The 72089-nt window shown below is 42.7% G+C and overlaps 4 protein-coding genes and 1 pseudogene across 5 annotated transcripts in view; 2 read left to right on the top strand and 3 right to left on the bottom strand.

Annotated features, from left to right (window-relative positions):
- The window catches only part of rab40b (RAB40B, member RAS oncogene family), a 41647-nt gene extending 26691 nt beyond the window's left edge, over positions 1-14956 (top strand). Inside the window, exons 3-6 of the mRNA XM_080748053.1 lie at positions 7850-7910; positions 10013-10090; positions 10750-10972; positions 12512-14956. Of these exons, the coding sequence (XP_080604179.1) occupies positions 7850-7910; positions 10013-10090; positions 10750-10972; positions 12512-12888 (739 nt within the window). The 3' untranslated portion in view covers positions 12889-14956. The remainder of the gene's footprint in view (positions 1-7849; positions 7911-10012; positions 10091-10749; positions 10973-12511) is intronic.
- A 12338-nt stretch (positions 14957-27294) lies between these two features.
- LOC308303214 (DCN1-like protein 2) lies at positions 27295-28033 on the bottom strand (annotated as a pseudogene). The gene has a single exon. The product of its transcript is annotated as a DCN1-like protein 2 (transcript).
- A 2097-nt stretch (positions 28034-30130) lies between these two features.
- On the bottom strand, positions 30131-30922 carry LOC308303026 (DCN1-like protein 2; the record flags this gene model as incomplete). The annotated part of the gene is made up of 1 exon (XM_080747345.1): positions 30131-30922. The coding sequence occupies one exon, from the start codon at positions 30920-30922 to the stop codon at positions 30131-30133; it is 792 nt and encodes a 263-aa protein (XP_080603471.1).
- A 6488-nt stretch (positions 30923-37410) lies between these two features.
- Positions 37411-53100, bottom strand: LOC308303025 (DCN1-like protein 2; the record flags this gene model as incomplete). The annotated part of the gene is made up of 3 exons (XM_080747344.1): positions 37411-37427; positions 38493-39189; positions 53071-53100. 3 exons carry the CDS (start codon positions 53098-53100, stop codon positions 37411-37413), a joined length of 744 nt encoding a protein of 247 aa, XP_080603470.1.
- LOC308303378 (prolyl 4-hydroxylase subunit alpha-1-like) lies at positions 45081-71415 on the top strand. The gene is made up of 15 exons (XM_080747731.1): positions 45081-45214; positions 56941-57025; positions 57133-57229; positions 59484-59635; positions 60403-60540; positions 63017-63283; positions 63836-64071; positions 64608-64784; positions 65300-65370; positions 65849-65948; positions 66406-66459; positions 67261-67326; positions 68367-68435; positions 68684-68780; positions 69044-71415. The coding sequence occupies exons 2-15, from the start codon at positions 56941-56943 to the stop codon at positions 69112-69114; spliced, it is 1680 nt and encodes a 559-aa protein (XP_080603857.1). The 5' UTR covers positions 45081-45214; the 3' UTR covers positions 69115-71415.
- The last annotated feature ends 674 nt before the right edge of the window (positions 71416-72089 follow it).

Raw genomic sequence — 72089 nt, 5'->3', positions numbered from 1 at the left:
TGCACAACACATGACAGCACACAATCACGCATTAGTACATTTACTCAAGTGCTGCACTTAAGTATGTACTGTGTGCTCTTTAGATACCTCTATAAATTATACAGTGAGCATCGAAAAGCAGAGCAGAAAAACCATGTGTGATATGTCTTTGTTTATATTCCTGATGCGGGTATTTTATAAAGGTCTCAATTGTTCAGAAATGTACCGGTATGTATGCTCATACGTAGGTGAAATTTGTCGTCCTCTGCATTTACCCATCCTCTAACAACTAGCAGCCATTCTATGAAGCTCCGGGAGAAATTAGGCGTTAAAATTACTTTTTTATATCGATTACTCACCCCATGGAGTCTTGAGTTCAATCATATTTTTTAGGTTTTGTAGCCAATGATTTGATTATAATAAATGTACCTCCATTGATTCCGGATGGAGACCCAAATGCATTTGGGTCTCCATCCGGAATCAATGGGCCTACAAAGACTCTCCACAAATTATTGGCTTAGGAATGCGACATAAACAAAAAAACAATGTAACTCAAGTTTCCATGTCCTGAGTAATCGAATGAAAAAAAACTAACCCCTCAGCTATGGCCACCCAATCCACACCCTGGCCACAATATGACTTCCGGTTGGTTCTAGCGGAAGTGGCGGAAGTGCTGTGTTTAACGGAAGTTACGTCCTGCGTTGTAGTCTTCCGTTGAAATTCTCACAGCGGAAGTTGAACAGTCTCTGCCTGATATTGTCACCAGGCTTTTCTCTTCGCAGATGAGTAAAGGCCCATTCCCACTGGGCCAGATAACAGATATCTGGAGATATTTCTCCAGATATTTTTCCATGCAAAGTGGATGGTAGATACAGATAAAAAAAAAGTCTACCACAGATATTTGCCACAGATACTTTTATCTGTGGCAAATATTTTTTGTATCTGTATCTACCATCCACTTTGCATGGAAAAATATCTGGAGAAATATCTCCAGATATCTGTTATCTGGCCCAGTGGGAATGGGCCTTAAGCCTGGCTATACGCGAGGCTACCCAATCCATAAAATAATCATCAATTTAGTGTTTATTCAGTAACAGAGTCTCCTAGTCGCTGCAGCTCTTTACAAAATAAAAAATCGAACCTCTGTTCACCCATTTATGTTATATTGTTCCAGTTCCAATGTTGTCTTCTCACTTTGTTTACCCTTTACAATTTTATCATGTGCATGATTTCTCTCTCTTGACTGGTTAAAATTAGTATCCTGACCTGAAAATGTATGTTCTGTTTACTGAAGTGCTGTTACTGAACAAACTCTCTTTTTAAAAATAAACATTTTGTTTTAGCCAACAAATATCACTTACATAACACATATTTATTTTGACACGGTGCCACCAATGGCAATGATTTACAGAATATAGAATAGAGCTTCTTTTTTTTGTAACAAACAAATTATCCCTTACTGAACAAAGAAATATGACACTAAGCTTTACACCCAGCTTCACACATGCACTGAGCATCCAGAAACCCTCCCTGGGTGCCTGCATGCCTCTCCCTGTCAGCCTGCAGTATTTTTAGAACCAAGGCTTACGCTTTTAGCCAAGTCAGTATTAAATTATTCATCCCAAAACTTTGATGTCTAAGAGGATGAGATGCTTTAGCTCTTTAGTGTGCTGGAGGAGGGGGGGGGCTGCTGTAAACCCTCTATTCTTAGTAAAACGGACCTTTAGAGTTAACAATAACTAACGTCATAGAAAGTACGCAGATACTGACATCACCACAGCTGATGTCACGGACAGAACGGCCCATACAAGGAGATATCGTCACTGTCGGGCAGAAACCTCGTATCTCCAAGTTTAACATTTGTACATTTTATTCGCAAAGTATACTGCTTCATCATATGTGCGAGGCGTTGTGTGCTTGTAGATCGGCTGTTTTTACTAGTTTAAATCATTTTAAAAATGATAAATACAAAACAAACGGTTTTGGACATACAACAAGGTCCACCCGACAACAACGATATGAACATATGTGTCGTGTTTGATACCATGTAAAGTGAGCACCACTCACTTCGCACAGGTGTGATTTTTCCCAGCTGTTGTGAAAAGTAACTGTTTTGGACATACAAAACATCCAGGACAACACTCCACACGTTCCAGACTCTTCTCCCTTCTGGCACCCACACTGTGGAATGAACTCCCCATTGCAATTAGAACCGTAAACTCACTCCCAATCTTCCGCCGTAATCTGAAGACTCACCTCTTCAGACTCCACCTTAGCCCTCTTAACACTTGTCGTAGCACCTGCCCTAGCCTCGCCCTCGACGCCCTTGCAGGCTTTATGCAAAGGCTGAACTGTAATTAGATAGCATGTTATGTAGACTGATGCTACTGTAGGTCATTGTTGACCTGGCATCCTATAGTGTGTATAGTTTCAATGTACTGATTATTTTTTTGGTTATTCTACTGTTAGACTGACTTGGTTTACCTACAACCCTAGATTACTATTTCTATATATTTGTGCTGTCCTTGCTTATTGTAAATCGCTCTGTAGTACTGTCACGATTATGACATTTTACATGATGATACATTTTCTCTCAAATAATTGCGATTAACAATTTAATTGTGTTTTTGTCTTTGACAATTACATTTGGGCTTTTAGGCTTTGAAGTTGCACATGGTTGATATGACACTCAACCTAAATATTGAAATTACTGACATATTTGACAACTTTATACTTAAAAAAGAACATTGATACTGGAAATAGCCGATCTATAAGCTCACAACGTGTCGCATCGCGACGCGTTGTGAGCTCCCATTGCAATTAGAACGATTATGTAATAATTGTGATAGCCCTATCGCTCTGCATTAAGAGCGTCTGCCAAATGCCTGAATTGTAAATTGTAATTGCAAATTGTATACTATACAAGCTTGCCACTGGACAGTGACAACGTGTAACACACAGTACTGTACTATATGTACTGTGGATGTTAAGTACAGTAGTTGGCATGACTCAGCAGCAGTCCACGTGGACTCTTGTCTAACATCTGAATGCATCACCGTAGCTCGTGTTAACATGCCAGCAGCTGCCTAATGCAGTTTGTCACTGGAGTTATTGTATACCACAGCCAACTTAGCCAAGGGGAAATAAAATTACTTTTATGTATTCAAGATTTCTGTGGATTGTTTGCCTCTCACAGCCACCCCAGCAGCACCAATGGGCTCTGCTCTAATAGTTGGTTACAGTATCTGTCTCCCAGTCCCTGCTCTTAAGTGCTTGTTGTCTTCTAATGTGCTGAGCAGGGAGTAATATGCAGCAGAGACTGAACGGCAAGATAAAAATATAATATTCACACTTGTATTTTATTTATAAATAAAACGGTTTCATGTATTTATGAGTTATCTCACTGAATGACAGTTATGCAGGACTGATTGCAAATGCTGAACAGCTCACTGAAACAACCAGGGCGGAGATCATGTGACAAAACTGTCAGGAAACTAAAAGATACATGATGTAAACAGAAGCACATGGTGGACTAAAACAATGAGGACATGCAGAAAGAAACAACTGACATGGTGAAACAGAGGAATAAAAGCACAGAGAAATGCCACAAATTAAGACTCACCTCCTGATGCCAGTGTTAACTTTGACAGACAATTCAGATGTACTGTAGTTTTAGTCATAGTCTTTTGTATGACATTTTATTTAGTTTTATCTTATTTATTTTGAATTTATTCCGCTCTCTCTCTGTTTTGCCATGTCAGTTGTTTTTGCATGTTTTGGTTCGCACTCCGCCATAATTTATGCATAATTGAACTGCAATGACCCTCAGTTCTACAGGAATTATAATCCGCGGACCCCCATAACTCTGAGAGTGAAACTGAGATCATGCTCCTAGAGACCTCAATAGATCTGTGTACACTAGAGGATGACACGGGAGTGGATTTTCACTCCTGTCCCGTCCCACTCCCGCAGAAAAAATCCTGTCCCATCCCAATCCTGGGCCAGAGTAAAAAAATAAATCCTGTCCTGTCCCACTCCTGTACAATGACTCCTGGTCCCATCCCGCTCCTGGTCAAAATCACTCCCGTTCACATCCCGCTCCCGAAAAAAAATAAAAATAAAAAAATCGTGCAGATGTTTTTCCATTTTGATCCATATTATATTTGATATCCCACACCTTTATTAGAATCGCCCCAAAAGATAGTGTGTTTGTTTGTGTGTTTGTGTGTGTTTCCATCTGTAACTCCACGTTCAGCAGTTGTTCAATTGTCTAAAAAACATAATACAAAAATCAATAACGCATGTACCTTGCCCAACATCAACTTTATCACCTTCAGATGTGTCTCTACTTCTCATATAATGCCAAAATGTTTATTTTTTTTTGGGCCTTATATTGCACAAGCCATAGTTGACCGACGACGCGATTCACGTCACAAATGGGCGTAAACAAACACTGCCTGCAAGCAGAGATGCAGAGATGGAGGAGATGGGGGGGGGGGCAGTTGAGAGAGAGCAGCGGCACAGTATAACATATGATAGGAATAGCGTGCTTTAAACCTTCTACTTTACCCTTTCTGACTTTCCTGCAATGACAACCTTAATGCAGCTAGCAACAAAGGACCTATCTAATTTCGTCATGTGCCCACATGTGTCATAATTAATCCCACAATAACTGTTCCACTCTGTCTTTCTGTGCGCATGGTCGCATTTCCCTCGGAACACTCCGGACACGGGACTGTAATCATCATGTATATAACCCAAGAGGACCTGTTAGGACCCGTACTGTGTGTGTGACGTGTGTGTACTTTCTGCTTTTTATGCAAACTATAAAGCAAGCAAGCAATCAATCAATGTGTGTGTGTGTGCGCTGGCGTGCGCTTCTGCAGAAAATAAGTACTGCAATATGGAGACGTTTTAATTTTTGAAATCCCTTCATAATTGACTAAGGAATGATCAAATCAAACTGTGGTGACTTTCTTTGCTTCCGAGCATCCACACCGCTGAAAGTGAAAGTGAATTTGGCACAGTGGCCACTGTGCAGGACTCTGCCAGTGCGTGGGAACTAGGGGTGCTGCAGGTGTTCCAGCACCCCATGGGGAAGTTTTCATTTTTTTATTTAAATAAGAAAAGAACAAATCAAACATAGCAAAAATACGTTGCCTGTTGTTGTCGTTTTTTATTTATTCATTTATATATATATTTGTATTTATATATATATATATTTCCATTATAAAATGGATTAAGAAATTATAAAAAATATTAGGCCTATTATTTTTCAAACATAGCAAAAATACGTTGCCTGTTGTTGTAGTTTTTTATTTATTCATTTATATATATATATTTTATATATATATATATTTCCATTATAAAATGGATTAAAAAATGATAAAAAATATTAGGCCTATTTTTTCAAGGCCCCATAGCAGAATCACGCTTAGGGCCCCCATGGGCCCAGAAACGGCTCTGGCTATGAACAACAACGTGTGTAGAAATTACCTAAAACAAACAACATCTGTGTAGAAATGACATAAACATGATTTAAAACATCAAAACATCGCAGGCACCGTTTTCTATAGTTCACGATTCGGTGTATAACACCAACGGCAACGTCCGTTGACGCTGCGAGTGGAAAAGTACTGAAATGTTTCTACTTAGGTAAAAGTACTCTGTTACAAGTAACGTGTGTGTTCGAATGTGTTACTTGAGTAAAAGCACAAAAGTATTAGGCTACCGATGCCAAAATCATTCCATGTTCTACAACAACTTCATAATTTAAAAAAAAACTATTCAACAGTAGGCCTACCATTGTACACTTTATTTCAACATAATATTTAAAGCCATACTGTGTAAGTTGCCCAACTAGTGGTCATTAGCCCTATAGCAAACCGCGGTCGCGTCCGCGTCTTTCGTCCGTTTTTCGTACCTTCAGACCCCCGCGCCTCCACCTCGCTGAGATCTATCTTTTAAGGGGTCCCTTGTTCCTGTACGTTCAGTAATTCCAGAGATACGGACTCCTTCACCCTGCCTGGTAGGCGAAATTACCTAGAGAAGGGATGGTACAAACGGGCGACAACAAATATGGCTGCCATAGCGAGTATTACCGACCCCACTTCAAGATGCGCTGTGATTGGCCGGCAGTTGTATAACCCTCGCTGTGATTGGCCGGTAGTGTGATGACGCAATTTTGGCGCGAGATCCGGTCCACGGCAAGGATCTCAGTTTACATATAGAGAAGGCTTTACAGGCTGAAATTCACGGCGCGGATCTTCTAAAACTTTTGTGATTTAATAGTTAGGAGAATTTTAAGATTTGTTTTATAAAAAAAGTTACATAGTACAACTTTAACTTTGCCTTTCCTACTACACTACACATCCCATGCCACCTAAACAAACGCCCAGGGGGTGCTTTTTTTCTATCTTATTATAACCCACCCAGCCAAAACAGAGCAGGCCACCCTGTACCTGAGGGGTTTGTATTTCTGAAACTATTGTATATATCTTACAGACTCAACATTTTACACCATTTTGCATTTTGGAACAAACTGCATATTTAATGTTGAGCTATCCTACATTTGTATTGCTTAGCTGCCCTCTGGACTGTATCCATCTCTTGAGTACAGGGGACTTTTACATAAGGGGCCAGGCCCCCGCAGGGGGCTTTTTTCTAGTCATGTTTATTATTATATAATGTATAATTTTATAATGTTCACAGTTCAAAGACCTCACTTTCCTGTGCAATTTATTTCTGCGATTTGATGAACTGGTCTGGGATTATTCCCGCTCCTGCCCACTCCTGTTGATTTTCATTCCTGTCCCGTCCCGATCCTGGCATTAATACAAATTTGACTCCTGTCCTGCGGGAATCCCACGGGACCCATGGGAATTCCTGTCAAATGTCATCCTCTAGTGTACACATCACACTCTTACGGTTCTGTTACAGATCGGAGTTATAGATCTGTGTGTCAATAATTCAGCTGCGGAGCCCCCTCATAGACCCAGAGTCGGTCCCATGCTGAGTTTGGATGCAGCGGTTCAACTGGTTAAACCACCTGTTGGCAGCCATAGCCAAATAGGTAGAGATGAGGCCACCTGGGAAATGGAAGGTCCAAGGTTTGAGCCTCGGCAATGAGTTGAGGTGTGCCTGAGCAAAAAACACTGAACATTTAATGGCTGTAGCTCAGGAGGTAGAGCAGGTTGGCCAATGTTCCGTTGGTGCATGCGGTTCAAATCCCGGCTCCTCCTGTCAACATGTCGAAGTGTCATTGGGCAAGACACTGGACCCCAGTTGCTCCCGGTGAGCTGGTTGCATGGTTTCCTATACCGCTTGGATGAATGCAATGCACAAGCACCTTAGATAAAGGCGATATATAAATGTACCATTTTAAACCTTAACTGGTCAGAACCCCTTGGGCAGCAATCAGCTGGGTGAAGCTGAAAATGTAGTTTCCCCTGCGGGATCAAATAGTTATCATTATTGGAGCGGTGAAAGCGCTCCCAATAGACAGGTTTGTCCGTGGGTATGTGGGTGGCTGGGTGGCTGGCTGGGTGGGTGGCTGGCTGGCCATGTCCGTAGCCTGGCAATACCTTGAGTGGCCACACACAACACACTAGTTAAAGGAGGGGCGCTGTTTTGTGCAGGCCAGGCACACTCACCACTCACTCACAGGCACAGTTTACTCACTCACTCACTCACTCACTCACATAGGGTACAGCTGCTCAAATTCACCGCTCCACTTCGAACCGAGGTTTGATTTTATTAACCAGAACAGTGATGCTAGGGTTCATGTGGTTAAACAGTACAGTAATGTGAGAGGAACTGTTGAACTGGTCTGACTTTTCAACCTTTGACCCCTGTCTGTGTGTTGTTTCAGGGACACGTCTGGCCAGGGTCGATTCTGCACCATCTTCAGGTCATATTCTAGAGGAGCGCAGGTAAGTGTGTGTGTGTGTGTGTGTGTGTGTGTGTGTGTGTGTGTGTGTGTGTGTGTGTGTGTGTGTGTGTGTGTGTGTGTGTGTGTGTGTGTGTGTGCGTGCGTGCGTGTGTGCGTGCGTGCGTGTGTGTGTGTGCGTGTGCGCGTTTGCACGCGCATCCACGCTTGGGCACAGAACTTTTGTCAACTTTTCTTATTTAACCCATTAAGACCTGACTCAGATTCTACAGATTCCTTCTAAATGAGTCGTTCTCAAACCTTGTCGTGCCAAGGACCAACAAAATGATATGCATTTGACCGTGGACCCCCATCTGACCCCCATCGTGTCAGGGACCCCCCCCCCAAGAAGAGAAGATGTGTGTAAAAAAATTATGAAATTATGAAACATTTTTTCAAACACTTTCAGGATTTTGATTTTTTTTTAAACATTAATAGCACATGTAGGCTACAAGCTCACAGCATGGCGTGATGCGATGCGCTGTGAGCTTGTACATCTGCTCTTTTTGAAAACCACTGTTCTAAGACCTTTCTGAAAAACTTGATGATGCTATAATACAGTAAACACACTCAAATTGAATATGACACAGATGCTGGGTAAGTGCTTTGTAAATGAACTGACGTGAACTTGACTGTTCGGGCCAACAGCAGCTGCAGAGAAACAGCTCTTGGACCGTGGCCTTTTCCTGAAAACAGAGATTGGGGGGGGACAGATAGAGAGAGAGAGAGAGGGAGAGGTAGAGGCGGTGAGAGAGGGAAAGAGAGAAGGAGATAAGCGGAGTGAAACAGAAAGGGAGAGACAGACAGGGTGGGTGGGGTATAGAGAACATAATATCAACACGGGTGGGACAGCGTCAGGACCCCATATACTGTAGGCTGAAAACATGCTCGCAGCAGCAGCAGCAGGGCGGCCGTTTCCTCTGCCCGCTCATAAAAACACATGAAATCAAAACAAAACAAGGCTGTTCCAGAACACACAAGATACAGTTTGACGTACAGTTATGTTGTCTTAACCACTCGACCTCTATACTTTGTTGACCAGGGGTTCCCCCCAGGGCTCTACGCTAGGCCCCCTCCCTTTTTCCCCTCTACAGCAGTGGTTCTCGACCTTTTCAAGCCACAACCCCCAAAATAATCCTATTTTAACTGGGGACCCCCCCCCACCCTGACGAGCAGAGTTGAGGCATTACATTTTGTATAACACGGTTCTATTGTGAAAATAGCCGATCTACATAGATCGTCTATTTTCACAATTTCTGCCTCAAATATTTGACAATTAATTTGTCATTTTGGAAGTATTAAAACGTCCTTAAATTGTCACTTTAGAAATGTGCATATACCCTCTATACACTTAAACTTTATGTTGGTTTGTTTACTGTTGAGTGAGAAAACAATGTTGCACATTAAGTTAATCATCTGGGGACCCTCCAAAATCATTTGGGGACTCCCCTCAGGGTCCCGACCCACAGGTTAAGAACCACTGCTCTACAGCAGGGGTCTTCAACATTTTAGGACCCCTTAGTTGAGAGAGATGAAGCAGGGCCAATATACAATAGTGGTCTTTTTCATAGATTCCGAGCATCTTTCTAAATAACATGCTCTCTAAATGACATTTGAACCATTGCATAAGTGGTGCTACGGGCTAGATTGAGATTAGAGATAGAGTTGAATGAGATGAGGTCAGTGCTCAAGTGTTTTTGTAAATGGTTGTAAAAAGTTCCTCTTCGGCTCCAACGGCTGAGCACAGCTGAAAGAGATGATGTTACCATGGCAACAATATGAACATACACACCATCACCACAGCCAACCACAAAGGCACTTTTCCTGTGTGTGTGTGTGTGTGTGTGTGTGTGTGTGTGTGTGTGTGTGTGTGTGTGTGTGTGTGTGTGTGTGTGTGTGTGTGTGTGCGTGCGTGCGTGCGTGCGTGCGTGCGTGCGTGCGTGCGTGCATGCATAAGTCTTTGTCTTTCCTTGTGTGTGCGCGTGTGTGTGAGAGGTATTCTCCTCCAAAATAAATTAGCTAATCCACTCTCCTCTTTTCCTTTCTGTACCTTCTCTCCTTTATATCTACTGTATTTGCCCCCCCCCCCACCCCTCTCTGTCTCAGGGTGTGATTTTAGTCTATGACATCACCAATCGCTGGTCCTTTGATGGGATCGACAGATGGATTAAAGAGATTGATGAAGTGAGTGGATATCTACAATATCTATTCTACAGCATCTGTCTGTCTGTCGTAAATTCACAAATGTCTCTATGCGTTGATTATTCTGTTATTAAATTACTTTAAACTAACTTCAGTAGGTCAGCACAGGTGCAATGTATTATTGTTAATCAGCAGCAGGCACATTTTATCAAGTGTGGCAGTCTGTTGTTTACTTGTGCCTGTGTAAAATAATACTACCCACTGAGAGTAATCATCATCATCATCATCATCATCATCATCATCATGGATCAGGGATGGGACCATAAGTGATATTATCGTTTATCGTGATAAAGAACACTCATGATAATCGTATCGTGGAGATTTAATTCATTGTGAAATCGTTCTCTGTCATGCACTGGGATCAATTCACCTTTTATTTGCCAAGCTGCATATCCGGTACCACTTAAACCCTCTATAGGTAAAACGTACCTATAATATACGTACTTGATACAGTCTTTTTTTTCACTCTCTACCAAATCTTTTTGCCAAAAAATAGCCGATCTACAAACTCACAACGCATCATGTAGATCGGCAATTTTTGGCAAATGTTCCGCCCCAGGATAATGGATGTTGGGGATATATTGATTATGGCGACATCCCCTCTCTCTTCTTCTCCTTCTCCCTCGTCCCGTCCTGCCCAGCACGCGCCAGGCGTACCCAAGATCCTGGTGGGCAACCGGCTGCACCTGGCGTACAAGCGACAGGTGACCACGGAGCAGGCCCAGCTGTACGCCGAGCGCCTGGGCGTCACCTTCTTCGAGGTGAGCCCGCTGTGCAACTTCAACGTCACCGAGTCCTTCACAGAGCTGGCCCGCATCGTCCTGATGAGGCACGGCATGGAGCGCCTCTGGAAGCCCAACAAAGGTACCAACACCGGGGGGGGGGGGGAGCGTCGTTCGGGGCAACAGGGGGATGGCAGTTGCAGGGGCCATGCTGGCTTGTGGTGGACATTTTTGTCAAAATTCTATTTTTGCCAAAACTAAACTATAATGATAAACCCCAAACTATTGTAACCTTGAAACAGGATGACATTCTGAACAGCGGGGTAACCTGATACATGGTGTATTTTTCACCATTTAAACTTTAAATGGTTAACTATATGGATTCTTTACACAAGGATGCCCCCTGGTGGACTTTTCATTATAACTCATGGTTAAATTTCCATTGGCTTCTCACTTCAGCGTTCCATTCCTCCATCTCACCTACCTGCCTTAACCCCCATTTCCCTCTACACCAGAGGTCTTCGATGTTTTAGCTGAGAGAGAGATTAAGCAGGGACATATTGGATTCATGTTAAATGTGGGTTTTCAGACATTAACCACTTAAACCCCAAATACTTTGTAAACATGACTATTGGCTCTGTAACTGGTCTGCTCTTTTTTCTTCTACACCAAACCTCTTTGCCGAAAATAGCCAATCTACAAGCCCTCGCGTTGCTGCAAGGCATTGTGAGCATGTAGATTGGCTATTTTCACAATTTATGGCTTTAATATTTGACAATATGGCCAATGTTTAATTTTTCATTTTAGAGGTATAGGGTCTTAAACGTCCTTAAATTGTCACTTTAGAAATGTGCAGATACCCTCTATACACTTATGTTGTATGTTGGTTTGTTTACTGTTGAGTTAAGCCAGGGGTTGTTTTTAGGCCGTGACCCCCAAAATAAACATATCGATGGCCAAAACGCAAAACCTCCTATCTGAAAAATTCACTTTGTTGGGAAAATGAAAAAGAAAATGTGTGTTCAACATTAAAACCTATCTACTATTTCTAGTCACATGACATTTGGCAAAACGAGGGGCAGAACGATCTTGCAGACAGACTGACCATGTGAAGCATAGCCTGTTTCAAGTGAAATCCATCATGAAATTTGACCCCAAGTTTGAGAACCTTATAGGCTAATCATCTGGGGACCCTGTTCTGTTACCATGCCTTACCTTACCTTGCCTTGTCTCCTCTCCTCTCCTCTCCTCTCCTCTCCTCTCCTCTCCTCTCCTCTCCTCTCCTCTCCTCTCCTCTCCTCTCCTCTCCTCTCCTCTCCTCTCAGTCCTCAGCTTACAGGACCTGTGCTGACTCTCCTCTCTCCTCTCAGTCCTCAGCTTACAGGACCTGTGCTGACTCTCCTCTCTCCTCTCAGTCCTCAGCTTACAGGACCTGTGCTGACTCTCCTCTCTCCTCTCAGTCCTCAGCTTACAGGACCCGTGCTGACTCTCCTCTCTCCTCTCAGTCCTCAGCTTACAGGACCTGTGCTGACTCTCCTCTCCTCTCAGTCCTCAGCTTACAGGACCTGTGCTGACTCTCCTCTCTCCTCTCAGTCCTCAGCTTACAGGACCTGTGCTGACTCTCCTCTCCTCTCAGTCCTCAGCTTACAGGACATGTGCTGACTCTCTCCTCTCCTCTCAGTCCTCAGCTTACAGGACCTGTGCTGTCGCTCCATCGTCTCCTGCACCCCCGTCCACCTGGTGGACAAGCTGCCCCTCCCCCCGGCGCTCAAGTCGCACCTCAAGTCCTTCAGCGTGGCCAACGGCCTCAACGCCCGCATGATGCACGGCCGCTCCTACTCTGTCACCGCCCGCACCAACGCCACCACCAACAACACCAACACCACCACCACCAACACCACCCCGGCCGCCGCCACGGCCGCCGCTCACAGCGCCACCGCCAGGAGGAGCGGAGGAGGGGCGCTGCTGAAGAAACCCAAGCTCATCCGCCCGCAGCCTCCCCCGCCCTCCCCCCTCAGCCCGCAGAGCTGCTCGCGGAACAGCTGTAAGATATCCTAAAAGACTGTTTCCCCAACAGTGGGTCGGGACCCATTTTATGGGTCGCAGACACATTCGTTTTTTTGTTTCCACAAAACATTTTCACAAAACTTCAATCTAAGAAATTCCATAAATTAGAAAACAAATGTTTAAAAGTAGTGAAAATAGCGATCTATAAGCTCACAACATGGCGCGAAGCGATGCGTTGTGAGCAGAAAAAAAGGTGAGTTTTAGTCCCGCAGTAGCACCGGCTCCCAGAGCAGAGAGACTTCACATGATTGGCCGACTGGCTTGTCTATCATTTGAATACCAGCCTAGTAACCCAATCAGAAAACTGTCGTCCCGTCAGTGGTGTGGTACAGTGATTTTTAATTTCATGGATCTTTCATGGACCAATTTGATATGCATTAGGCCACGGACCTTCATTTGATACCATTCATTTCTGGAAACCCCCAATGTACACTGTCATATCAATGTTAATTTAACTATGAGAGTGGACAGATGGAATCAAATGGACCTTTACGAGTCAATTTGGTTCCATTGGTTCCATCTGAACACTCTTAGAGTTACAGACCCTGCAAGGTCCCCGGATCCGACGTTGAGAACCAGCTGGCCTGGGATCGATTTCATCAATTGAGTTCCATTTGTGCACTCTCTCAGAGTTAAATTAACACTGGTACAGTGTAGATTGGGGCCCCAGAGATTTAAAATCTGTATCAAATGGAGGCCTGTGGCCTAAAGCAGTGATTCTCAACCTGTGGGTCCCCAAATTATTATGGGGGGTCCCTAGATGATTAACTAAATGTGCAACATTGTGTAGTATATGCACATTTCTAAAATGACAATTTAAGGACTTTTTAATACCTCTAAAATGACAAATTAAACATTGGCGATCTACATGCTCACAACGTGTTATACAAATTGTAATTCCCCAAATCTTAGTGCTCGTCAGTTAAAATCTGATTATTTTGGGGGACGCAGCCTGAAAAGGATGAGAATCACTGTTTTATTGTTTGTGCAACCCTCACCTCAGGATGTTTTGTAGGTGGGCTCTAATAAGGGGCGTGGCTTTCCTGTGCAGTCACAGCCAAGTGGAACTGTGTGTTTTGGGGCGATAGAGAGTGACGTCATCAATATAAAAAAAAAGACGAGGGCAATCTATCTATAAAAGTGCTGGCAGAAAAATGATGTTCTACGAGTAGACAGCTGACACCTTTTGTGCCACAGTGTAAAATAAACATGTTCAATTTGAAATGCACATCATCATGCACACGTACATGCACACACGCACACACGCGCGCGCACACACACACACACACACACACACACACACACACACACACACACACACACACACACACACACTGTACAGAACTTCCAGTGCATTGAAACACCTCCGTGGTTCTCAAAGTGGGGTCCTTGAAGGGCTTCCAGGGGGTTTGAACTTGAAGCGAGGTTTGTTAACCTGGTAAGACCTGAAGCCGATTCTACAAATGCCTTCCAAATCAGTAGTTCTGTGAGTGCTGTCAGCTTGTAGATCTGCTATTTTTGAACAACCAACGCTAAAATCTAAAAGGGCACAGATGCTTTCTCTGCTATTTTGGACACATTTTTTAAATAATTGACAAATCTGGATTATGCATTTTTTGATTATTATGTTTTTTTTTTATCAATGTATGGGTATTTATGGGTCCCTGACATGACAATGTTTGAGAACCAGTGACTGTTTTAGACTGGTGCTGCCAGCCTCTTTCACACACTTCGTTTTCCACCACCACCAACAGGGGGCGGTGTTGTGGTCTGGAACCCCAGGCTAATACGGATTATCCTCTTTTTTTTTTAAAACATAAAAACAACAACTTAGCTTTTTTCTGAAATATAACTCCCCTCATCTGGTGAATCCTGGTCCTTTCAGCCACTGTATACCAACCAGCTCTGAAACTTGTACATACTATACTATTTTGTACGATATTGTATAATAGAAATCTTGCTGTTTGATACAATGTTGATGTATTATTTGTTTGGCTTTGTAAGCGTTCTTTATATTGTACAGTGACTGTATTTCCTTCCTCTCCTGGTGACACGAGTAACCCGCCACCAAAGACTTGGATTGTGTATTGATGTGAGGACGTCACTCAACACTATTTTGCACAGATTCTTAATGTTTAATAATGCACACCTTTCCAATAAATCTGATCCAACAATGATTTGGTCTTTAAAATAGTCTGGTCTTTTATAGATAAATAAAGCAACTAATGTATAACTTCACATGGTTGTGTCTAGGGTTGGGATCCTTTAAGATTTTAAAGTTCCTTAATGATTTCTTCTTAACGGCGTGATTCCCTTCAATATATTCATAATAATAACACAAATTCAATCATACTTCCAATATTGCATGTACCGGTACATGTCATTTTAGTGGTTCTCAAAGTGAGGACCAGCCAAGCTGCAACTTGAAGGGGTTCCAACAATAGTTGTGTCAAGTAAGGTTACAACAGAATTAATTCAGAACATACTGTCTGCAGACAGGAGGTAGTAGTAAACTATAATTGTGAGAAATTGTTACTTTGCTGGAGTATTTCCAATTTTCAGTACTTTAATTTCTACTCTACTACATCTCAGAGGAAAATATTGTACTTTTACTCCACTAAAATTATTTGAAAACGTTAGTTACTAGCTACTTTGTAGATTTTGATTATTACGAAACATACATTAACCACTTCAGCCCTCTATACATTTTGGCCATTTGAAAAATTATTATATATTTAAAGAAAGATAGATTGAAAATCTGCGAAGTGCTCCTTTAAGCACATTCTGTAAAAAGTGGTTTACACTTTAGAAGTTTTTCTCATTCTTGTTTTATGTGCTCTAGTCTAGAATATTGAGATGTTCTTATGTAATACTCTTTTAAACATGCATGCAGTGTTTCCATGGAGCAAAATCTAGCAGAACAACTTTTTAAGACAACTCAGTTTGTGTGATCTAACTTGCCTTTCTTCTTATCAAGTGGACTTAATGGAAAATAAATATATCAATATACATAATAGTAAATTCTCTACATTGCAAATAGTTTTATCAGCATGTCTCTGCCGTACTTTTCAACTTTTCTGACTGAATGATCTTCAAAAGTCTTTAGAAATTAAATCCTTCATTTGGACAGGGTTATTAAAACCATTTAACAAAAAATACAATACTGCAGCACAGAGAAATATTGTGTTCTTTATAGATTTGGTCTTTACTGCCAAACTATATACTATACTATATATTTGGTCTTTACTGCCAAAACATTTGGTTCCCTTTGCGAAAGCTTGGTAGTGTTCAAATGAAACCAAATAGACCCTATACGGGTCCATTTGGTTTCATTTGAACACTGTCAGAGTTATGGAGGGTTCTTGCAAATAAAAGATTTGATAACCACTAATACTAGTGGACTCCTAATATGCCATATTATATAGTGTCATAATAAATCAGTGCCATACATATTCCGAAGGAAGCCTGTAGACTGACATTCAGTAATTGGGACTTCAAAATAAGAACATTATAATGGTGTGTACAAAAGAAAGTCTGAGTCTTTGCCACGGACGTACGTACATATTGATGGTGCTTCTGTTCCCAGGTCCAGAATGGCGTCATTGGTCAATGTTTGTATAATTATTCATTTACAGTTTGACCAGAGCCCTGTCAGTCAGCATCAGCTGCTTCCACCTCTCACAGCGAGGACGTAGGGTTGGGTTTTGAGAGGCACATATACAGTGTCTTGCAAAAGTATTCAGACTTCTAGATAACACGCTTTTTTCCCTCATTCTTTTCCGCTATTTCTTTTTCCCACAGTACTTTTGCAAGGCATTGTACACAATCATATATTTGTTTTCATTTATCTTTTTTGTTTGTTTTTGTAAATTGTCTTTTTATCATTAATATATATATATACGTTTCTTACCCCACCCCTCGGTTAATCTTTCAAGCATAAACTATGTCCGACAAGAAAGGATCCCACTCATTTCACTTCATTTTCCTGCAGGTTAAGCAGGGCACAGACTACTTGTCTTTTCATACAGTATGATATTTGCATTGCCCCGCAAACTTCCTCTTGGTAATTTCAATGTGGACACACCAAGCATTCTTGATTGGCTCTCCTCCACCTGGTGAAACACATCCATCCATCTGATTGGACGTTGACTGTATGTGACGCCATCTTGTGATGTGATGTGATGCCACGTCTCAAACCGTTGACGCAAATTCGACGCATGCCCCCCGCACAGAGCAAAGACTCTGTATAGTCTGTATACTTTGCATAACCATTTGGAATGACCTTCTAGAATTTCTTCTTTGCTTTTCTTGCACATCTATTTTCTCTGATAGAGAACTACTCCTTCTTGTGTCGAGAGTATTTTTAGCTAGTTTAATGCGGGTCCCTGCCGTACGGTTGGTTAATTTGATTTGATAATTCTCGTACTGTAAGTGCAGAAATGTCTTGAGCACTTAAAACCTCTACGGACGGACCTGAGTTACCAACGGAGACTGAGTTACAAATTTCTAAAAGGGCCTTTTGGTGAAAATATCAAAAATAGCAGACCTCCAAGCTCACAACACGTTGCACTGCGACACGTTGTGAGCTTGGAGGTCGGCTATTTTCGGTGCTTGATACCACTCTAAACTAAGCATAATCAAGTCAATACTGTGTTGTAACGGCATGGCTTTCTACACAGAGAGGTGCAATTCTTTCAACATGCTGTATTTAAGTTCAGGAGAGTTTGGACAAGGACAATTATCTTGAATGCTGCCTTGCATGGAAAGAGGGCACTTGCATTTCTTTCACCATAGTGAAACAAGCATTCATGGTCTGGAGAGGGCACTTTTTACAGACGGGTAAAAGGGCTTTGATGTCTATGTGCCAGGTCACACTGTGCAGCACAGAGGCTTTTCAACAAATACACCAACACCAACGATGTGTTGACGTTGGTGAGTCTTCAGGTGGGCAAACACGTTGAAACTCCTGTCACACTGTCGACAGTGAAAGGGCTTTTCTCCTGTGTGTAAGCGCTGGTGGGTCTTCAGGTTGCACAGCTGGCTGAAGCGCTTCTCGCACTGCGTACAACAAAACGGTTTCTCCCCGTCATGGACACGCTGGTGTCTCTTCAGCGTGTCCAAGTGACTGAAGCTCTTTTCGCACCGCTTACAGTGAAAGGGCTTTTCTCCTGTGTGGACGCGTTGGTGTCTCTTGAGCGAATCTAAGTGACTAAAGCTTTTGTCACACTGTTTACAGTGAAAAGGTCTCTCCCCCGTGTGAATTCGCTGGTGCGTGTTGAGCGTGTCGAACCGACTGAAGCGCTTCTCGCACTGTTTACAGTGGAAAGGTTTTTCTCCGGTGTGGATGAGCTGGTGTCTGTTCAGGTCACCCAAGTGACTGAAGGTTTTGTCACACTGTTTACAGATGTGGGGTTTTCTTCCGGTGTAAGTCAGCCGGTGTGTCTTTAATTCTCCTGGCTGTGTCGAAGCCTCTTTCTTACTATCGATGTAGCCGCGTTTTCTCTCCACGGAATAATGATTCTCTACGACTTCCTCTGCTCCGACAGGAATCTCATAGTCCTCACAATAAAACACTCTTAGACATGCAGCCGACTGACTAATCTCAAATCTGGGAGTCAGGGTGTTGTTGCAGTTGGCCCTGTGAATCTCGTCCACGGCTACGTGACTCTCCGCCATGAACATAGGCGGTCCATGTATCTCACACTCTTCTAAAAAGAACTGCTTGCACAAATCACAGAAGATGTTGTGGTCGCCCGACAGAACATCCTGTTCTGTGTCATCTTTTGTGGAAGGTATGGTGATCTTTCCGTCTCTTTCTGTATGAGCGCCATCAGGCAGATGAAGACTCCATTCCTCATCTTGCTTCTCCTCCTCCTCATCCCCGGCCACCACTTGCTCCTCGCTTGGCTCAGGTATGGACACTTTTCCCGTCATGTCGTCGTCTCTCGTCGCCATAAAATGCGGAGGCACAGACCTCAGACCCATGGACAGCTTAAATAAATGGTTTTTCATGATATTCCGATATCTGATTTTGTCACTGTCGGTCAATTGGTTCCACTCTGTGTTAGAAAAACAAGTCCTCAGGTCTTCAAAGACATCCCTTTCGCCGGAATTACCCATTCTAATTGGTATGCACGCACTGTTGCCTTATTCTCTCAACCTCTTATTAATTAACTGGGTGTCACGTCAGAGAACAGGTCTCCGTCCCTGCTGCTCTCAGTTTAACCCTGACAGCTAAGATGGGCCACAGATGAAATAGATGTCTATAGGTGATCCTCAACACTTGATATAGGCTGAGCAGAACTCTATTCTGACATTATACACAACACAAACCATTGCCATGCAAGCCTAGCAACGCCGATATTCGCAGGCACCCTTGCTGTTCCTCCAGTGTTAGCAAGCCAAAACAAAACAGAGTTTTAATATCTCAAAGTTTGTTTTATGCCAGGGTCCCATTGGCTACGATTTGCAGGACACGCTGTGATTGGCTAGTGGGATGCTTGATTAAATAAAAATATCACCTCTCACTTCACACTAGGTGTAAAAAATGTCCAGGCTCTGAAGCGTGGCCTACATCTGGTCTAGATCAGGCCTACATTCGTAGGCCTGATCTAGACCAGATGTGAAACAAATGGCTCAAAGTTTGTTGTCATATCACGTTTGTCCTGCCTCAACTCAATCACCTTATTGGTCCTGCTCCAATCAGATCAGTTGAGCTGACTGATTGTCCCTTTAAAATGACTCCTCCTCCTTCCTTGTTTTTCACTTATGCTCTCTGTTCAGGTAGCCTATAGGGTCCCTTCACTTTCCGGGGTTTGATCCGGTTCGGGAGCGGAAACCACTTTACGTCATGTTGTAGTCCTAGAGACAGACTACACTTTTGCCGGAACTATCAAACCGGAAACAGTTTTAACCCAAAATATTCCCCTGCACTCAAGGACATATTTTTAGGGCCTACCTAATAAACCCCTTGATGCGCCATAGTTTTGCTTTTGGAAAATTTGTTTGGTATATGCATCTTTTAGTCCAACTCGTAGCGACTGGCAAGACTACATACACTAGGCTACTCGAGCATTTTCATAGGGATTGGGGAAACAAACGGGGGGGAAACAAAACAAAGCGACGCTGCTTATTTTGCTTGTGGTTTCCGCCTAGAACGGATCAACGGCCCGTGGTAAACGAACACCAGGCTTTCCCCCGAGAATGCCTGGTGACGCGAGGTTACTGTTCAGGTCACCCACCTGCATAAGCCTTCAAGGTCGTTGAGATTAGGCAAAGTGCTATACGGTAAGTAAGTATACTAGGGGCTAAGGTGATTCTTACAGCGTAAAATTGGAAGTGAGTCTACTCTGCAGTCCTAATCACAATGGGGAGTTCATTCCACAGTGTGGGAGCCAGAAGAGTCTGGGACCTGTGGAGCTCCATTCAGGGCTAAAGTGGTTTATGTTTTATATTTATATCTGCAAAGTAACTTCTTCTTTCGCACTAATGTTTTCAAATATGTGTAATAGAGTAAAAGTGCAATATTTGTATCAGAGATGTAGTGGAGTAGAAGTAAAAGTATTGGAAATTGGAAATACTCAAGAAAAGTACAAATAGGCTACCTCAAAATTGTACTTAAGTAATGTACTTAGTTACTTTACACCACTGGAGTTCTGGATGGTTCATGACTTGACACAAGATGAGAAATGTATTTTGACCCTAAAACATTCAAACTGACAGGTAACTGTGTCTATTGTTTTGGTTCTAACTGTTGTCTGCAATGGTTAAACTGATAAGTACATGTACTCAAATACTGTACTTGTACAATTTATCTGTACTTCTACTTCATTCGAGGACAATGTTGTAATTTTACTCCACTACAATTATATGAAAATGTTGTGGTAACTAGTTACTTTGTAGATTTGTATTATTACAAAACACACAAACTAACCACTTCAGCATTTTATATTTCTGCCATTTAGCTGATCTACAAGCTCACAATGCACCACGGTGAGACTTGTAGATCAACTTTTTTTCAAACTTGTGAAACGGGAGTACTTTTACTTTTTAAACTTTATTTTGATGCCAATACTTTTATACTTTTACTCAAGTACATTTTTAATACAGAACATTGCATATTGACACTTCTACTTTAAGTAAAACATACTTCTTCCATCACTGGTTGTCTGTCTCCCTCTATGTTTTGCTTCGATATGAAATTTGAATAAATACAATTACATCCTGCACATAAATTATGTATTTGTATTTGTTGTAATCATCCGTTTCCTTTTCTTTTTTCAGGCAAGTATCACACTGTTATACGTACTGTATAAGCATATCGTCGTTGTCGGGTGGAAAACTTGTATGTCCAAAACTGTTCCTTTTGTATTTATCATTTTAAAAGTGATGTTACAAGTGATCTACAAGCACACAACGCCTCGTGGTGCGAGGTGTTGTGTGCTTGTAGATCTGCTATTTTCACTAGTTTTGTGCGACAGTCTTATATGATGAAGCAGGGCTTTACTTGTATAAGTACACATTTGAAACCTGGAGATACAAGGTTTTTGCCTGACAGTGACGATATGAAGTGTCTATAGGGGTAAAATATCAGTATTTGACCCCCCTATCCATGCAATGGAAAAACCTTTGGAGGGGGTCAAATGGTAAAGCGCTCATCATATAGAATAGAACACTTTACTTTAACAGAAGTGACTAGCCTACATATTTTAAGTCATACCATGGGAAAACCCTTGGTAAACGTATGTCTTCAGCATTTGATACCATGGAACCCTTGGAAAAACACATGGTCATACACCCAAAGCCAGATACATGGTTTGGAATCACCCACATATCTACATATCTAGCATGCCACATATCCTCGACTCCATCTGCGATGCATCGGCAGGTGCTCGGATTACGCTCAACTCACTTCAAAGACGGGAGCCGAGAGTGGCTGAATGCCATCATCACAAGTGAGCTCATTCTCAGGCCAGTTTACAATGGAAACATTTTCCATTGGTGTGAATTAGGGCCCGGCAAATAATATTCAAGCATCACATAATCATTGACATTGAAAAGAAAAGAAAGTGAGCAGTGCTTGGCCAATGCGCCAGGTGTGGGACATTCCAAGATACCATACTGTAAATACTACAGACAAAGCCAGATGTAGGAGCGGTTAGCACTGCTCAAAAACAATCATAAAAATATATATACATCATTGCAGAGTGACCCATTGTTTTTGCCTTGTGAGTCATACTTTAATGTTGTCAGACATTAAATAAGTATTAGTTAATCAATTGCGTAATTTTCCATGCAAAATATGAATCAATTTGAAATCAGAACAGTGTTTTTAACACAGAAATTCAAATGTAATTTCTGAGCTCAGCTATGCCAGTCACGCTGGTGTGCCTTCAGATGACCTATAAGTGTCTGAAGTTCTTGTCACACTGTGTACCGTAGAAGGCTCCCTCCAGTGTTTTTATTCACAGCATGAGTACTGATGCTGTGAATAAAGATTTTGAGCATTTAAAAGTGAGTTGCGAGTCCCCCTCCCTCAATTGTTTTTCATGATTCTGTTCCTGCAGTTTGGCTCGGCACTAAAAAATCAAACCTCGGTTCGAAGTGAAGCGGTGAATTTTTATTCTATGTGTTCTAGAGCTATGAAATCTGTGTTCTAGATCTATACTTTCTATGTTCCTTAGTTCTATATTTTTATGAATTCTGAATGAATGAATGATTTTGTCTGGAGGGCCAAATTGTCATGTGAAGCTTGACCAATCCTCAATTCTGCATGCATGGGACATGTACGGGACAGACAAAGCCACTCCTTGAGAATCTATGGGAATCCTCAAAAAAACATGTACGGGACAGACAAAGCCACTCCTTGGAAGCGGCTTTCACCGCTTCAAAAAAACACGGGCGTGCATCATTTCTTCGTTGAACATTTCTCTCCAGTGTGGACGAGCCTGTGTTTGCCCAGACCAGCTAACTGACTGAAGCTCCTGTCGCACTCTGTACAATGGAAAGGTTTCTCCCCGGTATGGATGCGCAGGTGTGCCTTCAGATGGCCTAACTGAGTGAAGCTCCGGTCGCACTCGGCACAATGGAAAGGTCTCTCCCCATTGTGGACACGCTGGTGCCTCTTCAGGTGGCCCGTCTCGCTGAAACTCTTGTCGCACTGTGCACAATGGAAAGGTCTCTCGCCGGTGTGCAGACGCTGATGTCTGCTCAGGCCACCTAGCTGACTGAAACTCTTGACGCACTGCGTACATTTGAAAGGTTTCTCCCCGTCATGGACGCGCAGGTGTGCCTTCAGGTGGCTCATCTCGCTGAAACTCTTGACACACTGCGTACAATGGAAAGGTCTCTCCCCGGTGTGGATACGCCGGTGTCTCTTCAGGTCACTCAGCCGGCCAAAACGTTTGTCACACTGCTTGCAGGGGTAAGGTTTCTCTCCACCGCGGACAGCCTGGTGTGTCTTGGGGTGCTCCGATTGACAGAAACTCTTGTTGGTTTGTTTGGTCTTTTTGGAGGCATGGGTTTTCTTTCCTGCGAAAGTCAGATGATACATCTTTTCTTCTCGTCGGGATAACGTCTCTTCCTTAGTGTCAATGCCGTCGCAGTTGTTTCTCTTCATGGAGTAATCTCTCACCACGGCTTCCTTTCTCCCGCTGGGAAGCTCACGTTCTTCACGGTAAAACACTCCTGGTCTTGCATCGGGGACACCCGTCCGACTCGTCTCAAATCTGTGAGGAAGAGTGTTGCTGTTGGCCCTGTGAGTCTCTTCTACAGCTACGTGACTCCCAGCCATGAATGCAGGAGGTTCGTGCTCCTCACACTCCTCTATATAGAACTGATTACACAAAGCACAGATGCTGTGGTCGCCCCCTGGAACTTTCTGTTCCGTGCCATATTTAGCGGGACGTATTGTGTGGTCTGGTTCTGTATGAGCATCAGACGGATGAAGACCCCACTCCTCATGTTGTTTCCCCGTCATAAACTCCGGAGGCACAGACTTCAGACCTATGGAGAGTTTAAGTAAATGGTTTTTCATGATGTTCAGACAAATTATTCTGTCACTGTGCACCAGCTGGTTCCACTCCGTGGGAGAAAAATAAGTCCTCAGTTCTTCAAAGACAGCCATTGTTCCTGAATAATTCATTGCAACTGGTAACTTATCCTCTCACCTCTTAAACAATTTGTTTTCATGCTCTATGCTGTGTCTGTGTCTCTGTTTCTTGCTCCCAATTTAACTCTAGCAGTTTACTTGGACCACAGCTGAAATACATTTCTTATATTGACTGAGCAGAGCTCTGGTCTGACATGACATACCGGTACAACACAAACCATTGCCATGCATACCTAACAGCGCCAATTTGTGCAGCCCATGCACCCTTGCTGTTCTTCTAATGCAATGATTCTCACCCCACAGGTGGGCCGTGAGGATATTCTCCTTTAAAGGACAACTTTGTTTTTTGAAGCGGTGAAAGCCGCTTCCAAGGAGTGGCTTTGTGTGTCCCACGTCCATATATGGCCATTTCAGTCCAGAATGAACAGGTTTTATCAAAAACAAAATGTGTGTCCCATGTCCATATAGGCCTATGGTCATTTCAGTCCAGAATGAACAGGTTTTATCAAAAACAAAATGTGTGTCCCATGTCCATATATGGTCATTTCAGTCCAGAATGAACAGGTTTTATCAAAAACAAAATGTCTGTCACCTCATGTCCATGTATGGTCATTTCAGTCATTTCTGTCCCGTACATCCAGAATATGTGTAGTGTCCGTCCCAGTCTGATGATTGGATACTTTGAGGATTGGCCAAGCTTCACATGACAATTTGGCCCTCCAGATAAAATTATTCATTCATTCAGAATATGTGACTAAGTCTGGCACTTTGTGCCTTATGTCGGTATTAGTTTGAGTTTGTCTGTCCCGTGCCTGTCCCGTGCCTGTCCAGTCCAAAATAAGAAATTGAACATTGGTCAAGCTTCACATGACAATTTGACTCTCCACACAATTTTATACTCAGATTCACCGCTTCACTTCGAACCGAGGTTTGATTTTTTACAACAAGGGTTCATATTTACCTGCGCCATCAGAGTGTGCAAGTACTGCGTTCTGTGATTTTGTATGTGGCATAAATGTCAGTATATCTTTTTGTGTTTATGTTCATAGCCAATCAGGGGCCAGCATTCTTGGTGACTTTAACAAGAATCCAGATTTTGTATGTGGTACATGTTAGCGTATCTCGGTATCTGTTTGTGTTTATGTCCGTAGCCAATGAGGGACCAGCATTCTTGCTGACATCGCCATCAACAAGTGCGACCTTAACACATGCATAATGAGCCAGTGTGTGCTGGTCGGTCTACACACAGATAAACTAGACCAGGTCAACCTGGTTGTTCCAGACCCCCTGTCTGTCATCATCATTTATGACATCATGCCTTTTGTAGGCATGTCATCATCATGTCATCATCATATATACCCTTTATATAGAAAAGGGACAGACCGACATTTGCTTATGTAGGCCTACCCATTTCATGGGTCTGGCAAAAATAAAAAAGAACAGAACTAAAAATGGACAGAGCCACACCGAAAACATTTGTAGCGAGTGACACAGCGGTAGTCAGACCAGAGCAAGGTTTTCTTTTCTACCTGTACACAGAACTCCCACTGACTCTGCAAGTTGCAACAGGGGGTTAAGGCACACACCGTAAAAATGAACGGACACAACATTAGTTTCTACAGACCGTAGATTAAGCCTATTTTCCAGGTCTATTTCCGGTCTGAAAAAAGGAAAACACCAGACTATTTCCGGTCTGAAATGCGAACGGAATTGGATGCTAATTTAGGGCAGATCTTCACTCGATATATAGAACCAGTATAGAAAGCCTTGAAACATACCGGTACTCTACTTCTTTATCATTCATTTTAAAATGAATGAGACCATCATTTACTAAACGCATATCATGATGATTTAAAAAAGATTTAAAAAGACTAGCGATTTGAAAAGGTTTTTCTAAGGTAATAAAATCAAGTGTAAAGTTCGCCCAAAACCTCTTTGACTCCCATTGAGATTATAATGTATTGATATCTGCTGGGTCATTAATAGGAACAGCAGGCGTTCTGACGATACCTTTTGTTCTTCTAAAGATACAAACCAAACTAAGTCCTATGGGTACTGTATCATACAACTGACAATATCTAAAGGTGAAAATGAAAAACATCAACTTTTATGTGAATTAATAACAATTGACCCTAAAACTAAAAGTTTACATAGTGTCTCTGCCTAAGCCACTTACATACTCCATAAACACACATAACTGGCTAGCCTCTTGGAGAGCCACTTATATACAGTTTGCCCAATATGCAGAATATCACAGTATCTTGTGCAAGGGACAGCAGTTAGCAGCAGTGAGCAGATATACAGTATATAGTAGAAGGTTTCGGATTTCATTCTCCAGACCAGGGGTTTGTGTGTGTGTGTGTGTGTGTGTGTGTGTGTGTGTGCGTGCGTGCGTGCGTGCGTGCGTGCATGCATATTTTACAAGGCCTCATCAAAGACGAATATGACCTGTAAGTCAAGTTGCTGCAAATAAAAAACAAACAAACAAAACAACAAAACAAAAGTAGATGTGATCTAATATCGGAATGGCTTCCTAATCTCTGGATGTGAGAATTATGAACTGACAAAATAGTATAGATATTCACACAGGAAACAAAAATCACACCAATGTGAACTGAGCGGTGCTGTCCATTCATTTCACTGCTCAACAGCACAGCTCGGTGGCTGCAGCTGTTGTTACCGTACCGGGGACATACACTGGTGCTGATGTGGACATATTGACACAGCACGCTCAAATGTTGTGAGCGGCATGCACTGCTCAAAAAATTTCAATGGATGAAAAATACTCTGGAATTACTACCTTGGCCTACTGGCAGCTATTATGGCGATATCAGTGCACAAACATACTGTGCACAGAGCCTCCTCTAGATGGGTCACCCCATGAAAACACTTGCTGTCCCCAATCAAAGTCGCTCATTCAGTTGAGAGTCTCACATAAGCATGGCCAGTGTGGTCAGTGTGTGACGAGGTTTTGTAGCACGAACCGTCTGCTATTCACTCCCATGATAAATTGTATGTTATGTTAGATTAATGTTAAATAGCCTATTTCAAAGAATATAAATAATATACAGTATGTAACAAAAAATGGGTGGGGGAGGTTCCTTGGGCCTATTAGCATGATGCTCAAGAAAGTTGATTGGTCCTGCGGTTTTCATGTTTACCCCCGGACAAAAACAGACAGACCCATGTGTAGATGGCTCACCTCTACAGTGCCAGGTTGTAAACGTCCTCAGTCAGAGATGGGAGAAACACAAAAACTGTATCTCTAGCTTGGAGCCAAGGCAGGATTATATCGTTTTGCACTTCCCCTCTGTCACAATCGGCCTCGCAAACTCTACAAAGTCATCTATGAGGACAGGCCACGCTCCTTCCCCGTCATAGTTTGACATGTCATTTGCTATCACATTGCCAAAGTCCAGAAGCAGGTTCCAGGTGTCCTTAGTAATCGACCGCTTGTGATGTTCCACCAGAAAGCGGTTCCAGAGGTCTAAGAACTTGAAGCGACCGGTCAGAACCAGTTTCCAGTAATCCACGGCCATCTCGAGGTCCAAGCCCTTCTGGCCCGGGTTCTTGGCAAAGTTGAAGGTAAATTGGTAGAAGTCCTTAAACTTCCCTGCGTCTTTCAGCTCCTGCTCCAGTTTGGGGAGGATGGCCTTCAGCTTCTTGGCGGTGTCACAGCTTAGCTCGGTCATGCCGTCCATGAACTCCTTCCTGCTGAACTCGCACTGTGTGGCGGCTCGGAACTTCCAAGCCACCACCAGAACACTCAAGCTGGCCGGGCTCAGGGTGAGGTCATCACAGAACTGCTGGATCCCATCGATGCTTATCTTGTTCTCATCCTGGGGGTCTTTGTATCTGTTGTAGAGCTGTTCCAGCTTCTTGCGATCCACATTATTGGTTCTCATGGACTCTTTATAATAGAGGTCTAGGTCTGGGCTGTGGATGTAGTTGTCTGCAGTAACTTTCCAGTCAGTCTGTATCGGGCAGTACACGGCTGTCCTCTAACCCGGCCTGTGTGAAAGACATGAACAGCCTAAACTTGCGATGACTTCAGCGTATGAATGTTATGTTTTGACTATTGTATATCAAATGTATTCTGTCAATAGGGAATCAAAAGTGATTTAATGGTATCATACTCACGTAATGGAATGGAATGTATGTCATTTATATAGGTATGCAGGACCTTATATAGGCTGACCACAGCTCGGGTTAGATTTTACACAAAACACAAACCATTTACATATATGCCCATTGCCCAACAATGCAGATTTGCGCAGGTGCCCTTGCAGCTCATCAGTAGAAGTACAGTATTGTACCTTCAGTCATTATGCTGTGTACTACAATAAGTCAGGAAGGATTGGATGGTTAAAGTTTCTTTTGGCAAGGACAGCAGACCTGCTGTGCACTTGGCTGAAAGAGCCGGCCATTCTATGACCCAGAAGGGCGGGGATACGAGCCGCTGGATCTCAGTGGCCAGTAGCATTTGTTCACTGATCTCTGTTTTTTTCAGGAGCTTAATTGCTCCCTTTGAACTTCAAAGAGGGTTGTGAATTGCAGTAATTGATTGAGCCATACAAGTGTCAATAGCTCGTTAGTGATCTCTCTTATCAATGAAAGCATCAAAGACAACAACCTGTTTGATGCCTGTAATAGAGTGGAGGGGGGAATGTGTTTGTATACACACAGACTCGCCTGATTGGCTGAACCACAGTTACTAGGGGCTTTACCCAGGCTTTTCTTTCTTGAAAAGCCTGGATCCCGTGGCTAGCTGGGCGCTAATATGCTACACAGGATCAAACTGGATCACAGTGTGTCAACAAATTTCTCAGATGTTATGCAGATTACATTATAATATACATCATTTTGTTTGGTGGCCGAAAATGATTCCATATACTGTGCAGTGCACTTTTTTTCTTTTTCTTTTTTTGCAATTTTAGCAACAATTGTATTGGTTGCTAGAAATCGTATACATTTTTTGTTAATGTTATGTCTTTGCTATGTCTTCGCACCCCACAAAGTCATTAATTATTGTTTTATGCTTTTATGAAGCACTCGGCTTAGGCAAGATCCCTTTCTTCTCAATGGAAGAGGGATTGGACTGAAACTTTGTCCAGATATGAGGATGACTGACATCATAATACTTGATGTCATAGACCACACCATTATTAGACCCTGTCTTGTTCAGCTCTGAATGCAGAGGAGGAAAGAAAGTAAGTGGTATTTACTCAAATGACTGAACTTATAGCTTAAGCTTTTGACCGCTCAAATACATCTGGCTTTGTGTTTATGTATGCCCGTCCGTATGTCCCGCAAAGCAAACTATGACACCACAACAATGACATCAGGTATTTATTCTCAAAGGCACCGCTCACTTCACACTGGGTGTGATCTTTTTAGGTACTTTTACTTACATTTTATATTTTCACAGCGTGGCTTTGTGGGTGGCAAGCCACCTATAGGGAAACCCTGGACCGATCAAAATCAAATGTCTTGTGCATGCTACCATTAGGCCAAGGAAGTACCGGTACTTATGTTTCTTTTTTGTTTGTTTTCATCACTGTCTGAATGCCATTGCGATGAACCATACATTCAACAACCTTTTAAGTGAAAATATTGTACATTTCTGTCATTCTGTTTTTATGCCATGAAGAGGGTCTGTATCTTTATTCTAGTTGCATCTTTTTTTCTTCTTTTACATATTCTGTATATATTATATTATATATATATTATTATTATTTTGGCCCAAATTTGGAGTCACTGCTTAATGCAAGTGGGGAAAAAAAAGCATGCAGAGTTATTCAATTCGCAACTGGCAACATAAGAGAAGAGGACATAATGCCAAAACCTTATCAAGTGCAGAAAACACACTTTGTGGTTTCATGCCTTCTTCACTACCATACCAGGGTACGTTGCAGGGGACACTTGAGAAAGCCACGTCGAGAGCAGCGGTTCTAAGAAATCACACTTGCTCATCAGCAAAAAATAGTGTGGAAGCCCACACTAGGGCAGAAAGGGGGGCTAGGGCAGAAAGAAAGGGCTGTTCCAGGTCAATCCCCATCATCCATGGTCTCATTGGATTGGCTGGACAATCCTAAAAGCTCCTAGCTTGGAGCCAGGGCAGGACTATTTGGATTTGCTCTTGCCCCCTGTCACAAGTGGCCGAGCATACTCCACAAATTCGTCTATTAGGACAGGCCATGAACCCTCCCCATCATAGTTGGACATGTCATTTGATATCATATTGACAAAGTCCAATAGCAGATTCCAGGTGTCCCTAGGAATTGATCGCTTGTGATGTTCCAGTACAAAGCCATTCCATAGGTCTAAGAACTTGAAGCGACCCTTCAGAATCAGGTTCCAGTAATCCACAGCCATCTTTGGGTCTAAGCCCTTCTGGCCCGGGGTCTTGGCAAAGCCAAAGGTGAATTGGTAGAAGTCCTTAAACTTTGCTTTGTCTCTGCTTAGTTCCTGCTCCAGTTTGGGGAGCATCGCCTTCAGCTGTGTAGGATTGTCACAGCCTAGCTCCTTCATGCCGTCCACAAACTCTTTCTTGCTGAACTCACACTGCGTGGCTGCATGGAACTTCCAAGCCACCACCAGAACACTCATGCTGGCTGGGTTCAGGGCGAGGTCATCACAGAACTGCTGGATCCCTTTAAAACCTATCTTGTTCTCATCATCGTGGTCTTTGTATATGTTGTAGAGCCGTTCGAGTGCCGAGACGTTAGAGTGGTTTTTCCTGGATTGTTTGTTTGGGTTATTTAAGTTTGGGTGGCTTTTGAAGTAGCTGTCTGCGGCAAGATCTACCTTCCAGCCACTCTGTGTCAGGCTTTGGATGGCTGCCTTCTCTCCTGCCTGCGTGAAGGATATGAATTGCCGGACTTTTTCCTTCTGCCCGGACTTCAGGCTCTGCATTCTACTACTCATGTCTGGCCAACTTGATATGCGCTTCTTTAACGACACGCACTGTGTCTGAGGCATACTGCATTTTATATTAGCTGAGCAGAGCTCTGGTCTGACATCATGCATAACACAAACCATTGCCACGGATCCCTGACAGTGTGCCGATTTGCGCAAGCAGCCTTCCATGCACCAATCAGGGGCCACTGGTAGATAGGAGGTTCTCTGGATGATTGGTCCACAGTGGTTGAAATCCATAAACCAATCAGGCTGATAGATGGGATGATTGCTGGATATCCACAGCCAATCAATCATCTGTCGGGCCTGGCACACTGATGATGTGACAGGGGTGGGGCCTCACTGAATGTAGTAGCTTTCCAGTAGTACGCTGGGTTTGCGCCTGCCGAATCGCCTGCCCATGATGCATTTGGTGTCAGAAAGCAAATATCCTTACACTTGAATGTTGTTATTTAAGCATAGGGGGATTATGTGGTGGGCCTTGTATATCGTCACTGTGTCGGGCCAAAACCTTGTATCTCCAAGTTTCAAATTTGTAGGTTTTTCCGCGAAGTAAAGCCCTGCTTCATCAGACAAGGCCGTCGCACAAAAGTAGTGAAAACAGCAGATCTACAAGCACACAATGCCTCGCACCACGAGGCGCTGTGTGCTTGTGATTTTCACTAGTTTAAATCATTTTAAAAATGATAAATACAAAACAAACGGTTTTGGACATACAAGGTTTTCACCTGACAACGACGATATGTAGTGTATAGCATTGTGTCATGGTTCATATTGCAGTTGTACAACAAGCAGAGTACAGTGGAAGGAGGCAGGAGAAGGAAGGAAGGGAAGGGAGGAGACAAAACAGAGATTACCAACTCCTCCATCCCCTTCATATCCTCACAAAGTAACACTCATCAGTCACTACAAACTGCTCTACTCTCCTCATCCTGCTGGGTCTCGTCTCCCCATTAACAGCTACCTGTACGTACTGTGGCTGATACTGAGTGGAGCTGCTGCCGGGACGATAGCCTCAGAGAGCTTTTATCTCAATCTGACTGCATCTTTGATCATCTTTTACTTTGCAGGGCTTTTCACAGGCAACTGTATTTCTTTCACGTTTTCTTACTTTGATCCTGCTTTTTTCCTTCTCACCATGCACCCTCTGCCACACAGGTAGAAGACTATGGTTGGTTGCATGCCCTGGCTGACATCTCAGTGGATGGTTTCCCACCACCTCAAGCAATTCCTCTCTTCCCCGGAATGGCCTATCATTTCAATCAACACCATGGTGTCGTTTCCTCAGTTCACACGCACGCACGCACGCACGCACGCACGCACGCACGCACGCACACACACACATACACACACACACACACACACACACACACACACACACCACGCACACACAATCTTCAGATCAAACACTCTCTCCCATAGTGTCTCTCAATTACATTGACTATTACAATTGATCCCTTTAGCAGATGCTCTTATCCAGAACGAATTTTACAAGTGCAAGTTCAAGAGTAGCCTAAAGGCCAGTCCATACTCTCTCCGAAACCGAACTTTTCGACGGAGAGTTCCGACTTTCCGTTGTGCAGCTTTCCGAACTCTTAGTGCGGTATGCTGTGTATTCCCGTAGGATTTTTTTGCTAAAATAGATTTTTTTGCTGTTTTGGCTTCTATAGGGACCAAGCTATGAGAAAATGACGGGGGTCAAATTTTCAGACCCCTCCCTCATTTCCTGGGGGCGGGTCACTTCAGTTTTGGCCCTATTCGGCTATGTATCCCCAATTTTCCATAGGTTTTTTTGCTAATATTGATTTGTTTGCTGTTTTGGCTTCTATAGGGACCAAGCTATGAGAAAATGACGGGGGTCAAATTTTCAGACCCCTCCCTCATTTCCTGGGGGCGGGTCACTTCAGTTTTGGCCCTATTCGGCTATGTATCCCCAATTTTCCATAGGTTTTTTTGCTAATATTGATTTATTTGCTGTTTTGGCTTCTATAGGGACCAAGCTATGAGAAAATGACGGGGGTCAAATTTTCAGACCCCTCCCTCATTTCCTGGGGGCGGGTCACTTCAGTTTTGGCCCTATTCGGCTATGTATCCCCAATTTTCCATAGGTTTTTTTGCTAATATTGATTTGTTTGCTGTTTTGGCTTCTTTAGGGACCAAACTATGAGAAAATGTTGGGGTTCAAATTTCCAGACCCCTCCCTCATTTCCTGGGGGCGGGTCACTTCAGTTTTGGCCCTATTCGGCTATGTATTCCCAATTTCCCTTTAGGATTTTTTTGCTAAAATTGATTTGTTTGCTGTTTTGGCTTCTATAGGAGCCAACCTATCAGAAAATAACAGGGTTCAAATTTTCAGACCCCTCCCTCATTTCCTGGGGCGGGTCACTTCAGTTTTTGCCCTATTTGGCTATGCATTCCCAATTTCCCCATAGGATCTTTTTGCTAAAATTGATTTGTTTGATGTTTTGGCTTGGAACAAACTATCACAAAATGATGGGGTTCAAATGTTCAGACCCCTCCATCATTTCCTGGGGTTTTGGCCATATCCAGCTATGTATTCCCATAGGATTATTCTGCTCAAATTGATTTCTTTTGGCTTCTTTAGGGACTAAACTATCAGAAAATGACGGGGTTCAAATTTTCAGACCCATATCCTGGATGGATGGAGTAGCATTTACCTCTGGCCTGTTTTTAATCTTGTCAAATACAGGATCTATTCATCATCACTGTTTCTATGCCCTCCCTTATACTGTTGGCACACAGTCTCTACTAAATCACATCTCAATCTCTGATAACAGCACGTCTTTCACACTCATTTAGCGGTGGAAAATGAGGCGTTACGTTTGCCTTGGTTAGGGTGACCAGACGTCACTATATCTTGTCAAATACAGGATCTATTCATCATCACTGTTTCTATGCCCTCCCTTATACTGGCACACACAGTCTCTAGTGCCATAGTACTTGCAGAGAGGAGTGCAAGACAGGTGATTCTCTTCAATTGGTGGAAGCTCAGGGCTCAGGGCAATTGGACATCTGTGTCAGGTGACCAAACACATTATGTCTCGCAAGGCACCGCAGAGGCAAGGACCTGATTAGGAATCAGGGTATTAGCCTCTTCATGTGTGCACCTCCTTAAAATCATGTCCCTTGATGAAGGTCTCATATACGACAACGAGCATGAAAGAACTGTCCCTTGAGAAATGCTCAAACGGTCCCTGGCCTAACACACAGGTCAACTTCTCCTTGGTTATTCAAGCAGTCAAGTGTTCCTTGATGGACATAGTGACCTTCATCTCTGGATGAAGACTTTGTATTCCACAGATTTAGTTGCCCTCTTCTGTCGAGTCTTATTTTTTAATGACTGATCCATATACCTATCAAAGACAACTCGACCCTCAACATAGCCAGCCATCATCGTTATGATGCTTTTGTTGAATGCATCCTGAAGATCTGACAGCTTCAGCATGCTTGGTGTCTTTTTCATGTTCTGAAGAACACCCATGGCATCAACTATAAGAACTTTGACAGAATAATCTTCCTCCATCAGATCATGCTATGGGACACCTGGAAGATCTTCCTACAGGGGCTCTGCCCTGGCATCTTCAATTGCATGGAAAATCTGAACCCTGTCATTTTCTGACAGTTTGGCCCCTATGGAAGCCAAAATAGAAAAGAAGAAAAAAGTATATAAATACAGAGCCGAATAGGGACAAAACTGAAGTGACCCCCCCCCCTTGCATCAGTCTTAAAAAGGTCCAAAGTTGAAGGCGTTCTTAATTGTTACATCTTGTGTACAAGTAGGCCTACATAAGTAGTCTAATTACGTTGTTCTCTCGTTCCTTGTGACATTGTAGCATTATCAATAAGCATGTGAACAAGTAAATAACATACTAGATCTGCATTGAGGAAAAACTAGCATCTATTGAAAAAAAGGTTACATACTGTATACTGCATGGGTAAAGGTGTTCAAACATTTGCCCATATAGCCTAATGAGAATCATAGACTAGCCTCCTACAAGTACTCTGAAAAATCGAACACTGCACTAAGTACGGTGTACTGACATCATGTAGTTATACATGGGCAACTGGCAGCCCAGGGGTCACATACGGCCCCACTTTCATTTAATGTGGCCCGCGGGTTAATTTTGGAATACTGATATATTATACTATATATACAGCTGTTAGAATTCCAAACATGCAAACATGCCCCACTATATTACTTAGTCTATATTAGTAGCTTATAATGACTATTACCAGTAAGACTCCCTCGGGAGTCTTACTGGGAGATAAGCGCAGCGTGATTTTAGGGCAAAATGTGTAGGAGCAGTGTCCAAAAAATGTGTTTGAAAAAATATATGGGACAGATCCATGTTGATGACATGGGTGTAGACATACTGTGTACCGATTTGCGTAATTTTAGGGCAAAATCTGTAGGGGCAGTGTCCAAAAATGTGTTTGAAAAAGTCGGCCTGATGGTGGCGCTATATGGGACAGATCAATGTTGATGGCATGAGTGTAGACATACTGTGTACCGATTTGCGTGATTTTAGGGCAAAATCTGTAGGAGCAGTGTCCAAAAATGTGTTTGAAAAAATGGGCCTGATGGTGGCGCTATATGGGACAGATCCATGTTGATGACATGAGTGTAGACATACTGTGTACCGATTTGCGTGACTTTAGGGCAAAATCAGTAGGAGCAGTGTCCAAAAATGTGTTTGAAAAAATGGGCCTGATGGTGGTGCTATATGGGACAGATTCATGTTGACGGCTCTCTTGGCGCCGCCGAGGCGGGTGCGTGGGTACCGGCCCCGGCTCTCCCGGTCGCTCCTAGCCCGAGTTACGGCATTTTATGTGCAATGGCGGGGGTCCTCCACTAGGGGTGCGACCACTTTTGCATCCATTCTAGAGCACCAGGAGTCGGTGGTCCCTGGGAATTCCCCGTGAACAGCCCTGGGGTGGTCATTGGTCATTTTAGCACTTTTTGGCGGCGGCGACAGGGGGTCCCTGGGGGTCCTGGAGCTCCGGGGGTCCCGGGAGGGGTGGAGGTTGTGGATTGGCAGGCAAGGAGTGTGTGTGCAAAGTTTGGCATGGATTGGGGCAACGGTGGCGGAGATATGAGTTGGGGAAAAGTGTGACGTGACGGACAGACTGACTGACAGACAGCCTGTCAAGGTTTTGGTAGTAACTGCGACCTGACGGTCGCAATTAAAATGTATTGTCTTTTTTATGTCCAATGTATTTGTATTCAAGTTCAGAAAGTTAACATAAGAACTTTTGTATTCAAGTTCAGAAAGTTAACATAAGAACAAGTAAATGCATTTGATATGTTTTACTTCAAAATCAAACCTCGGTTCGAAGTGGAGCGGTGAATCTGAGCAGCTTTACCCTGTGTGTGTTGCTAAATGCCTAAACTGTAAACTGTAAACTGTGCCTGTGAGTGAGTGGTGAGTGTGCCTGGCCTGCACAAAACAGCGCCCCTCCTTTAACTAGTGTGTTGTGTGTGGCCACTCAAGGTATTGCCAGGCTACGGACACGGCCAGCCAGCCAGCCAGCCACCCAGCCACCCAGCCACCCACCCACGGACATACCCACGGACATACCTGTCTATTGGGAGCGCTTTCACCGCTCCAAAAATAGCAAAAGAATATTCAGGATTCCAATTAAAAAAATGCTAAAATTGTGTTGCTACCGTTGTGCAAGTAGGGTATTCATTTACGAAAAAAGTAAGAATTCAGAGATATAATAGGTTTCTTTCCGACATTATACGCAACAATGTGGCCGAGTGAGTGTGTGTCATCACCAAGTTGCCCGCCCCTAATATAGTACATATTAGGGTACATATTAGGCCTAGCCACTGCCAACAACTATTTGCACTTTGACAATTAAGTGCACACGCTCTTCTTTTATCATTTATTTCTGGCGTATCAATGGTGTCACAATGTTGACGTCTGTCATCTAAAAGTATATAAAAAGTTGCAGCTGAGGATATTAATCCACAAAATGTTATTTTACAATACAATAAATTCACAAATCTCTGTACGTATGTCTGTAATCCACGTATCTCGAGAACCGTTCGACCGACTGACTTCAAATATTCGACACATGCACCACAGACAAGCCGAGGACAGGCACATTTATGGGCAGGCCCATATGGATCCACAAAAGGATTGAAACATTGTCAGCCAAATAAAGATGTTTGTACCTACTTTGGTTGATAACGTCAGGGATCTCCATATTTGGGTATAAAAGGGACTTGGACAGACAGATATAGAAATCTCCATACATGAGCATAGAAGGGATATAGGCAGACAGACATTAAAACAGGTGCTATTGACAACGGTACAACAGGAACTGCAAAACAGGGTGGAGCATGCATTCCCTATTTTCATTGTTCCCAACTTGGGACGGCGGGCACAGGTACCAGGTAGATGACAAAAAAAGAAAACTCACAAAAAGTGATTGGCATATGGCACCACTACTGTGTTTCAGTTTGTGAGATTACCTGTGGACAGACACGGACAGAGACACATTAAGGACATACAAACATTTGGGAACAAATGCAAACTTAGGTGCCACAGCGTAAAAAAAAAGAATATGTTTATAATAAAAAAGATATACGCTGTATATTTAAAAAAAGATATTTTCGAATCTCTCATCCAGTGGTCAATTCATTAATGATGAATTAATTACTGTTGCAGTTTCCCTATAGTCATCACCACATTGGGGCAGTGTTTTGGCTTTACCATACCCAACTTTATTATTTATTTAGTAATACAAGTGAATTAAGGACAGCTCCATGAGTGCTGATGTTCTCTGTTGGGGGAGGGGGGGATTATACGGTTGATTCTCAACATTTTGAATTTCAAGAACCCCATTTTAATTGCCAGACCCATGAAATGGGTAGGCCTACATAAGCAAATGTCGGTCTGTCGACATGACAGACAGGGGGTCTGGCACAACCAGGTTGACCTGGTCTAGTTTTAATATACATTAGACCACGGAATTGAAAACAATCTCAGACCACAGTCTACACTGTAAAATCCTCATTGTTAGTTGCGCCAGCAGAGCACGCAAGTACTGCATTCGGCTGCGTAGGTAGGTAGCTGCATGTTTAAGCCTGTAGCCAATCATGGACCAGCATTTCTGGTAACGTCATCATTAACAGCCAGTGAGGGACCAGTATTCTTTGTGATGCCAAGAATGGAATGTATGGCCTACTTGTGCACAAGCCGCTAGTTGGCACCTCGGCAGAGTACAGTTGTAATTATTGCGTCAGCCGAGCGCACAAATACTCTGTTATTGGGAGTTCATTTAACTCTATATATCTTTATTCCATTTGGTTCCTATCCTAACTATCAACACATTTATTCAGCAGAGGACACCCTGGATCCCCCTCAAGTACCCCACTTTGCCTACTGAGGTCGGACCTTTAGCCAGGGCTAAGTAGAGCCACCTGTGGGCAATGATTAGCTGGTGCACATAACCTTTTCATTGGGTCCATCCGTTTCCAGGTTATCCACAGTGTCTCTCCCTCTTTTTCTTGTCTTGGAAGACACTTCTATTTTACCTCCAATGTCCGCTGGGTTCCCGGAAGAGGCGCCCCCGTCAACCAGTAGGAGTTTCCATTGCGGCTTGGTCACAATTGGCTGCGCAAACTCTACAAAGTCATCTATGAGGACAGGCCATGCCCCCTCGCCGTCATAGTTTGACATGTCTTCCTTTATCTTACTGGAAAACTCCAGAAGAAGGTTCCAGGTGTCCTTAGGAATATTCCGCTTGTTGGACGCGCTTTGTTCCGTCACAAAGCGCCTCCAGAGGTCTAAGAACTTGAAGCGACCCTTCAGAACCAGTTCCCAGTAAGCCAAGGCCATGTCCGGGTCTAAGCCCTTCTGGCCCGGGGTCTTAGCAAAGTTGAAGGTGAATTGGTAAAAGTTCTTGAACTTCTCTGTATCATTCAGTTCCTGCTCCAGTTTGGGGAGGATGGCCTTCAGCTTATTGGCGGTGTCACAGCCTACTTTAGTCATGCCATCCAGGAACTCTTTCTTGCTGAACTCGCACTGTGTGGCGGCTCCAAACTTCCAAGCCACCACCAGAACACTCATGCTGGAGGGGTTCAAGGAGAGGTCATTACAGAAACGCTTGATCCCGTCGCTGTCTATCTTGCTCTCATCCTGGAGATCTTTGTATCTGTTATAGAGCTGTTCCAGCGTCTTGCGATTCACTTTGGATTTCATGGATTCTGTATGATAGAGTTTTGACTTTAACTATCCTAGTTTTCAAGTCTGTTTGTGTCATACAGACAAATACACGCTCCTCTGACTTGCCTGCTTGAAGGATATTAAGTGTGAACCTTGTCCTTTTGCGATGATTTCAGCTTCTCGATGCTATCACCCACTGTCCCGTGCTTTAATCGGTTATATGAGATAATGTAAATTGTAAAAAGGTGAAAATGGTAAAATAGTGAAACAACCACTTATATAAACTGGTCTGACATCATACACTACACAAAGCGTTGCCTGCTTACAACATTGACTTGCGCAGCCTCCCCTTGCTGTTGATCCCATTTAGATCCTCAATAATCTAGATGGGGATCCCCTGAGAGAGATTCAAATTTGGGATTCTTTATATTCTATTTCTACCCAAAGCTCTTCCACTAACAGTTATGTGCAGTATATAAATAGCGAAGGCCTTAAATAACAAACACACATCAAAATAAGACTTTACAAACCATAGAAAATAAAACACCTGAAAGCAAACTAAACTAAAACAACCCAGGAATAGCTCTCCCGTATGTTAGCAGCTTGTTACTCCAATTTCAACTGTTTCACTCCCTCTTTAGTTAGGGAAGTAACTGAATAGTTGACCAATCTGAGAACTAAATGCTTACCATTAGCTTCACAAATGTGTTCATAAAGGTGTCTACTATCACCTCTGAATTTGTTCCAACCCAACTCCCTCAGGAAACTTTGTGGGAGCCAATCAAAGTTGGCATCCCATTGACTTTGTAGCATGTGAGGGGTAAAACTATAGGTTTTTTTCAGGATTCTGAATCCATTGCAAGCATTTGTTTTTCAGAAAAACATTCCTTCAGCTAAAAACGTGCCCCCACAAAACTGTGAAAAGTGATGACTCGTCACTAAACCACAGTTTTGTGGGGGCCGTTTTAAGCCCATATAGGATCTACTCCCTATAAGTTAGACCTATTGTAGTTAGGGAAAGTTAGCGGAATCTTTGACCAATCTGGGAACTAAATGCTTATTGCGACCGTAGGTAGGGGCTTTTAAGCCGTGACATCATTTTGTAGGCAGAGGAGAATTCTGCCCCCAGTGCATTTTCTGTCCCTCGCTATTTCAACAGATCCGAGACAAAAATAACGACTAAAGTATAATTCTAACACTTTCCTTTCAACAACAAAGAGAAGAAAAATGTGTAAATAGTAAAAATAGTAAAAAGATTCACGGAAACTGGGGGCAGAAATTCTCCTCTGCCTACAAAATGATGTCATACTTAACAGCCCCTTCCACCGGCTGTCCGTCAGTCAGTCCGTCAGTCAGTCACACGTCACACGTCACACTTTTGCCCTGCTCATATCTCCGCAACCGTTGCCCTGATCCATGCCAGATTTTGCACACACACTCCTTGCCTGCCAAACTACAACCTCCAAGGACCCCCGGAGCTCCAGGGACCCCCAGGTCCCTGGAGGACCCCCAGGTGTAAAAAATGACCAAATGTGCAAAAATGACCAAATGACCACCCCAACGGGGCTGCTCACGGGGAATTCCCGGGGACCACCGACTCCTGGTGCTCCAGAAGGGATGCAAAAGTGGTGGCGCCCCTAGTGGAGGACCCCCTGCCACTGCAGCGCACATAAAATGCCGTAACTCGGGCTAGGAGCGACCGGGAGACCCGGGGCCGGTACCTATTCGTCCGCCTCGGCGGCGCGGAGACCCCACCCCTCATTTCTCACATGGCCCTCTTCTAGCGCCACCATGTGGCCGATCCTTGCAAAACACATTTTTGGACACTGCTCCTACAATTTTTGCCCTAAAATCACTCAAATCGGTACACAGTATGTCTACACTCATGTAATCAACTTTGATCTGTCCCATATAGCGCCACCTTCAGGCCGTTTTTTTAAAACACATTTTTGGACACTGCTCCTACAATTTTTGCCCTAAAATCACGCAAATCGCTACACAGTATGTCTACACTCATCTCATCAACATGGATCTGTCCCATATAGCGCCACCTTCAGGCAGATTTTTTAAAACACCTTTTTGGACACTGCTCCTACAGATTTTGCCCTAAAATCACGCAAATCGCTACACAGTATGTCTACACTCATGTCATCAACATGGATCTGTCCCATATAGCGCCACCATCAGGCCGATTTTTTCAAACACATTTTTGGACACTGCTCCTACAGATTTTGCCCTAAAATCACACAAATCGGTACACAGTATGTCTACACTCATCTCATCAACATGGACCTGTCCCATTTAGCGCCACCTTCAGGCCGATTTTTTAAAACACATTTTTGGACACTGCTCCTACAGATTTTGCCCTAAAATAACACAAATCGCACAGTATCTCTACAGTCATTTAATCAAAACGCATCTGTCCCATCTAGCGCCACCATCAGGACGATTTTGGTACAACTAATTTTTGGCCTATTTGTGGAGATAAGCGCTTATCTCCCGATTAGGGAGTCTTACTGGTAGCTTTCTTCACAAATGTGTTCATAAAGGTGTCTACTATCACCAACTCAACTCCCTCGGGATACTTTGTGGGAGCCAATCAACAAAAAAACTTTCCTTGGGCTTAAAAACGGCCCCCACAAAACTGTGGTTTAGTGATGAGTCATCACTTTTCACAGTTTTGTGGGGCCACGTTTTTAGCTGAAGGAATGTTTTTTCTGAAAAACAAATGCTTGCAATGGATTCAGAATCCTGAAAAAAACCTGTACATGGCAAGAATCAATCAGCAGTCAATTAACCCTGCCTGCACATAACCTTGATGCAAGAAAACTGTTACACTCTTTTCACCTGTACATATTTTGTTCCGATTGTATTGTATTGTATTGTATTGTATTGTATTGTAGGCTATTGTAGGCTATTGTATTGTATGTATTGACAAAATCAACACTGGCGTATAGGGCACAAGCTGACGACCAGTGACTAATCTGAGTCCCCAGAAGTTTTTCTTTTTATCCATCTTCCCTATGGGATTTGGAATCACGCCCCAGTGACAGGCTTTATCTCTACTCTCTTTCAGCTGAGGGGTCCTTGAGGAAGATTCACATCTAGTGAAGCATTCAGCCGCCACAAGGTGGGGCTAGAGTACTTCTCAAATGTCCATGTTGCCTGTGTAACGCTGTGGACTTTAAAAAAAAAAATTAGAATCACATGTAGGTATATGTATAATCTGCATTACTAGACCTTACCCGTTCGAATATATGTGCTGCAAAATATGTGCAGAGTGTGGGTTTTGGGGAAAGTAACTGTAACTGCATGGTGCGTGCGTGAGAATATGTGGGAGCATCATAATGTAAGGAGCAGCCCATGGAGGAGTGTATATTTATGATGGATACAAATAATTTAACAGCAAAATTAGGTGAATAGAAGTATGAGGATGTATTTGCTCCACATAAGTTTTCTATACCCGTTGGAAGATGAGACACACATCACCCGTTGCATGCGTGACCCATGGAGAGAGAGAGAGAGAGAGAGAGAGAGAGAGAGAGAGAGAGAGAGAGAGAGAGAGAGAGAGAGAGAGAGAGACTGCAACATTCCTAACTGTGAGAGAGGTGTGTGTGGGCCCAGGGCTACAGATCCCATGGCCTGGAGGAACGGACCGTAACCCTGACAACAGGCTGTAGAGCTGTAGAGTGAAGAAACGCTAATAAATCGCTAGAATTTGGGAAAAATTAAATTCAGGCTCCGTCATCGTGTGTATAATGCTAATGACCAATGCCATGTTAAATTTGAGATCAGTCGCTGAAGCGAGTGAATAGATAATGCATTTTGTGCATTTTGTGACCTACTGACTGACTGACTGACTGACTGACTGACTGACTGACTGACCTCTCTCTCTAATTATATGTTAGATGTCGACCACTTATATCGTAGTATAAGCTGTCATGGATATAAGTGAGTGCATTGAATGAATGTAGCCTACTCATACTGAGTCCTGAATAAATTGTATTGATGATTTAGTGTGATTCATTGCTGCAAATTAGGTTGACTTATTATGCATCATAATTTGCCCAGTAGGCCTAATTAATAATGAAACGTTAAATTTCTCATTTTTATTTTATAAATCAGTTTTTTATTGATGTTATTAAATTAATAATTGTATCGCCTACCTTCAAATTTTCAATATCCGAATCCGATCACACTCACTAGATAGAATGATAAACTGTTAAACTCCATCATAAACATTCAAATGGAAGGAACTAAGGGACCAATTTATTTTCTTTTATATAGCCTGCTGCCTATCGAATCTATCCCTATATATTAATGTGGCCCATGTGGAGTATTTTATTGTGAAACATGGTATTACAAGGCGACAGGAAAAGGTTGTTACTGGTTCGCATCGCGTCAGCGTCAGGGTTGCCACGTCCACTTATTATAAGCGACGTTGGGCTTGTTCTTTCTGTAAAGTTACTTGTAAATATGCCTATGGGTAGTTGCGGTTTGGGTTGCGTTTTTTGAGGCTTGTTCTAATGAGTAGTTGCTTCTAAAGTGTAACAAGGCTCCAAAAAGCCCAAAACAAACTAATTAAGCTTATCTGCTTAACGCTGTAACCTTCCTCGGGCTCACCTTACCAAGTGGCGGCTCCAGGGAATAATCAGCAGGGGGCCTTCAGTTTTCCAAAGGGGGCTCTTTATTTTTTCAACACACCCCTATATATTTGACAGCCCATTTTTGCTGTGTTTTGAGCCAAACTAGTAATGTCTATTAGGTCTACAAGTTTTCTCACTGAAAAGATTTGAATTTCCCACACAACAACACAGGTGCATGCCATTTTCATTAAACTATTAATTAATTTGAAAATGTATATTTATAATAATCACAAATAACATAAAAAGAACATATATATAACACCCGTAAAACATCTTAAAATAATGCCTACTGGCCAATCTGGACTGGGGAGGCACAAACTCTAATCGGGTACGTGGGCATTGCCACCTTACCGCTAATCACTTTTTAAGCATGGGGTGGCTCACAGTAGCTGACAGAGTACAGCATATTGCAATGGGCCTGGTGGTGTTGTACAAGATACACTACACCACTAACCCATGTGCCTGGCAAAATACTTCCAAAACGTCAAGGATGATAACAATTATAACACCAGAGGCAGCTATGGGTGACCATAGCTGAGTGGTTAGGGAGCCTGCCTGGGGAACCAGTTCCCCTGGTTGTCCCCGGTTCGATTCCCGGTCAGGCAGCAATGTGTCAATGCGTCCCTGAGCAAGACCTTAACCCATAATTGCTCCCCGAGCGCCGTATATGGCTGCTCACTGCTCCTAGTTGTTATAGGATGGGTAAAATGCAGAGAACAAATTTCACGTATGTGCAAAATGTACTGTGATAAACAGTCCCGAAGGCGTGGGGCCATATTATTATTATTATTATTATAGCTCCACAGATCATGTCCAACCCAGATTTGGCTTAACAAAGGGTTAAATTCGTTCTCCTGCTATGCCACTCTACTGAAGGCCTTAAAGGAGTGTAAATCCTGACCTTCATTTAAAACCGCTCTGAAAAGCCACTTACAGGCTACTCGAAACTGGTATTAAAAGAAAAGAAAGCCTGTCCTTACGAAAAGTTCCGTTTCCGGAGAGAGTATGGACTGGCCTTGGCCTTTACTTTGAGGTACGTGCCTGCACCAAAAGCTTTCTTGAGGAGTTTATCCTTATAGTTGACCGTTTTAATCGTTATTTAAACGAGTGGTTCTCAAATATTTTCATGTCATGGACCCCCCAATAAATACGTAGGCTATTTTGTCCTCCAAAACCACATCTGAAAATGTTTTGTGCTAGGGTTTACTTACTTCTCTCACAAAATTTCGATATCTGGCAACAGTGGTCAGTGTGTGTACTGTGTGCATGCCTGAAGGCTGCACTGCTGCTGGTCTTGTCTGTTGTTAAAACGGGACAGGAGGAGGAGGATTTGTCGATCTGTGCTGTGCTGTTTAAAAACAACCAGGGAACTCCAGTCCAGTCCACACACACCTCTGCTGCTCTCCACCTAAACAGCGAGCCACCGGCGGCCAGACGGACACAAGGTAAGCTGCTGTAGTGTAGTTTAGTCTAACGGGTTAGTTGTGCGATTAACAATGACATGACAGTTAGTTGACACATTAAAATGAAACGTTAAATCGGAGGGGAAGTGCTGGATACACTGGCCGCCCAGGCTAGCCTATAGATCTAGAAAATTACTGTAGATTACTAGTAGCTGCTTCTTCATTTCATAATGGGCTTCCTTCAGTTCTCCCACAAGAACCGTTATACCGTTAAGTAGCTGATCGGTTCGGTTGATGTCTGTCAATACTCAATAGTACACATTATCATCTTTAAAACTTAAATTAATCCACAGCCAGGCGCGTTTTGTTTTGTGCCACGATTTGTTTTAGATTTGACCTCATGGCGAGTTTAGCAGAAAAGAAAAGCATAACTTAGAAATTGAAGCTGTGTGGGACAGTCTGTGTTTGTGGCAAAATGCTTGTTTTTGTACGGTATGTTTGGTAATATACCCAATGTGCTGTTATTGTTAATGTTAATGTTGCCAGCTCAGACGACTCAAGAGTCCAGTTTCCAGACAGGCAACATTAATAGCGGAAGACTGTGCTTGTTTGAAGTTTGATGTAAATCATTTTACAACCGTTTCCTACATAGGCCTACAGAAGTTCACTGGAAAAAACTATTCCAATGTTGCTATTTTGATGGGCGTTACACCACATTTAGCGACCCATCGAATCTGGTTAGTGGTTACCCTAGATGTCTGGCTTTTACTTTTATTATAATTATTATAATTATTTAATTATAGGCTAATAGATACATTTACTGTGGGAAACGTATGACTAATGGGACTTCCTTATTGAGTTGGCTATTATAGGCTATTTATATAATATTTTATGCAATATTGCATCAGATCATTTTGTAAATCAGGGCAAAGTATTAGAATAACACAAAAAAGGTGAGTTTTAAAAGGTTCTGTCCCCCCCCCCCCCCTTTTCTCTTCTTTTTTAGTAAGTTATCCAGACCCAAAACATGAAGGTTCTCTACAAATCAGAATTTGAACTGTATTTAACTATTAGGCTACCACCAGAATTCACAAACATCATCATCATCAATCAAAGCTAGCTAGCCTAATCCTCTCTCGTCTATTTAGACTTTTTGCACTGAAGAAATTAAGCCCTGACATTTTTAAATCCCAACCCCAAAAGAGACACCGAATTAGTTGGGTCACCGATGCAGGCGTACCACCTGCCCCCAAAATGAATGAAGCGAGCGGCTCCTTTTGGGGCGGGCGGGAGTGGAGGAGGGGTGAAGGACGTGGCAGTCTACTTGCTGTCTCTCCACCCAGGGTAAATCCTCAATCCTCAACCTTGGAGACATTCCTGGTCGCGTGGGGGGTTATGTCAGGACAAGCCTTCAAAGTTCAGCTGTTAAATTTGACATTCTCCTTCTGCAGCGGTTTAAGCTTCTGGGTTCCAAGGAAACCAGAAGCTCATGGGCATGGCCTAACCACGAAGTGATAGAAAGACAGCAGATCAGTGTTAATGCCCGCAGTGCCATTAAGGGATTTACAGTTGGTTATTATCCTTCTTTAGAAAATACATCCTTCTTTTCTTTGCCTGAAAGGAAAGCAGTACAGCACAAGTCCCCACTCCCCACTGTTCATTTAAAATCAGATGTACTTTTTTCTTAAATTAAAGCTGCCGAGAAAGCATCTGTGTCATCATTAGATTTTTTGCGTTGGCTATTCAAAAATCGCACATGAAAAATCACATGCGAAGTCACTTCGCATGGTATCACACACAACACGTGCACATCTCCTTGTATGGGCCATTCTGTCATTGACATCAGCTGTGGTGATGTCAGTCTCTGCATACTTTCTATAATGTTTAGTAGTGTGCTCATAAGGACACTCATACTTACATACATAGGGACCTAACATACAAAGCTAGACGTAGGAGTGGTTAGCACCGCTCAGAAATGGCAGATATATCCACCTCTTTCCGCGGGAGTTTGCTGGAGGCGACTGGAGATTATTTGGACCACACTTCCGGTTTAACAGCAGACATACAAGCTCACGTCGCGTCGCAGATGCAGCCTGTTGTGAGCTTGTAAATCACACTTGGCTGCTTCGCCGGAAGCTCGGTACAGCGTCTGCGCAATGCACTATGGGGCGTTGGAAACTCGTGGATATACCAATAAGACTCCCTAATCGGGCATGACATGTATACACGCAGCCTCATGGTGGTGCTAGAACAGGGGCATGTGAGAAATCAGGGGCGAAGGTTGTGGTTTGCCATCCAACGAGGAGTGTGTGTGCAAAGCTTGGCATGGATAGGGGCAACGGTGCCGGAGATAAGAGTAGGGACAAAAGTGTGACGTGACATGACGGACAGACTGACTGACTAACTGTCGGAGGGACAGTCGGTGGAGCTTTTCATAGTAACTGGCGACTGCGAGCTTTGTATATCTGCTATTTTCTTTTTAAACATTGTGAGAAGTTTGACTGTCTGTCAGTCAGTTAGTCACGCCACGTCACGTCACACTTTTGCCCTACTCATATCTCTGCCACCGTTGCCCCTATCCATGCCAAACTTTGCACACACACTCCTTGGCTGCCAAACCACAACCTCCGCCCCTCATTTCTCACATGGCCCTCTTCTAGCGCCACCATGAGGCCGATTCTTGCAAAACACATTTTTAGACACTGCTCCTACAGATTTTGCTCTAAAATGAAGCAAAGCGATACATAGTATGTCTAGAGTCATGTCATCAACTTGGATCTGTCCCATTTCCCATATTCCCTCCTGATTGGCTATTAGGGAGTTCTACTGGTAGAATCTGTCTCAGTTCATGTCCACTTTTAGTTTCAAAGACAAATTTGTCCATAAATCCTAAATGAGGCTGGCTGGACCAGAAGTGGATATTATGTCTTCGCTCCTGACACATACCACAATCCATCTTCTATAGTTCTCCCCAAGTTCCCACATTGTTAACTTTTTTGCTCCTCACACACTGGCTATCCTTAAACGACCCGGGTGTGAACTGTACTGCTGGGGAGTAGAGCAGTGGTTCTCAAACTTTTTTTGACTCATTGCATGCCTCTAAATAATCTTTTCATCCACGGCACCCCTGAATTACTCTGTTCGTTTTTAGAATCTTATGTCATATTATGCTACGTAAATGTACAAATCTTTCCCCCTATACACAATATGTCACAGAGGAATGTATCTGGTTCCATTAGAACAGACTGAAAATAACTTTATACTTGATGTTTAACCACTTGAATCCCAGCATCCATATTCTGGGGTAACGTTCACCAAAAATAGCCAGGCACAAGCTCACAATGCAAGCTTGTAGATTGGCTATTCTTTTGCTTGTAGATCAGCTAATTTTGGAGAAGAGATTTGGGGTAAATGGAAAAAGAACTCATCAAGTACAGTGCAACTCAGATCTGTTTTACTAAGCATAGAGGGCCTAAGTGGTAGTGATATTGATGAATTCCAAATAATATCAAAAGTATTCTGCGGCACCCCTGGACTGGCGCCATGGCACCTTAGTGTGTGAGCGAAGTCATTTTTAAAACCTAAAAAAAATAATGAAAAAATACCCTTACTGCATCAAAAGTAATCAAACTATACTCTAGAAATTGCTATTTTCACAATATTTATCTGTGGAACCGTGTCAAACTAAATTGAATGCCTCAGGTTCCAAGTGCTTGTCCATGTGGGGGGTGGGGGTCCCCCAGTTCAAATATGATTATTTTGGGGGAGTCACATCCTGAAAAGGTTGACAGCCATTGTCTTAGGTAGGCCTGTGACGATTCACTTACCTCCCGATTCGATTCGATTTCGATTCATAGGGTGATTCGATTATATCACGATTATTGCGTTTTCCTGCGATTTGCGATTCGAATCACGATTTTTCCCCCAAAAATTACAGCTTTATTTATATTGAAACATTTTAAAACAATTCTAAACAATATAAAACATTAAAAGTTGAATCATATAAACTTCAAATCAATGCAGCCAAATAAAGTCAGTCAATCTTTCTGACATTTATTTCAGCCAAAGTGCCAGTGGTACAACATTACAACAACATGTTCCTGGTCAAGATGCCAGAAAACACAGAACACATAAAAAAAAAAAAAAAAAAATCGCCATCCTCATGACCTAAAACTGTTCTGAAACTGAAAGTGGTTATTTCACCTTCAGGTTAATTTCGCCTTAAAAAAAAAAAAAGATAATATAGTAAATCGATTTTTTTGCACAGGCCTAGTCTTAGGCGAGGGCAATTTCCAAGCACCCCCTAGCATTTGCAGTTTACCTTAAATTCTGTTATTTTATGCATGGTTTCTTTCTACATGTGACACAGGCTATAGACAGTTTGTCTGCAACCATACATTAATTAACTAACCAACCTTTCAACCTGATGTCTCTATTATGGCCATGTCATTATAGGTAAACCTTCAAAGAAAAGCTCTCTCTCTCTCTCTCTCTCTCAGTTCCCAATGCGTCTCATTGCAACTCGTGAACTTGAAGAGTGGCTATTTTTTGCTATTCTTGAAATAGAGCTTATGTAAAATACTTTTTTGCTACCCTCTGGAAATGACGTTTCTACTTTTAAATGCGCCACAAAATATCTGGAGCAAACTCCCAGAAATCAACACACCAGAAACCTCTGGTGTGTTGCAACTGAAAACTTCTGCACAGCCTAGTTGTGCGTCTGAATGAGTTAATGCTTAATGTTCTGTGGAAGTGACTTTGAATTGCATGGTTGTAAATAAACTAAACTAATTGAGATTCAGAGCTGGGGTTGGGAATGGAGACCCAACACGTCATTGAACCTGTACTGTGTGAAAACCCCTCGTAAATAACTTGGAGAGCCCCACGAACCTGTGTGTGTATTTTGTGAGTGGCAAAGAGAGAAGAGAGTGTGTGTGAATATGTGGGAGTGAGTGTGTGGGACGGAGAGAATTGGGAGTATGTGTTTATGCTTGTCAGATAAAGTGTGTGTGTGTGTGTGTGTGTGTGTGTGTGACTGTGTGTGTGTGTGCATGTTATGTGTATATCGTTGCTGTCGGGCAGAAACCAGATTTTAAAGGGGCAACACCATGAATTTAAAAATGTTCTACTTATGTTTTTTTGGTCTCCCCAGTGTCCCATCTATTATTTCATCTAGACCAAGGGTTGTCAAACTTTTTTAATACCACAACCCCAAATTCTTCTTCTTTTTGTTTTACCCTCTTGCTCGCCGGAGTAATAAGAACCACCCGCTCATATTGAACATAATTCCTAAGTAAATCGTTTATGAACAGCTGAGCCAAATCAGCTCATGTGTGCCGCAGCCTAGCTGCTTGTGTGTGTCTTGTGTTGTTGCTGCGTGCAACACTCGGTCAGTCAGTGTTGGAGGCAGACGTGTGTGTGTGTGTGTGTGTGTGTGTGTGTGTGTGTGTGTGTGTGTGTGTGTGTGTGTGTGTGTGTGTGTGTGTGTGTGTGTGTGTGTGTGTGTGTGTGTGTGTGTGTGTGTGTGTGTGTGTGTGTGTGTGTGTGTGTGTGTGTGTGTGTGTGTGTGTGTGTGTGGTCAAATAGGCGTCCTCTTCATGTTGGTTGCAACGTTCTTCTTTTAGCGTTTCTTGATTAAAAAATATATTCTACTTTTTGGTTGCCATTTCGCGACCCCAACGGCACCTTCCCACGACCCCACTTTGGGTCGCGACCCATAGTTTGAGAACCGCTGATCTAGACAGACAAACTTCCTCAATAGCGCCCCTTTGCCAACAAAGGGCTTTTTGGTATTGCAGCTTGAAAATTCGACATCCGAGTGGTTGTTGAGGCTTAAACCTGTATAAAAAACGTGTTATGGGCCTATACAGTATTATTTTATGCATTTTATAGGCACCTTAACTTTCTGTGTTTTTTGTAAATTAACACCCTACTTTGATCATACTACAGCGTTACACAAAAGTAGTAGATCTTCAAGCTAGAAACGCGGGGGCGTCACACCCAATTCTGGGCCCCAGGCACAAGGATTCACTGCGGGCCCCCCATGAATGTTAACTATTGAAAAATAGCAGATATACAAGCTCACAGCGCGGCACCGAGTGCCGCGCTGCGAGCTTGTATATCTGCTATTTTTGAAAAATCGTGAAAATGTGTGCAAGAAACCTATGTCAAAGGACCCCCAAGATGATATGTATTTGGCCACGGACCCCGATCTCAAAATATTTAGTTCCAGGGACCCCCAGGAGCAAAAGTTAGAAATGTTCGCTTAAAAAATACATATATTCAAAGATCTTCACACATTTTCACAACTTTTCAAAAATAGCAGATCTACTAGCTCGCAGCGCGGCACTCGGTGCCGCGCTGTGAGCTTGTATATCTGCTATTTTTCAATAGATAAAGTTATAAGGGCCCCTTCACCTTGGGCCCCAGTAACTCAGTCTCACTTTCCTATCCCTTGTGACGCCCCTGGACATATGAGATTTCCAGGTTCCACCCTACAGAGATGATATAGGCCTATATTTGGAAATGATTGACTGTGGATGAGACGGAATGAGTGTTTCTGGACTGGAACGTGACTGAGTGAGTTCTCAATGGTTCCCACTGTTGCCCGTTATTATGTTTTATAATAACAACCAGCATGACCAGAAACAACTGTTGATGGAGTCACAGCATTTCCTTTTGGGAAAGAAGCTGTGAAGTCACCTGTTTGTTTGATTGATTGAATGTTTTACTTTAAGTCAGAAACATAAACAGCACGTGGTACAGTGAGACATTATAGACCGTAAGCCACTGGGGTTGGTCGGTACCAACTGAGGGGATTAATGCTCATAGTGATTTTTGTCATGGTATACATGTCTAGAGTTAGAAAATATGTGATAGCCTTGCACCAGAGGTAGCTTTATGGGTGCTATCATGCATTGTATTTTATAACACTAGGCGAAAATCACTTGGGTCAATTTATGAAAACATACTACTTAACCCCCCTATATAAAAGGGTTTTCAACTATACTAGTTATGTTACATGCTTAAGAACATACTAAAGATGTAGGAATTTATATGTCTTATAAAGCCATCATTTTCAAGATGGCGTCCAAGATGGCTGCCTGGAGCTTAAATAGCGTTATGATACTGTTCAACCTATAGAAAGGTGGTATTGGTTATCTAACCCAAGGTTTTAGGGTTCAATGAATGTGGCTGAATCAGTGAAATTACCATCAGTTAATTATTTATTGCCAAATCCATTGTATTGCAATGATCCAATGATTGTACATCATTTTGTTAAAAATAACAAATTGTATTTCATTTGTGTGAGGGAATCTGTGAACTTATGGTGATTCATATGGGTACCTGGGGGGCATAGGTGTAGATTACAGTTATATATTCAATTGCCATTCAGTCTTAGGTCTATGTGCTAAAGGTCAGGTTAAGGTCTCTCACATATATCACTCCTTATCCAGGTGTCCAAGCAGGCAGCGGCTATGGTCACTGGTTGACATGTAGAGTGTTCACCACACAATTGACATGTTATACAGTCATTCCTCAGCTGCATTGCAATACTGTTGCAAAGTTCAGCGCTGGAAATGCATGTGTTTGCATATGGAGGGCTGACAGGCAAGTTCAGTGGTAATAGTCTTGAGTGTATCAGCTGCACTCTGAAGTGGTTTGTATCAACTAGACCAAAGACACTTGAACAGATACAGCAGCAGTCTACCTGGACACTGTGCATCTGACTGGTTGACTTTGGGTAGACAACTTAATTCTTCCTACTGTATACTTCCCATTCACCAGTTTGAACATGCAGGGAGACACCTTGTCAATAGGTTGTCACCTTTTCTCTCATGACACATGATGAAGTGCTTCTTCCGTGCTGGCCATGTGCAATATGCTTGATATCTCACCCAGTGCCTTCTGAGATGCATGGTCACCATTATGCCATAGAGGCTAAGTTAGAACTTGTCTGTCAGCACCATAATGGATTCTGGATCACTGTCTCTGCTCACCAGTCTGGGGAGCAGACTGAGAGAGCAGGAATGATGCTGTCATGACGCATGTGGGTAGAGTTGACTGACGCCTACCCAAAATGTGCAGTAACAGTAGTAGGGAGTCTAAGCACTGGTGTGTCTTGGTTGTAAAATATTGGGGTGTATCCACACACGGAAAGATCACTGCCCTCATCTCTTCAATCCCATTATTGGTAAATGTCCCCAACAATGTGCATGGTAATATCCTTTAACCACATAAGATGTCATCCTGAAGAGCAAGAACAGAGCAGAAGCTGTTGAGCATGGTGGACACCTTCAGTGCTGGTGATAGATAGGCTACTGCATTTAGTCATGATGAGGCAGACATCACCAAGACTTCCTAAATTCCTATGACCCTGATGCAGCCACCTCTGGAACCTCATCCTTACATCCTTACTGTGTGCCAGTCAGGAGGTTGAAGGCCAGGAGGATGTGGTGGGTGGACTTTCTGATCCTGATTATGAGTTGGAGAATACAGATGTAGTTGCAAAAGATACATATTGCCATGTTATTATATAATGTTACTATTATTATTATTATTATTACCCTTATTAATGCCAGTTCTGTGTCATGCCAATGACAGTTTTCACAAACACTTTATTAAGTGAAAGATGAATATTCATCAAGTTGTTTCTATTTGTTGTTCTCCCAGAGGTCAAATGTTACCTTGACCTGACCTTTAACGTGTGAGGTATGGATTCTACACATATGAAAACCAAGAAATTAGAGTACTCAGGTTTTCTATACTAGGACAAGTGGATCAAATAGTGGGCATTTTGGATATTTTCTTACACGCTTGCACTATATTTTGTTTAATGAATTTCACAATACATTTCCTTAGAATATATGTATGTAAACATGGTTTAAGGAACTCGTTGTGTTACATATTTCATGAAAACAAAAGTACATCTTATGTAATGTAGTCACTACACTACAGTACAGTATGTTGTCACTGCCTGTAATAGATACCATTTCTAGAGATGCTACTTTTAACAACTTTTTATGAAAAACATATAGTCTGAGCTTTATCCTTGCCATTTTTCAAAGACAGAGCATCAATACTAAGGGAGAATCATCGGTTTGAAGTAGAATGCTTAATTTGGATTTTGAAAACTGTGTTTTGGCATGTGATTATAGATGAAGTGATAACACACAGAAAGCTACCCCAGATGCAAGGCTCTCACATATGTCCTAGTCCTAGGGATGTATACCTTCCCAAAAGTCAATATGAGAATCATTCCCTCCCAGATGGTACAGATGACCCCAAATTTGGGGCCCTGGCGTATTATGTCATAATTAGTCACTATTATGTCACTGCCTGTAATAAAGAGCAATTCTAGATATGCTAATTTTAACCACCTTACTGGACAATATATATATATATATAGTATATCAAAGAGATAGGATGAACAATAAGAGAGAACCAACCATCAGTTTGAAGTAGAATGTTCCATTCGGATTTTGAAAAGTTTTTTTTGCATGTTATTATAAATGGAGTGATAACACACAGAAAGCTACCACAGATGCAAGGCTATCCAATTTTTCCTAATACTAGGGATGTATACCTTCCCAAAAATCACTATGAGAATCGTTCCCCCCAGATGGTACCGATGACCAAATAATGTGGAGCCATGGTTCACAGAGGATTATGTCATAATTATAGTCACTATGTTGTCACTGCCTGTAATAAAAAAACAATTATAGATATGCAAATGTTAACAACATTAGTGAAGAATATATAGTCTGAGCTTTATCCCAACCATTTTTCAAAGAGATAGGGTCAATATTAAGAGAGAACCATCAGTTTGAAGTAGAATGATCCATTCGGATTTTGAAAACTGTGTTTTGGCATGTGGTTATAAAAGGAGTGATAACACACAAAAAGCTACCTCCACTGCAAGGCTATCACATGTTTCCTAGTACTAGGGGTGTATACCTTCCCAAAAATCACTATGAGAATTAATCCCCCCAGATGGTACCGATGACCCCATATGTACGTTGCTAGCTCACGGTCTATTAAGGCTAAAAGCATAACACAAAAACGTCCTGGGGACTTGTTTCCATTGTGGTCCTTTGTATTCAATTCATCAACATGGCGTAACAAATCCTCAACCAATACAAACACTAAATGTACAAATGTCTACTTCAACATTTTATGATTTACTGTGATTAGTCATGTTCTCTGCTGAGAGAGCAGTGGTTTAACAGGTTTATCCGTATCTGTATATTTTTTCTTTTTCTATTTCATTTGATTTATCAGTAAAAAATCATAATCAATGTGTAGCAGGTTACAGAACATTCATCTTGAAACAAACATAATAAACAATAATTGTTTCCCATATGGTCCTCAGTTTCAAACAGAGACGGAAGACAACAAGAAACAATTAAAAGAAAACTGCTTACAAAGACATTAAAATATACTCTGACATTTATTTTAAGTTTTAACGTGCAGACAGGTGTATTTCAGTCGGAGGACATTCAAGGCACTTGGACTTGCAGACACTGTGACAGTCCTTTTGGGTGCTGGTCAACTTATTAGCTGTGGTTTGCTTCATCCCGCTGGCCTTGAAGACCAGTGTTGTCGAAAAGACAAATATTTCCCGCCTGGAACCGTGGGGCTCCAATGAACATTCTGTAAGGGCGAGATGCCAAAATGATGTCACCCGAAGCAAGTCAGGAACGCCTGGATTGTGCTTAGTTGAACGGCATTTGGGGTGATCTAGGGGTCACACACAAAGTGGTGTATCAGCCAGTGAGTTCATGAAATGTTTCAGCTGTTTCCTCTACTGAGGATTGCCTGAATATGCAGGTCAGAGGCCAAACTTTCACTTGATGATATATTTCATCTGGGGTGTAATTGAATTGTGAGTCAGTGTTGAAACATGTACTGGTCATGGAATCCTGTGGAGGTCTGTGACTCTGAATTTAGTGACGTCCTATAAATATTTTGTTCCAGGGACCCCTCAGAAGCAAAGATTGGAGTTAAAAATGTTTGCTTTAAAATAATATATATTCGAAGATTTGCACATTTGCAATTTTAACGGTTTTACAAAAATCGCAGATCTACAAGCTCATGGCGCGGCTTGTATATCTGCTAATCTGCTCATTTTCAACCCTATCTTCAATTGGTCCTCACTAATGTTCATCATAAGATGGCACCATTTCTGTCCGCGCACATGGTGTCTCAGAGGGGGGCTTGCATACCAGTGGCATCATCCGTATGTCACTGGTATGGTTTGGTCAATTCAAACAAAAGTTAGTTTTTCTTTTTTCTTTTTTGTATTGATGCAAGAACAATGGCAAGAGAGGCTGTAATAGTCCACCTCTGAGACATGTAGTGAGTAAAAGAAAATTACGCCCCCTTATCAGAATAAGTAAGGACCAATTATATGAGGATAGTAGATGCTGTTGAAAATGGGTGAAGTGCTTCTTTAAGGTGCTTTGTGCAAGGTTTCCAACGCCTAAATTATACAAATGGATCCGTGGGCCATGCCTGGGAAATCACATTGGCTTCCACAGAACACTGTTTTAGGCATTTGTTTACTTTCCCCTCATGCTCTGGTTGTTCACAAGCCTGGTTTGTCATTGCTGATATTCGTCACTTGACTCTTGACAATGTCCTCATGCTATGTTGGATTGTAGACTAGATGGGTGATGAAGGCTGATCCTCTCTATCTCCTTGTTATCTGTGTGTAATTTAATGAGCTTTGGTCTGAAAAAAGCCTCTCTCTCTCTTGCTCTCTCTAGATGCAGGCAGTGTGTTGGTGTGTGTTGATCCACAGTCTGCTGTCCTGTTTCGCTGCCGACAACCCGGACTTCTTCTCCTCCATCGGTGCGTATTTTTCCTTTCTTGCATTCACAACCACACACAGTAGCATCGTGTATGGATTGATGGATAGATGGAAGGATACATAAGACATTTAACTTTCTCTCCATTAGGCCAGATGACTGACCTAGTCTTCACAGAGAAGGACTTGCTGACGTCGCTGAAGGACTACATCAAAGCAGAAGAGAAGAAGCTGGATCAGGTCAAAAAGTAAGACTGCTTGTCCACCACACCACAGACGGAAGGACAGCTGAGAGTCAAGACAGTAGGACAGAGAGACGTGCAGTAGGAAAGCTGGGATGGAGACCATCTAGGAGAGATGGGCAGTAGGAAAGTTATGAAGGAGACAGTTTAGGAGAGACAGACAGTACGAAAGCTGAGAGGGAAACGGTGTAGGAGAGACCAATGCGTCTCTGGAGGTGAATGTCTTTCTCTACCTACATGATCTTTGCTGTTTTTCTGTGTAAAGGTGTAACTCTCTGGCAGTACAGATGTTACATTGTTTATGGAGCTCAGAGGTGATCTTTCATCACAGTGAAAGCACTGTAAACCCTCTGTATTTACAGTAGCACCACTACTTCATGGTCATAATTACAGACTAAACGCAAGCCTTTCCAACCTGTGTGTTAACTAAGAAACAATGCAAGAGTCCAATCTGTTGGCAGGTCCTAAAGAATGAGAGTAGATTCGCAGCTAACCACTTAAGCCCTGTTTTATAGTTTATCTTTAAACATATAGAATTTAATTCTATTTTGAAACACATTTGTATCCAGTTTCCATTTCTAATGGAATGCCCAAAATAGGAACACCAGCCTAATACACAGTAATACGATGGCTTAATACAGATTTTCAAGCAAACAACACATAATCTTTAGGTGTAAATTAACCAACCAATCTGTGGGGTACTTACTACATTGATATAGATTCATGCACAATCGTAACAATACGATATAATCATCACAATATTTATGTATTTTGTCCATATCGACCTGCACCAAAATCCCTCCCACCTATCCACACCTACAAAGACAGCTTTGTGGATTAGCTCCAGTAGTATCGGTAGTATGTTACCAATGCACATCTCTCCTGTTTTATGCAGTACGTAACAAATAAGAGTTTCAGCTGAGGTTCATCTGGGACCATGGCCTGCATCTTAAACAGGACAGGGTAGGTCTTGGGTAGGTACAGGTACAGCAGTGGTGGATCATGTTGCTGTGGTCCCTCAGTGTGACAATAGTGTTGCTTCTAAAGCAGGGCTGCTTCTCTACAGGGACCGCGGAACCCGAGAGCCTAGTGGCAGGCAGGGTGTGTCTGCTGTTTGAACCAAGGTTTGTTCAAACATATTGAATAAGCAGCTCAGGCAACGTGGGAAAAGGTACACGAGTAAAATAAACCCACACAGATTTTGTAGCTACAGTTACGGTGTGTTTGTGATAGATAAATGCTAGTTATACTTGTATCTCTATTGGTGACTTGTTCACCTGTTATTTACTAGCAGTAACTGCAAATGACTGTTTTTGGCTTGATCACAAATGCAAAGAACGTTATTTAGATAGCATGTTGTTTACTTGGTAGCACTGATTTGCTAACTATAGGCCTACTTATGTGACCTGTTTTGTTTGTTAGAACAGATTTTCAGATTTTGCACTGGTAATGATGAATAATATTCTTTATTTGTAACACTGGGAAAATCCATTACCGGGGGTGGGGTATGTTACTGCACAGCCTATCGCGGACTCGGAGTGACCCAAGGAACAACAACCTAATTTATCGATGGAGATATGGATAGATGTCATATCTGTAATATTGTTAAAATAATGCTGCTATTAACATTGCTTGCATTGTACTCACCTCGACATGCCTTTTACAAGTCATTTACCACCTTGTTGGGCAATAGAACTCAATGTTGCATTGTGGTCTCCTGGTCAGACTTTTTTTCTCTCCTCACGCGGCTCAGAGTCAGACCAAAGGCAGCAGGGCTGACAGTTCAGCGACAAATGAGAACTTGTTGCAGATCCGGTTTGTGTGCTTAATGTGTGCAAAATCACAGAGACAGTAGGTGGGCTCTAGACCGGATCTGAGCACTGAGCAGTAAATGGAAACCGTTCTACCGCAAACCACCATATGGTCGTCTGGTCGGCATTTCAGGTGTATGGCCGCTCGCGGGGGTGTCCAGGGGCGGACACTAATTACCAGGAGACTCGTGAAACGTCCGGGAGAGGTGGGATGTCTCAAAGTGCTACAGGGTTTAAAGACAATGGGCGAAGAAACGGCAAAGGCAAAAAAACATCCAACAACATAAGACACATTTGGGATAAAAAGTTGATTAAAAAATACTTAAAATCAATGCCTAGAAAAAAAGAAAAAGCAACACATGGTGTCGGTAGACTGTGGAACTCTCAACATGTAAGTTGCTCAGCGTAAGATTGTCTGCTAAATGCCCACATTTTGTGTGCGTGTGCAGGTGGGCAGAGAAGCTGGATGTGCTGTCGACCACGGCCACTCAGGACCCAGAGGGCTTCCTGGGTCATCCTGTCAATGCCTTCAAACTCATGAAGAGACTCAACACCGAGTGGGGAGAGCTGGAGAGCCTGGTCCTCACTGACATGTCTGATGGTACGCACACACAAACGCACACACACAGACACACACACACACACACGCACACTTACGCACACATATTTACAATTTAGGCATTTAGCCAGAGCGACTTAGAATAAGCAAGGTAAACACATAGGGTACATCAAAGGAAGAGAGACAGTGTAATGCCTCAGTAATGCCTGTTTTTAAGTCCTTTTCTACAGGGAAAATTAGTTTTTATAACTTGTTACATTGTTTTTTGCATTGTACCTGTCAAATAAAAAATAAATAAACTAGAACTGCACTCTGTTGAGGTGCCAACTTGCGTCTTGTGCACAAGTAGGCCGGCCATACATGGCCTACTTGTGTGCCAGCAGAGCGTGCCTTCAGGTGCGCTCACCACTGGCGATGCCAGTGACATCACCACTGGCATCACCAGGAATGTTGGTCCTTCATTGGCTATTAATGAGGACGCTGCCAGAAATGCTGGTCCCTGATTGGGCTACGCCGCTACGGGCTCAAACACACATGGCTAACTACCTACATACCTACCTACCTACCTACATGCATACGCAGCCGAACGCAGTACTTGCGCGCTCTGCTGGTGCAAGTGAAGGGAAAAAAAAAATATTATTCCAATATGAATTTTTATATTCGAATATAAACAAACATACACATAGGTCTGATAGAAAACCTTCACTGGTCTCGGACCAAGAGCCCCAGGGTCCTCGTTACACCTGACCTCCCAGTGTTCTCAATGATGTCATTAACACGTGTTCCCTCTGTGTGCTGCGGTGCGCCAGCGTTCATCTCCAACCTGACCATCCAGAGGCAGTACTTCCCCACCGACGATGACCAGGTTGGTGCCGCCAAGGCCCTCATGAGACTGCAGGACACCTACCAGCTGGCCACCAACACCATATCTACTGGCCCACTCCCTGGTGAGGGCTCTGTGTGTGTGTGTGTGTGTACTTGTATTAGTATACTTATGAGGGCCACATGTCCCCACAAGTATAGTCAAATCAGAGGAACTGAAATTGTGACATTGTGTTCATCAAATGTCCTGCTGGCCAATCACAGGGCGTCCTGCTAAGCTTGCTCAATGGCAGCCTGGGCGTACAACAAACTTTGAGACGTTTGTGCCAAGCTGTAGGTCATATCTAGGCCAGATGTAGGCCACGCTTCAGTTTATTTTAGGGCCCGGGACATTTCTTTTTTTACAAGTTTTTTCCACCAGTTTGGAAGCGGACAAAGCTAGATGTTGGAGCTTAGCTCCTGTTCCAGGAGCACCGCTCCAAAAAAGATTTCAGGTTGGATACCATTTTCATGAGGATAAGAAAGTGAAATTGGAAGTGACGACAAAACCAAACAGTCCAAGCAGGTAAATTTGGATTTTCAGCTTATAAATGAGTTCTCTCTGTTGATTGAATGGAATTTGGTATCCCGAGCTGAAATTAGAAAACAGAATATAGAGCTTTAACATTTTTACAAAACTCATTGTTTTAAGCACAAAAAAAATGCATTATACTGTAGCTGCTGGCAGCTATAGTGCCAAAATGCTTGTTTGGACCTGTTGAATTATGTGCCTCCAGCGGTTGACATATTAATCTCCTACATGAATCTGATCCAACAATTCAACCAGTTCACCTGAGATAACATGAGTCTCAGTCATGTGCGTGGGATTGAATGCAGCCTCTGCTCCCTCCCGCCTTTGAGATTCCTTTAAATTAGCAGGCTGTTTTTGGCACCAAACTAGTTTTAGTTTTCAGACGGAATTAGGTTATTTTTACAAGCACATACTGACAATTTGTGCTTCCTGGAAGTTTTCTATTTTGGATCTTGTAAATCTGGTCTTTGATCGGCCTTTACTCAGAGTGCCTATGCCAAACATCCCAGGTTCATACCAGTCACGTAGTCTTAGGGTTCTCAATCCTTCTCATCTCTAGGACCCCCAGTTTGATATGCATTAGGCCAGGGACTCCCTTATGTGTGTGCATTGGTCATGCAGATGAATATAGACTAAATGGGGGTTACCACTTCCGCTAGGATCAGCGGGGACCATGCTGCGGTGAGACACAAACACACTCGCTCGGCGAGTAAACGCCGCGCGGTGTTTCACAAAGATGACCGCAATCTAGCTCTCGCCGCCCGCATACGCATGCGCGAACGAGCACGCGCACAGGGATTTCACGGGGGCGCCCGCTCTCCCCTAACCTCCTCCGCGCGGCCAAAATAAACGCCCGCCTTCCATTGAAAATGAATTACTAGGACGCGGCAACCGCGTTCCGTCTGAAACCCCCTTTATTTTGTTTAATTAAATTGAACTAGCCCTTACCCGTTCAAAGATATGAGCTCCAAAATGATGTGCAGTGTGTGGGTTATGGGATGTGCACTGTGCATACAGTATATGAGGGATGGAAAGTAACTTTAACTGGTGCTTGCATGATAATATGTAGGAGCATCAATGTAAGAAATACCCGTTTCGTTTAATGGCTACCCCCCCCCCCCCCAGCCCGCCCGCCTGCGCACACCCCCGCCTGCCTGCCTGCCTGCACACACACACACACACACACACACACACACACACACACACACACACACACACACACACACACACACAGCTGGTTAAACATGTTGCCTCATGCTAGATGCAGAATAGATTAGCCTCAAGCTAGATGCAGAATAGATAGTAGATACACCATAAAAATGCTAATATACAGCATACGATTTGTGAAAGTGACAAACGGGCTTCACAGTTATGTTAGGTGTGTTCATATGCTAATTGTGATGCGATTTCAGATCAATTGCTCCAGCCACTGATGAGAAACGCTGTTTCAGACAGACAGACAGACAGACAGACAGACAGACAGACAGACATTCGCAAAATTATAGTATAGATATGTATGGTGCAAATATGAAAATAAATGAAATATAATATTATAGTCCATAAGATATTACAAAAAAAAGTAAATGCATTACAAAATTAAATTAAAACATTTCTGTCAACCAAATTGACAAACATAGACCATTGAAAATGTTGAATAATGTTCTGTTTTTATACATAAACCTTCTCTTCTTGGGGGTCCACTCCCGGGCACAAAACCTTTTCAGATTGTTTTTAGCATTCTAGAACTAGAACTAGAACTAACATAGTTAGTTAACATGTTGATTACATGTTTCTAGTCGCAGTTCTGTGTGGAAGCAGTCACTGGCACAGACAGAGACACACACACAATCACACACACACGTCGCAACCGTGCGTCGCGATCACTCGCGTGTGCACGCTCACAAAAAAGTCAAAAGTCCCTCCCCCGTAAATCGCTCAGAATAGGGCACAGTTTCAGACTAAAGTGTGAGCTGAGTCTGAAATCAGGCTAGGGGAAAAGACCATTTATAAAAGCTTGGGCCTGTCTCCAGGAACGTCCTCGGATGATGTGAGGTACAGGAGCAGGCTGACGGCAGACGACTGCTTTGACCTGGGGAAGGTGGCGTACTCTGAGGCTGACTACTACCACACCGAGCTGTGGATGGAGGAGGCCCTCGCCCAGCTGGACCAGGGCGACGCCGGCGGCGGCACCACCAAGGTGGACGCCGTCACCGTCCTGGACTACCTCAGCTACTCCATCTACCAGCAGGGGGAGCTGGAGAGAGCCCTGGAGCACACCAAGAGACTGCTGCTGCTGGGTGAGTGGATGGTGGACAAGAGTACTCAGCCCCAGTACTTAACCCATTAATACCTGGAATTGTTTTATGCTTTAGCTATTGAAAAATAGCAGATATACAAGCTCATAGTGCAGAATCGAGTGCTGCGCTATGAGCTTGTAGATCTGCTATTTAACCCATTTTTCACCCATTGCCAAATGCCCAAGCTATAATCCTGGGCACTGCTCTCCCTCTGCCAACCTGGGGAGGGCCCCGAACTGAGCTCCTGCTTCCTTCAGTGCATGAGGAGTGAGCAGGCCGCTTATCACCTGACGGGGGAGCATAGCGCTTGGAAGGAACACGTTATTCCAACCAGCTCCTTTGAATATATATTTTTTCCATTTGTAACTCAAATATTTGCTTGTGGGGGGTCCCTAGAACAACACCTTTTGAGATGGTGGTCCACGGCCAAATACATATAATTTTGGGAGTCCTCGACAGGAAAAAGTTTGAAAACCACTGATTTAGAAGAAGGATTTAGAAGACATTTATAGAATCGTCTTTTCACAAATACTTTTATGCATATGTGCTCAGACCCTGAACACCAGCGGGCCAACGGTAACCTGAAGTACTTTGAGTACCAGCTGATCAAGCAGAAGAAGGCCGAGGAGGAGGAGAGGAAAGAAGAAGAAGGGAAGAAGGGAGCGGGGAGAGAGAAGAGGGAGGCGGTCAAGGACAAAGGTCAGAAAGGTCGTCCCACGTTCAAGACCGACTACCTGCCTGAGAGGAGGAAATACGAGAAGCTGTGCAGAGGAGAAGGACTCAAGATGGTAGGAGACCGAGACACACACACACACACACACACACACACACACACACACACACACACACACACACACACACAGTCGCACACACATTGTTTTTCATGCGCTGTGCGCTTCTAGTTCCGGTAGCCTGTTTTCCGGTGCATGACACTTCCGCGCAAGTATACTTCTCTTTACCTGCCCTCACAACACACTCACTCACTCACTCAGTCATTGACAAAAGCAAAATAAGCAAATGCACATAAAAGGTTTTTTTACTGATTAGGTGCTTGGTCTACCTATGTCATTTTTTCTAGATTTTTATTTCTATGCAATTGATGTATTGATGTTGATGTATTGATGTATTACCTTTCTTATTGTATTGATGTATTTATTACCTTGCTTATTGTAAATCGCTCTGGATTAAGAGCGTCTGCTAAATGCCTAAACTGTAAACTGCTCACATTGACCCATACAATCTGTCTCTCTCTCTCTCTCTCTCTCTCTCTCTCTCTCTCTCTCTCTCTCTCTCTCTCTCTCTCTCTCTCTCTCTCTTCCCTCAGACCCCCCGCAGGCAGAGCCGCCTGTTCTGCCGTTACTACGACAACGGCCACCATCCGGTGTACGTGATTGGTCCGGTGAAGCAGGAGGACGAGTGGGACAGCCCCCACATTGTGCGCTTCCTGGACGTCGTGTCAGACCAGGAGATGGACAAGGTCAAAGAGCTGGCCAAGCCCAGGGTGAGACTTCACACTGTCACCAGTGGAGGGCGCCACAACCCTTATTAGTAGTTCATGAAAGTAATGTTGTCAACTTTCAAAAGTTCATATACCAAACTAACATTTCCTATATGGATGTACTATTACTGACAGAAAATGTACAACTTTTTTGAAGTTGAAATGGAACACTCCGTTTAAACTTTTATTTATTCCCATCTATTATTTCATATTTATCTGTACATACATTGTTTTGTTCCACTTGTGCTTTGGCAATGTAAACATATGTTGTCTCATGCCAATAAAGATCCTTTGTAATGTGATAACTCTTGCTGCATTCACACTTAGCCAAGCTAATCGTTTGCTTGGTAATTCAATGTATTCTCTATGCATACCAGCTTTAAAAAATTCCAAGCTTTTTTTCCAGCTTGGAAATTTTAAAAGCTGGTTTGCATAGAGAATACATTGAATTACCAAGCAAACCATTAGCTTGGCTTTTCTGTATGTGAATGAGGCATCTCTCTCTCTGTCTCTCTCAGTTAAGACGTGCCACAGTTCATGACCCACAGACAGGGAAACTGACCACAGCTCACTACAGAGTGTCCAAGAGGTAAGAGCCTAAAGTCACCTTCACACTGTTTGCATTTAGGTTGAAAGAATATGGAAAGTTTAGTTTGGTGCGTCTGGTGCAGCTGCTATGATTTGACATTGGAGCTTTCCAAGCGCGTAGTACGCTCTATAAATTCCATGCTCTTTCTACCCCGAATCACCTGCTACCTGCATGCCTACAGTGAGGAGTGAATGAGTGAGTGAGTGAGTGAGTGAGTGAGTGAGTGAGTGAGTGAGTGAGTGAGTGAGTGATTGATTGATTGATTGATTGATTGATTGATTGATTGATTGAAAGAAAACAGTTGTCAGATAGTACAGTGGTACAATTATACAATTGTTGTCAGTCACTTCATCCTGGCGCTGTATAATAGTTGGTCAAATATTAGCCTTCCTTAACATCAGGCTCACCTGACCACCTATGGTGCTGTGTTGTCAGAGTAGACATTGATGGTGTGTGTGTGTTGTATTCTGTGCTGCAGCGCGTGGCTGGCAGAATATGAACATCCGGTGGTGGATCGCATCAACCAGAGGATTGAAGACCTCACCGGTCTGGACATCACCACTGCAGAGGAGCTACAGGTGACAAAACTATTCCGCCCCTAATCTGAAGACTCGCCTCTTCAGACTAAACCTTAGCTGGTTGAACTTGACGTGCTGACTTATGCAATTTAGATAGCATCTTTGTTTTTAGACAGATGCCAGGTTTATTGTTTACCTGGTATCCTATAGTTTCAATGTACAGATTATGTTGATATTATATTGTTTAGACTGATGCAAGTTCTTGGTTTTACCTTTGATCCTAGTATACTCTCTGTTTTTGATGTATGCGTTTACCTTGTTTATTTAGGACGCTCTGCATAAGAGCTAAATGCCTAAATTGTAAATGCATGTCACTGTCAGGGTTGTCAAAATACAGTAGCTGTGATAAGTTAAATTGTCACTGATTCTGTATGAATTAACTTAATATGGCACACATTCGACATGGTAATTGAAAGAAAGATTAACATTAACTGCATTCTGTATTGTGTGTGTGCAGGTGGCTAACTATGGAGTTGGAGGGCAGTATGAGCCTCACTTTGACTTTGGACGGGTAAGAAGCAGTTTCTTTGGTCCATTCCTGGCTCACTCTCAGATCACTTAAACTGAGGCCTGTGTGTAAATTGTAACAGTATACACCTGTACAGGTGCAGTAACGTTAAATGTGTGTCATGTACAGTACTGCGGTGTGCAGTGCACAAAGTCTTCATGCAGAATCTGCACCTCCGTACAGCATTGGCGCTCTTCTCAGAGTAGCCAGCAGATGGTGCAGTGAGTGCTGGTGTTCACTTTATATAGGTCAAGCATTACCAAAGTTTTCTGGTATCCATTCCTGTGGGACCATTTGATGCACATTTGACTTCACTGCATCTCTACACATAACAATGTCTCAAATGCAATGTATTGATCTTAGGATTGATCACACTGAAGGTCATGTTTGACCAAACAAAAGTTGTTCTCTTCAATGACTGACTGATTTATTGATTACTTTAACAAGTTAGTACATGTAGTAGGGTCAAAAGGTTTGCTAAAATGCTAACACAAAAAGAAAACCCGCAGACTTGTTTCCATTGTGGTCCATTCCAATAAACTCTGCTGTACGTGAAGATTGTTTTTCATCTTCCTATTTGCGTTGGCTGTTCACTCCTATGCAGTATGCACCTGTCCTACTTAGTCGGTGTGCAAAAGGACTTACTTGGAATTGATCTTTAAAACGTAAACTTGCTAGAATTAAATGGTATATTGGAGCAGATTAAGATGAGATCCACTGTAAGAGGTCGTGACCAGCAGGTTTTGAACCGATGACCATTTTGTTTATTGCTTAACTGCCATCTCTGTTGTCTTGCTTCTACAGAAAGACGAACCTGATGCCTTTAAGGAGCTGGGCACAGGAAACCGCATCGCCACCTGGCTCCTATATGTTAGTAACTGTTTGATATATCACTCTGTCAACACTGTGACTGATTCTTACTTCACTAACAGTTTTATGGCACATACTTGTGTCAGTAGCAGTTATATACAGTACATCACACTGTCAACCCTTTCCCTCTTTTCTGATAGTGATGTTTGAAAGAGATTCATTGCTATGAAAATAGGGTATATGGGAAAGGACTGTATGTGGTCGCTGGTGAAGTAGTATCTTCCTAATTAAAGATCTATGGCTGTCGGGGTCCAACGCCGGTTTTACGTTTGGATATCCTTAAGCCTGTTGATGAGGATAAAGACCCCTTTATTCTTCAATGACTGGTAGTCTTCCATATCAATTCTATTCGGTTCTACTGTGATGGTTGGTTAAGGTTAAAACGCGTTCTGCTAACCTTAAGAGTTGACTAGATATAATCCTATTGGTAATCTAATCTAATTGGCTATCCAATACACTACTGAGAGATTATCTACGAACCTAACTACTGAGAGATTACCTTAAGTCTTGTCGCCAGTGAGATTCATAGTGGAATGTGAGGTCATGCCGTGACGTCACGCATCATGCTCGTTTCCTACTAAATGACTAACTAAAATGGTGGTTCCGGTGGTTGTTCCGGTTGGCGTCGCATTGTTTTTGTTCCCCAATCCCCACATAATGCATATCAAATTGTTTATTCTTGTTATTCACGCTACCGCTACGAGTTAGAATATAAGATGAACGTACCAAACAATTATTATACCAAAAGAAATGAAACAATTATACCAATTTAAACCAATTTTAAACCATGGGAATCATTTTGGAGGTGCACCGCACCGGTGTTTCCGGTCAGTGGTTCCGGGTGCCCGATGACGTAATGTTATTTCTTCTTCGACCGGATCAGCAACCCGAAAATGGTATTGATCCTGCAGGCTACTAAATGACTTCTTATCAATTATGGTCTCTCTCCCGTTCTGTTTCTTTAACAGGAGAAATGATTGTTTTGAATAATTCTGTGCATTCTGACCTGTGGTTTGATTCTCTTCTCCCCTGTGCTGCAGATGAGCGACGTGGCCTCAGGTGGCACCACCGTCTTCACAGACATCGGGGCTTCCGTGGTGCCCAGAAAGGTACAAACCACAGCACATCCACATCAGTTGACATTGACAACACATGCTGATATACAAGCTCACAACATGTCATGTTCATGGATTTAGGTCCTCAGTCACCATGACTGATTTCATGTGGATTCCAATGTTTTCAAATTGAATTTCTTTCAAAAGACTAAAACGTAATCAAAATTTGCTGTAAATATCAACGTCACTGAAGGGTTTAAAATGGTTCAGGCTGTTTGTTTGTTTCTTGTGTTGTTGTTCAGGGGTCAGCAGTGTTCTGGTATAACCTCTACCCTGATGGAGAAGGAGATTACAGGACCAGACACGCAGCCTGTCCCGTACTGGTGGGGAACAAGTGGGGTGAGTGACAGACATCAGACAGGTGTCAATTTGTGTTTTCAGATATTTAAACACTTGAACCGTCAATACTTACTTAATAAACTTGACCTTGATCTTTTATATTTTTGGCTACAGTTTTCAGAATATGGATATTAGGGTTCAAGTTGTTAATATAAAAAGGATTGGAAGATTTGGAGGACCCCCTGTAGTAACTCTGAGGACCCCTAGGGGTCCCGGACGCCCTGTCGAAGACCACTGCTCTACTGTATTCTCTTTGCCCTCAGTTTCTAACAAATGGATCCACGAGCGAGGCCAGGAGTTCAGGAGACGCTGTGACCTGACGGAGACGGTCTGAGGCCTGCACCGTTCCTCTTCCCCTCCAACCTTCCACTTCCTGTTCCTCTGACTGCTGACTCTGAAGTGACACCTATGTTTATCTGAAGTGTGTGTGTGTTCTGTATGTATGTATGCCTGACTCAGCGTGAATTTTCTTGTGTGTGTGTGTGTCAAGTTAGTGCCTTCTTTTTGTGCACAGTAAAATCGTCAGTGTTCATTTTACTCTTACTCTGGGAGGGTTAAAATGGACCCAAATGGATCCTTCACGGTCCAGTCAGTTGTAATATAGCTGCCAAATCACTAAAAGATTTGTCATGACACTTTACACATAGGGCAGGTCAAGACCACCCTCTGTGGGTTTTACTTTCCAAGTTAATGGACGCTGAGGATTTGACTGTGGGTTTTTGCACACTCCCTTCACCTCCACACTCCTAAAATATTGATCATATTCACATGGTAGACATTTGCTTGGTAGTCAGTATAGTGGCATTACACTCTTAGTGTTGATGTTCCTCTAGCACAGGTGGTTCTTAAACTAGAGTCCGGGGACACCCAGGGGTCTTTGAGGGGGGTTCTAGGGGGTCCCCACTGCAAAATATGTTTAACCACTTTAACCTTATATACACCTTTTTGAAGCATTTTTCAACGCAAATCCTGTGTGGGGACCCCCTCCCTGGCACAAAATATTTTCAGATGGCTGTCCTGTGCCAAAGTATAGGCCTACATTATTGACATAAAAAGGTTGAGAACCACTGCTCGAATGACGGTGTGTGTCAGTGATGTCCACGTGCCACTGCACTGCTGTCAATTAGCGCTGTTCGGGTTTACCTCTGTCCTGCATCCTCCGATTGGACAGTTTTTTCCATGAAGAGCCCCTTCCCGACCTCATAAAAGTAATTTACCCGCAACGTGAGAGAAAATGGACTGACAACAATATTCAATTTAAACATGAATATTTCTGTCTCTCTGTCGTATTAATCCTGGATAACACGCCCCCCCCCCCCTTTCTTCCACCTATACTCTGTGTGTGTGTGCGTGTGCGTGTGTGTGTGCGTGTGTGCGCGTGTGTTTCGGCCCTGATGTCATTGTACTGGGCTTCAGGGACAAACGGCAGATAAAACACTGATATTTGTAGCTAAAGTGTCTCTCTGTGCCTGTCAACCACTCCTCCCTCATTTGAAAGGAGCAGAGTTACCAGAAAATGCACTAAGATATTAGGAGCAGTTTGTCCTTTATAATATGCTGACACTTTCATGAACCCTGATCTTTCATGAGTTTAATGTTCAGGGATCATATGGCTTTTTTCCACTAAAAGCACTAAAGTGTACCGTGCCATAAAAAGGGTATTTCACGGGTTCTGTTTCCATACCCTTCATCGTTTTCAGATCATGTTCTGTCTTATAATCTTATCTGGGAGCTGCCTACGAGGTAGTGCTAACCCCGAGTTCTCAGAAGTAAGAACTCTTAAAGAACTTTTTAAAGTTTTCTAAAATAATAATGGACAAGCTTGTACGTCTTTGGAATAGTCAACACTAAAATCTAAAATGATACGGATGCTTTCCCGGTTTTAATTCGTTTTATTTATAAAGTAGTGTTGTGGTTATAATGTAAACCTAAACAACAAAATCACAGCACGTCGCCAGTTCTGAAAAGTTCATGCTCATGGTTTACCCTTTGTAGTGGAAAAGAGCCAATGGTTGGGTCAAGTGGTGTTTTCAGCCAGTGGAAGTCACACTGAATGATCTATCAGTACGCTACCTGGTTGACAGCCTATTTGAGTCTAGTGTTGCACTATGCCAACTCCAAGTTATACTGTTGATATGCCAACTCCAAGTTATACTGTTGATGCCAACTCCAAGTTATACTGTTGATAAAGAATGCCTTGTTTGCAGTAACAATTCAGGATGGAGGTGTGAAAAATGCATGAAGGAGGAATTTTTACCATTTGAACCACTACATGAACACAGCCACGTCAACCATCATGCTTATGTTCATCTTTTTCTCCTGATAACAAATAGAATCTGCAGAAAGTGCAACATGATGTTCTGATGCAGTTTTCTTTTAATGCTTCCATCACGGGGGATTTTAGCTCGAAGTGTAAAAGGAAATTGAAATACTGCTTTCGTTTTGGCCCCGGTTGTGTTGGTAATTAAAACGTTACGTTTTGTAATATAAAGTATTTTTGTATACATTTTTTCATCCATCCATCCATTCATTCATCCCTCCATCGTTGAGCTGTACTGATGTACCCTCTATAAAAGAGGAGAAATGTTACTAAACAAACAGCTCACCTGTTATTTTATGCATCTGCGTGTGTGTGTGTTTGTGTGTGTGTACTGTCTGTGTGTATGGTTTTACCTCTATGTATGCAGAGAAAGAAATATTTTATAGATAAATAAATGTGATGTGAATATTATAATGCAGTGTGATATTGTCTGTGTTATACAGCACAACTTTAACATCCCATAATGTGTAAGTAAGTGAGGCAGTCGCGTGAACTATCGCTTTGCAAGAAAAAATCATAATAATTGTGCACTTGTGAATGGTTGTTTGATCATTTGATTGATTGAATACTTTATTAGAAGTTTGCATAGGAAATGATTGAATACTTTATTAGAAGTTTGCGCATGACAGTGCATTACACTGTAATGTACTGCAGGTTTAAATCCAGGTTTAAATCCTATCACTGTACCTTGTATCTGCACTGTAATGATTACAGTGCAGATACAAGGTCTAGTGATAGGATTTAAACCCAAGAAAGTACAATGGCTTGTTTACATTTGGATCTAAGTAAGTACTCAATTCATGGAGTATTTTTTTTTAGATAATATTAATAATATAACACACACACACACACACACACACACAAATTATAAATACCATTTGTTTGTATTGTGTAGGCCTACCACTGTTTTTCTGATATATTCTGCATACTGTGTTGAGTGTGTTCTATCTGTCTATCATTCAATGTTAGGATTTTTCTTTTCTTTTTTT

The sequence above is a fragment of the Nannobrachium achirus genome (genome assembly GCF_963921795.1).
Source record: "Nannobrachium achirus genome assembly, chromosome: 18".
Classification (NCBI taxonomy): Eukaryota; Metazoa; Chordata; class Actinopteri; order Myctophiformes; family Myctophidae; genus Nannobrachium; species Nannobrachium achirus.
The sequence above is the reverse complement of the archived record's forward strand: the minus strand, read 5'-3'. Positions and strand labels throughout refer to the sequence as shown.

What these genes read in the sequence shown, in the direction of transcription:
- LOC308303378 (XM_080747731.1), top strand. Translation starts at nt 56,941, where the DNA reads ATGCAGGCAGTGTGTTGGTGTGTGTTGATCCACAGTCTGCTGTCCTGT. An exon ending in TCGCCACCTGGCTCCTATAT is followed by an intron (nt 67,327 to 68,366) that starts GTTAGTAACTGT and finishes CCTGTGCTGCAG; the next exon opens with ATGAGCGACGTGGCCTCAGG. An exon ending in ACTGGTGGGGAACAAGTGGG is followed by an intron (nt 68,781 to 69,043) that starts GTGAGTGACAGA and finishes CTTTGCCCTCAG; the next exon opens with TTTCTAACAAATGGATCCAC.